Raw genomic sequence first — 71,447 nt, forward strand, 5'->3', positions numbered from 1 at the left:
CTAGACCAGAGAACCAGTCCTATACCTGACCTGGGGCATGGTTTGTGAGGGCTGGTGACGCCTTCTGGACAGCCTCTGCAGCTTCCTGACTGCTTCCTCTCTCTTTACCTCCCACAGCTGCTCTGAGAGCCAGTCATCACCCCAAAGGGAGGCCTGGGAGTGGGGCATATTAGGGACGCTGAGAAAAGACTGAGGGATTGAAAGAGGATGCCACTCCCAGTGCTGGAGCCAGTGGTTGACAATGGTGGTTGGAAGTGGGGTAGGGAGAGGTGCAACCAGGAGAGCTGGTGCTTCCATCTTTCCTCTCCCTCTCACTACCTCCTGTGCTATTCTACCAACACTAGTCATCTACACTCCCCCAGAGCCTACCCTCTAATAGTGTGAAAAGAAAAGAAAGGAGTGAGGGAAACAGAATGGAAGGCAGTAGAGACAGGAGAGGAGGTCCCATGACTGGACCGTTTCCCAGGGGCCGTACAGTGAGCTGGGTCCGTGTAGGTAGGGGATTATCAGATGGACCAAAACTAGTAGAGAATAGGGAATATACAGGGCAATTTTTTCAAAACACTAATGAAAGCTACTTTTAAAAAAGGAGATTAGATAAGCAACAAGGATTTACTGTATAGCCCAGGGAACTATATTAAATATCTTGTAATAACCTACAGTGGGAAATAATCTGAAAAAGAACAATATATCTGTATATGTATATATATATATATAACTGAATCAGTTTGCTGTACACCTGAAACTAACACAACACTATAAATCAACTATACTTCAATTTTTAAAAATGGAGATTGGGAGGAATTCCCTGGTGGCCCAGTGTTAGGACACTCCCTGCTTCCACTGCAGGGGGCACGGGCTCGATCCCTGGTCGGGGAACTAGGATCCTGCATGCCCCGTGATGCAGCCAAGAAAAAAAAAAAGTGGAGATTGGAATCCATACTTTATATGATGCTCATATATTTTTTTCTTTTTTTTAACATCTTTATTGGAGTATAATTGCTTTACAATGTTGTGTTAGTTTCTGCTGTATAACAAAGTGAATCAGCTATAGTATACATATATCCCCATATCCTCTCCCTCTTGAGCCTCCCTCCCACCCTCCCTATCCCACCCCTCTAGATCATCACAAAGCATCAAGTTGATCTCCCTGTGCTATGCAACAGCTTCCCATTAGCTATCTATTTTACATTTGGTAGTGTATATATGTCAGTGCTACTCTCTCACTTTGTCCCAGCTTCCCCTTCCCCCAACCCCGTGTCCTCAAGTCTGTTCTCTACGTCTGCATATTTATTCCTGCCCTGCCACTAGGTTCATCAGTACCATTTTTTTTTAGATTCCATCTATATGTGTTATATGCTCACATATTTTCAAGTGAAGGCAAAAGAGGAGTCTTATTTTTAAAAAGCTTGTCTTACTGGAACTCAAAATTTTAGTTAATAGGTGTTTCTGCTGTTCTTGAACAGGCGGTCAGTAATTTGAGGAAATCTGGCCGTTTAAGATCCTAATACTATGGGACTTCCCTGGCGGTCCAGTGGTTAAGACTCCGTGCTTCCAATGCAGGGGGAGCAGGTTCAATCCCCGGTCGGGGAACTAATATCCCTCATGCTGCATGGCGCGGCCAAAAAAAAAAAAAAGATCCTAATACTTGTTCCAGTGGGCCCTTGTCTTAATTTGATCCCACACATACCCCATATTCTATCTGCCTAAAAAAAATTTTTTTAAATGTTTTCTGTGACTTCTTTGAAATCAAGGTAACCATCAAACCTCTCCATTCCTTCACTATTTTTCCCTCCTATGTCCAAGCTTACAGGGTGAAGCAGGAGAGGAAAGCAAGGAGACAAAACAATTTCAAGTTTCACATTATTATCTCTAGAAGGTAGTATTGGAATGGAGGCTGACAAGTCCCAAGATCTACAGGGTGGGTTGGCAAGCTGGACACCCATGAGAACCAATGGTATGGTTCCAGTCCAAAGACTGGCGGGCTCAAGACCCAGGAAGAGCTGATGTTTTGGTTCAAAAGCAGTCAGGGAGAAGGAATTCTCTCTTATTTGCAGGAAGGTCAGCCCTCTTGTTCTAGTCAGACCTTCAACTGATTATGTGAGGCCCACCTGCACTAGGGAGAGCAATCTGCTTTACTGAGCCTACTGATTTAAATGTTAATCTCACCCCAAAACACCCTCACAGAATAATGTTTGTCCAAATATCTGGGTACCCATGGCCCAGTGGAGACATAAATCTAACCATCACAACACTTAAAGATGGAAGCCAGCCAAGAGTGTGTCTTTGTCTATTTCCCACCAGTGCTGCATTTGCCCTACAGAAAATGACAGTAGATCCTTTCATTTCCATGAAATCCATTAACTAACAAATTGTGAATCACTTTACAAATATCAAGTTAAGCAATACTGAACTAATACTAAGAATGTCTATGTAATGAAGAGTCTGACTCCATTTTTGATGTCTGACTGCTGACAGCTTTTAAGTCTCACCCCTCCCTCTCCCCCTTGTGTCCCTGGCCCTGCATAGGAGCTCTCACCCCAGCTTCACACCCTAGTCATGATTAAAACTCATTTCAAACCTGCTTGAGAGGCCGGCCCTATTCTCCAAAGACACCTCAATTATGTCAGTAATAAACTTTTTTATACCCTCTTGTGTATGTGAGACAACATCAGTCTTGACATCCAATCCACACTTTGGGTGGACATCCATGTGCCTCTGCAGGGACCATAACAGCATGTATTTAAAATAATTGATTATGTGTTTGCCACTATATGTGAATCCAGCTGTCAAGATACTACAATAAATAATGTTATCAATCTGTTTATTGTCATGATGCTTTTGGAGCTCCCAAGTTCAAAAGAATTCATTCTCCCAGTAAGATTTCCTACTTGCAAAGACTTTCCTGATTAATATGGTTTCGAATAACTGTAGGAAGTAATTTCTCTAATTCATGCCACTGTCCCTCTCTTGCTAGCCAGAGTGTATATAGTGGGCTATCGTATGAGAACAAAACTGGTATATGATCAATTGCTTATTCTTTCATCCAGTATGTGCTCATTGAATGCCTGCTATAAGATAGACACTGTTCTGAGCAATGCAAATATAGTATAGAACAATATAGACAAAATCCCTGCCCTTGTGGGACTTCTACTCTAGTGAGAAGAGGTAGAAAAAATAATAATAAAGTATATGATAAGTTAGAAGATAAGTGCTATGGGGAAAACATGCAAGAGAGTAAGGAAGATGCAAAGTCCTGGGGCAGAAATGGGGAGTTGGAAATTATTTAAAATTTTAAAACAGAGTAGTTTGGTTTTGTTACTGTTGATTAGTAAACATATTTGGTTTTCCATTTCCAGGCCCATGTTAGGATTGTAGTTCCCTACCATATTAAAGTTAGGCATGGCCATGTGACCTGGTTAGGCCAACGAAGAGCAGAAATGACACGTCATTTCTGGACAGAAGCTTTAAGAATAGTGCGTGATTCTCCACATGCCCTTCCCTCTGCTGCAGCCACAGCAGAAGAACACGCTGAAAGGAAGCTCCTATGCACCAGAATCCCCAAGTAACTCTGATGAACAGAAGCCCCTACTCATTTGATTTAACGCAGTGGGACTAGGGGATTATTTGTTACTGGTCTCTCCTAATGGTTGCAAGTAGTCAGAGTAGACCTCACTGAGTGACAGATGATGGTGACTTGAACCTGAGTGGCGACAGTGAAAAAGATGAGATGTCATCAGAATCTGGGTTTGTTTTTATGTATAGAAAAGAATTAAGGCCTATGTGACAGAAAATGGGGGACCAGTGACACTGGTTCTAATAGTACGTCAGAAACATCTCATGTGAAAAACAACTGTAATATAAGCAACCCTCATCTTCCAGTAGCAGTCTGGGGGAAGATTATCTATCTAGTAGGTCTACAACAGCATCAACAAACCGCAAAATATTCAAAGTAGAGACTTCACTGCCCACTATCTTTGTATAGTGGAGCGTTACTGCCCTCTAGTGATGAAAGAAAAAAAGGTTTAGAAAAAGCTAGGCAGTGGCCACCAATGCTGCTAAGAAACATACATTCTGAAATTTTGGGTTCTTCTTGTGCCATGACAGGTTTCCTCATAAGAATTTTTGATTAGGAGATACCATGAGCAATTCATTTTTTTTTCTTAACATCCTTATTGGAGTATAATTGCTTTACATTGTTGTGTTAGTTGCTGCTATGTAACAAAGTGAATCAACTACCGTATACATATATCACCATATCCCCTCCCTCTTGCGTCTCCCTCCCTCCTACCCTCCTTATCCCACCCCTCTAGGTGGTCACAAAGCACCGAGCTGATCTCCCTGTGCTGTGCAGCTGCTTCCCACTAGCTACCTATTTTACATTTGGTAGTGTATATATGTCGATGCCACTCTCTCACTTCGTCTCAGCTTACCCTTCCCCCTCCCCGCATCCTCAAGTCCCTTCTCTACATCTGCATCTTTATTCCTGTCCTGCCCCTAGGTTCTTCAGAACCTTTTTTTTTTTTTTTTTTAGATTCCATATATATCTGTTAGCATACAGTATTTGTTTTTCTCCTTCTGACTTATTTCACTCTGTATGACAGATTCTAGGTCCATCCACCGCACTACAAATAACTCAATCTCATTTCTTTTTATGGCTGAGCAATATTCCATTGTATATATGTGCCACATCTTCTTTATCCATTCATCTGTCAATGGACACTTAGGTTGCTTCTGTGTCCTGGCTATTGTAAATAGAGTTGAAATGAACATTGTAGTACGTGACTCTTTTTGAATTATGGTTTTCTCTGGGTATACGCCCAGTAGTGGGATTGCTGCGTCGTATGACACTTCTATTTTTAGTTTTTTAAGGAAACTCCATACTGTTCTCCATAGTGGCTGTATCAATTTACATTCCCACCAACAGTGCAAGAGGGTTCCCTTTTCTCCACACCCTCTCCACCATTTATTGTTTGTAGATTTTTTGATGATGGCCATTCTGACTGGTGTGAGGTGATACCTCATTGTAGTTTTGATTCGCATTTCTCTAATGATTCGTGATGTTGAGCATCCTTTCATGTGTTTGTTGGCAATCTGTATATCTTCTTGGGAGAAATGTCTATTTAGGTCTTCTGCCCATTTTTGGATTGGGTTGTTTGTTTTTTTGATATTGAGCTGCATGAGCTGCTTGTACATTTTGGAGATTAATCCTTTGTCAGTTGCTTCATTTGCAAATATTTTCTCCCATTCTGAGGGTTGTCTTTTTGTCTTCTTTATGGTTTCCTTTGCTGTGCAAAAGCTTTTAAGTTTCATTAGGTCCCATTTGTTTATTTTTGTTTTAATTTCCATTTCTCTAGAAGGTGGGTCAAAAAGGATCTTGCTGTGATTTATGCCAGAGTGTTCTGCCTATGTCTTCCTCTAAGAGTTTGATGGTGTCTGGCCTTACATTTAGGTCTTTAATCCATTTTGAGTTTATTTCTGTGTATGGTGTTAGGAGTGTTCTAATTTCATTCTTTTACATGTAGCTGTCCAGTTTTCCCAGCACCACTTATTGAAGAGACTGTCTTTTCTCCATTGTATATTCTTGCCTCCTTTATCAAAGATAAGGTGACCATATGTGCATGGGTTTATCTCTGGGCTTCTATCCTGTTCCATTGATCTATATTTCTGTTTTTGTGCCAGTACCATACTGTCTTGATTACTGTAGCTTTGCAGTATAGTCTGAGGTCAGGGAGCCTGAGTCTTCCAGCTCCGTTTTTCTTTCTCAAGATTGCTTTGGCTATTCGGGGTCTTTTGTGTTTCCATACAAATTGTGAAATTTTTTGTTCTAGTTCTGTGAAAAATGCCAGTAGTAGTTTGATAGGGATTGCATTGAATCTGTAGATTGCTTTGGGTAGTATAGTCATTTTCACAATGTTGATTCTTCCAATCCAAGAACATGGTATATCTCTCTATCTGTTTGTATCATCTTTAATTTCTTTCATCATAAGACACTAAAACTATAAAACATAGTTTTCTGCCATACAGGTCTTTCATCTCCTTAGGTAGGTTTATTCCTAGGTATTTTATTCTTTTTGTTGCAATGGTAAATGGGAGTGTTTCCTTAATATCTCTTTCAGATTTTTTGTCATTAGTGTATAGGAATGCAAGAGATTTCTGTGCATTAATTTTGTACCCTGCTACTTTACCAAATTCATTGATTAGCTCTAGCAGTTTTCTGGTAGCATCTTTAGGATTCTCTATGTATAGTGTCATGTCATCTGCAAACAGTGTCAGTTTTACTTCTTCTTTTCCGATTTAGATTCCTCTTATTTCTTTCTCTTCTCTGACTGCTATGGTTAAAACTTCCAAAACTATGTTGAATAATAGTGGTGAAAGTGGACATCCTTGTCTTGTTCCTGATCTTAGTGGAAATGGTTTCAGTTTTTCACCATTGAGAATGATATTGGCTGTGGGTTTGTCATATATGGCCTTTATTATGTTGAGGTATGTTCCCTCTATGCCCACTTTCTGGAGAATTTTTATCATAAGTGGGTGTTGATTTTTGTCGAAAGCTTTTTCTGCATCTATTGAGATGATCATATGGTTTTTCTCCTTCAATTTGTTAATATGGTGTATCACATTGATTGATTTGCGTATATTGAAGAATCCTTGCATTCCTGGGATAAACGCCACTTGATCATGGTGTGTGATCCTTTTAATGTGCTGCTGGATTCTGTTAGCTAGTATTCTGTTGAGGATTTTTTCATCTATGTTCATCAGTGATATTGGCCTGTAGTTTTCTTTCTTTGTGACATCTTTGTCTGGTTTTGGTATCAGGGTGATGGTGGCCTTGTAGAATGAGTTTGGGAGTGTTCCTCCCTCTGCTATATTTTTGAAGAGTATGAGAAGGATAGGTGTTAGCTCTTCTCCAAATGTTTGATAGAATTCGCCTGTGAATCCATCTGGTCCTGGGCTTTTGTTTGTTGGAAGATTTTTAATCAGTTTCAATCACAGTGCTTGTGATTGGTCTATTTATATTTTCTATTCCTTCCTGGTTCAGTCTCGGAAGGTTGTGCTTTTCTAAGAATTTGTCCATTTCTTCCAGGTTGTCCATTTTATTGGCATAGAGTTGCTTGTGGTAATTCTCATGATCCTCTGTATTTCTGCAGTGTCAGTTGTTACTTCTTTTTCATTTCTAATTCTGTTGATTTGAGTTTTCTCCCTTTTTTTCTTGATGAGTCTGGCTAATGGTTTATCAATTTTGTTTATCTTCTCAAAGAACCAGCTTTTAGTTTTATTGATCTTTGCTATCATTTCCTTCATTTCTTTTTCATTTATTTCTGATCTGATCTTTATGATTTCTTTCCTTCTGCTAACTTTGGGGGTTTTTTGTTCTTCTTTCTCTAATTGCTTTAGGTGTAAGGTTAGGTTGTTTATTTGAGATGTTTCTTGTTTCTTCAGGTAGGATTGTGTTGCTATAAACTTCCCTCTTAGAACTGCTTTTGAGGCATCCCATAGGTTTTGGGTCATTGTGTTTTCATTGTCATTTGTTTCTAGGTATTTTTTGATTTCCTCTGTGATTTCTTCAGTGATCTCTTGGTTACTAAGTAGTGTATTGTTTAGCCTCCATGTGTTTGTATTTTTTACAGATTTTTTTCCTGTAATGATATCTAGTCTCATAGCGTTGTGGTCGGAAAAGATTCCTGATACAATTTCAATTTTCTTAAATTTACAAAGGCTTGATTTGTGACCCAAGGTATGATCTATCCTGGAGAATGTTCCATGAGCACTTGAGAAGAAATTGTATTCTGTTGTTTTTGGATGGAATGTCCTATAAATATCAATTAAGTCCATCTTGTTTAATGTATCATTTAAAGCTTGTGTTTCCTTACTTATTTTCATTTTGGATGATCTGTCCATTGGTGAAAGTGGGGTGTTAAAGTCCCCTACTATGATTGTGTTATTGTCGATTTCCCCTTTTATGACTGTTAGCATTTGCCTTATGTATTGAGGTGCTCCTATGTTGGGTGCATAAATATTTACAATTGTTATATCTTCTTCTTGGATTGATCCCTTGATCATTATGTAGTGTCCTTCTTTGTCTCTGGTAATAGTCTTTATTTTAAAGTCTATTTCGTCTGATATGAGAATTGTCACTCCTGCTTTCTTTTGATTTCCATTTGCATCGAATATCTTTTTCCATCCCCTCACTTTCAGTCTGTATGTGTCCCTAGGTCTGAAGTGGGTCTCTTGTAGACAACATATATACGGGTCTTGTTTTGTATCCTTTCAACCAGGCTATGTCTTTTGGTGGGAGAATTTAACCCATTTACATTTAAGGTAATTATCAATATGTATGTTCCTATTACCATTTTCTTAATTGTTTTGGGTTTGTTATTGTAGGTCTTTTCCTTCTCTTGTGTTTCCTGCCTAGAGAAGTTCCTTTAGAATTTGTTGTAGAGCTGGTTTGGTGGTGCTGAATTCTCTTAGCTTTTGCTTGTCTGTAAAGGTTTTAATTTCTCCTTCGAATCTGAATGAGATCCTTGCTGGGTAATCTTGGTTGTAGGTTTTTCCCTTTCATCACTTTAAATATGTCCTGCCAATCCCTTCTGGCTTGCAGAGTTCCTGCTGAAAGATCAGCTGTTAACCTTATGGGGATTCCCTTGTATGTTATTTGTTGTTTTTCCCTTGCTGCTTTTAATATTTTTTCTTTGTATTTAATTTTTGATAGTTTGATTAATATGTGTTGGTGTGCTTCTCCTTGGATTTATCCTGTATAGGACTCTCTGTGCTTCCTGGACTTGATTGACTATTTCCTTTCCCAGATTAGGGAAGTTTTCAACTATAATCTCTTCAAATATTTTCAGTCCCTTTCTTTTTCTCTTCTTCTGGGACCCCTATAATTTGAATGTTGGTGTGTTTATTGTTGTCCCAGAGGTCTCTGAGACTGTCCTCAGTTCTTTTCATTCTTTTTTCTTTATTCTGCTCTGTGGTAGTTATTGCCACTATTTTATCTTTCAGGTCACTTATCTGTTCTTCTGCCTCAGTTATTCTGCTATTGATTCCTTCTAGAGAATTTTTAATTTCATTTTTTGTGTTGTTCATTGTTTGTTTGCCCTTTAGTTCTTCTAGGTCTTTGTTAAACGTTTCTTGTATTTTCTCCATTCTGTTTCCAAGATTTTGGATCATCTTTACTATCATTACTCTGAATTCTTTTTCGGGTAGACTGCCTATTTCCTCTTCATTTGTTTGGTCTGGTGGGTTTTTACCTTGTTCCTTCATCTGCTGCATATTTCTCTGTCTTCCCATTTTGCTTCACTTACTGTGTTTGGGGTCTCCTTTTCGCTGGCTGCAGGTTTGTAGTTCCCATTGTTTTTGGTGTCTGCCCCCATTGTTTTTGGTGTCTGCCCCCAGTGGGTAAGGTTGGTTCAGTGGGTTGTGTAGGCTTCCTGGTGGAGGGGACTGGTGCCTGTGTTCTGGTGGGTGAGGCTGGATCTTGTCTTTCTGGTGGGCAGGACCACGTCCAGTGGTGTGTTCTGGGGTGTCTCTGAACTCATTATCATTTTAGGCGGCCTCTCTGCTAATGGGTGGGGTTGTGTTCCTGTCTTGCCAGTTGTTTGGCATGGGGTGTCCAGCACTGTAGCTTGCTGGTCATTGAGTGGAGCTGGGTCTTAGCATTGAGACGGAGGTCTCTGGGAGAGCTCTCGCCGATTGATATTACATGGGGCCAGGAGGTCTCTGGTGGTCCAATGCCCTGAACTCGGCTCTCACACCTCAGAGGCTCAGGCCTGACACCCAGCCAGAGCACCAAGACCCTGTCAGCCACAGGGCATAGATAACTGTGGTAAAAATCTGACTGGTATCTTGGATATTTCTTTGCTGGGCAATTTATCCCATTCTGCGTAGGTGTAACTAAGCTACAGGCCTCTAGTTTCAAAAATGCAGGCACTTAACAGGATCTGAAGGTGGAGTTTTCAGCCCTCTGATGTCAAAAGGTCACTAAGCTAGATACTTGCGCATGCCACCATGAGCAATTCTATGTCAGGGAAAATACAAGCTGGCATTGCTCTCCAAAATTACCCATAATTTTCAAGAAAGCAAGAATCCTGGGGGGATTCCCTGGCGGTTCAGTGGGCAGCACAGCCAAAACAAAAAAAAAAGCAAGCAAGAATCCTGAAATCCATTGGTTAAGGTACAATGACTACTGTAGGTGTAAGAATTAGTAGTATCTACACAGATACAGAAAACAAAATAGTGGTTACTAGTGGAGAGAGGGGAGAGTGGAGGGGTAATATAGGGGTAGGGAATTAAGAGGTACAAACTATTAGGTACAAAATAAGCTACAAGGATATACTGTACAACACAGGGAATAAAACCAATATTTTATAATACCTATAAGTGGATTATAACCTTTAAAAATTGTGACTCACTATATTGTATACCTGTAACATATATTATACAGCAACTATACTTCAATAAAAGAAAATAAATAAATAAATAAAAAGAATTAGTAGTATATGTAGTGATAATAACAACACAAATCTGTTCTTGTCTTTCCTAGCAAAATAATGAAGTTTAATGAGTATAACTTGGAATTCCTGAATTTAGGCTTTTTGTGTGACCAGTAGCTAAGGCAAGACTATCACAGGAAATTACTGTTTAGGGAGAGAGAACTTCTGCATGAACCCCCTTTCCTTTGGGAAAAAAAAGGTAAAAAAGTCACACGAATTTGTGTCAAGGCTGGTAGAAAGAAAGAATAAAACCCTTTGTTTGTTTTTATTTTTTCTGTCATTTTAATGTAAGATTGACACAGACTGCTACAACATCTGAGATTCCACAGAGAACTACATGCTTCTGTTATTAGAAAACCTTTGCTGAAGCACTTGAACTTTACTTCTTAAAAAAATGAATATGGAGGCTTCAAGCATTTTTGTCAGCACACTGCCATTCACAACAACCTTCTAGATACTTAGTTTCTACCTTTTCCTAAAAAGGTAGTTCTCACTTACCAGAACCCCACACACCACGGACAGGTTCAAAGCTCCTGAGCTCAGAAGTGATCAAAACACACAGGGAAGTATAATTAGTAGTCCAAAGTTTGGTTTAAATGTTTGAAGAACAGCAAACACCCAATAACACATATCAAATAGATTATTATCGCTTCTACGATGTAATGAATCAACAACTAAAACCACCTAAGACTGAAAATTTCTGTATTCAGTGTCTATTGGTATAAAGCCTTCATTCTTAATGCTTCTTATGGCATCACAGGTGTTAGAAATCACACAATACATTCTCAGCATTCTACAGTAGTCATCACTTTCAAAAACTATAATATACATCTGCGTGTTACACAAACATACGATTCTCTACATAAGCATTTTGTCCTATGTCAACTCTTAGCCTCAAATAACAGAATACAAAAAGCTATACAGGACAAAACACCACAGAACTTTTGCATATTCCCTTTCCCCAGTTGTTAGCAAGGGGCATGTTTTAGAAGAGAAAGTGATGAAAAATCAGAAGTTTTGCATCCAATGTTTGACCCCAACTTTTTACTTTCTTATCGTCTTCTGGTACCACCATATCCTAGAATGAGAAGAGTAAATTTTATATTAGTTTTTTTAAATGCATTAGAATTGCTTATAAAATTACAACAGTAATACATGTTTATTGTTAGCAAATGGTACGAGACACGAGGGAAGAAGGAGAGAATGAGCTTGCGGACCAGGGCTGCAGGACTCAGTGCATCAACTCCCCACAACAGCCCTTCCAGCCATCCAATCAGCATCAAGTCTGCTAAACACACACACGCTTGCTGGGAATAACTTTTAGTCAGGAAACCAAAGATGTGTTCTGTGCTGGGGCCAGCATGGTACAGGCAAGACCCAAAGTCTGAGCCAAACAGCAGAGAGGCCAGTGGAGTCTAAGCCAGGCCCTGCTACCTCTCACGACTCCAGCGGTAAATAGAAGTAACATGGGGGAGGGTCACGGACTTTTGATGGTAAAGGTTACCTAGGCACCCCCAGCTCCCCCAAGACGCAAACATGCTAACAGACAGGTTACAAGACCACAAGTGTTCCCATCTGGAAACTCAATTTTTCTCAGATCTTCCTGTAGGTTATTTGGTAATGTCTTATGATTTTCTTCACATAAGTCCCATACATTTCTAGTTGATATATACAGTTTCTTACAATTCTTGTTTCCACTGAGAATGAGTTTTCTTTTGTCACATTATGTCCTACGTAGTTACATTTTTATATATCTTCTCAATCATTACCACCTTTTTCTCCCCCAAAGCAACCACTATCTTAACATCTAACACCACAGATTAGTTTTGCTCGTTTTTAAACATGTATATTGATAAAACATGAATGTTGCAATCATATTGTACATATTCTTGTGTGTCTGGCTTCTTTCTTTACATCTGATAAATTTATCCACATTATCGCATACAACTATTTTCTTATTCTCACTGTTGCACAGTATTGCACTGTATGAATATAACTCAATTTATTCATCCATTTTACTGCTGGAAGATACATGGATTTCTTCCAGTTGAAGGCTATTATGAATAAGGATGCTACAAACATCCTTGTACTTATCTTTAAGTGTAAAAGTGTACACACTTCTGTTACTACGTATTTGTGAAACTGCTGGATCTTGAGTATGCTTATGCTCAGTTTTAGTAGGTAATGCCTAACAGCTTTTCAAAGTGATCATATCAATTCATTCACACCAGCACTATGAGAATTCCACTCTGACATTTTTAAACATATTTAAATATATTTTCTGTCAATTTCAAGAATTATTCATTGTTCTATAACTTCTTCCCTCTGCTGAAGAAGACAAATTCAACCCGCAGCTATCTATCACCGCCTCATTATCCACTACCTCCAATTCTCTGCTAATTAGCTAGATATTTAACTCCAAATAATTTGTTTTTTTATATTATATCTCTGCTTCTTTACAAAATTTCCTCTTAGCCATTGTAATAAACATATTTTTGACAATGATTTAAAGAATGGCTCAATACATTTTTATTGAGTTTTACCAAATTGAAAAGTTCAACCTTCTACCTAGAAAATTCCCATTTTAGAGCTTAAAGGACCCCTAGAGATTAACCAGAATTAAACATACATGGAAACCAACGTCCAGGAAGGTTTAAGTTAAAACCTTGGTTAGTGACAGACATGGGTCTAAACCAAATTTCTGTTTGAGTTTTAAAGAACAGAAGTGGGAGGAAAGAATGGATCTGAATTATATTTTAATCTCAGTTAATTGTGCAACTAATATTTCTGGTGGGTATACCACATAAAACCATGACTGCTAAATGTATAGTTAATCATCTAAGTTCCAAATTGTTTCTGTACTTTACTGAATAGGAACTTCTTGATTTTTTGCTCTCACCTGATGCTGTTCTGGTTCTTGGCTCTGAGCTTGAACACGCTGAATAGCTTCCTGGGTCTCCACGAAGTGGTGAGTAGGCACGACTATTGCACGTGCTGGAGTATGAGGGAGGGTAGGATGGGTAGTACCACGAGTCAGAAAAGGGTGTTGCTGCTCTATAAAGACAAAAGTGTGTCAGGCATTTTTCTTGTGACTATTATTTTTAAATACCCTCCTATTCCTAAACCATCAGAAAACAATTTGTATCAAGTGTTTTTTCCTCAGTGTTCCGGTATATTATGATTAACATAAAATAAACACTGTTTTATATTTCTGCCATTCTTATGGTCATTGCTGTGAGGAAAGAAAATGACAGGCAATAAAGGTTCTTCTTTCTGAATTCGCATTCAAATACAATCTAAACTTAAACCACTATTTAAACTGAAGACATTCCAAAATCTGGTCGCAAGCTCTTTCCACCCTTGCTTCTATCATTCTCCAACCAAACCAGAATGCCAACTGTGCCCCAAATGTTGTGTTCTTTCCTGCCTTCTCAGATGTCGAGTCAACAGTCTTTCTTCTAACTCATATCTATAAGCATGACATGTGAAAGAAAACAACACATATAATATTGATCAAAGCACAGATGGCATTCCTTCCCCATCCCCAGAGAATCTGATTTGATAGGGTAATGTCACCATAATTTATTCTCCTTAACAAAACAAATCCAGTCAATGTAAGCAAAACAAAGAAGTCTCTAAAGAAAGGCTGAATTAAAGAGCAGGTGAGATAAATGCAAAGCCTACCTATTGCTGCCAAACAAATATCCTAATATTCCTCCAGTTCCCAAGCCAGTCCAGAACCCTGGTCCTGAATTTTCATGTCCTTGTTGTCCAGTGAAAGCACTGCCAAAACCAGAAGTTGCACCATGCGGTCCTAAAAACAAAAATGATTATGCATCCTCTCTTAAACCATAGCCTACAGAACTAAAGATAATATGACATTTCAATTGTTTCATCTGTATGCTTTAATAATAATACTCAGGGGACTTCCCTGGTGGCGCAGTGGTTAAGAATCCGCCTGCCAATGCAGGGGACCCAGGTTCCAGCCCTGGTCCAGGAAGATCCCATATGCCACAGAGCAACGAAGCCTGTGCACCACAACTACTGAGCCTGTGCTCTAGAGCCCGCAAGCCACAACTACTGAAACCGTGAGCCACAACTACTGAGCCCGCGAGCAACAGCTACTGAGCCTGCATGCTGCAACTACTGAAGCCCGCACGCCTAGAGCCTGTGCTCCGCAACAAGAGAAGCCACCACAATGAAAAGCCCGCGCACCGCTGCGAAGAGTAGCCCCCGCTCCCTGCAACTAGAGAAAGCCCGCACACAGCAACAAAGACCCAATGCAGCCAAAAATAAATAAATAAAATAAATTTATTTTTAAAAGGAATAAAAATAAAAAATAATAATAATACTTCAACTTATAAACAAGTTGTATTCAAAAAGTGTATTTATAAAATACTGGTTTATAACTAAGGAGCACCTGCCTTTCCCACACACAAGGAAAAGGAGGGAAATGTTTTTAGGGCAGGGGAAGGTGGTTTCTTCCTGTAAGGTCACATCTGCCCTGCTCCAGATCAGCTACTAGAAGATGACCCCACGTGTCAGAGCTACTTCCTTTCTACTGTGTGGACATGTCTAGAAGCTCCAGGTTGAGAGCTGTACCTGAGTGTCTAATGGAGGAATCCAAGTGGAGGATATTTGTTAGTTGGGAAATCGGGTCTTAAAAGGGACCAAAAAAAAAAAAAATCTTCTGCTCAGAGGAAGTTTTTCTTAAACTGCTGTATCATATACATAAAGGGAAGTGTGCTAATCCCACATGTACAGCATAATAAATCTGTATGTATGTACCCATGCATGTAATCACTACCCACATCAGTAAAACCTTTCTAGCACCCAGAGACTCCCTCACAACTCCCAATAGATGCCCACCCATGTCAGAGAGAAGCCGACTCTGACTTTTCTCACCACACTTTGGTTTTACCCATTCTTGAACTTTTTATAAATAGAATCATACGGAGGTACTCTTCTGGCGTATCATTATGTCCATGAGAGTCGACCTCCGCCACTGCATATATCAGTTTTGTTTTTGTTTTTTCTAAATTTATGTATAGTAGTCCAATGTGTGAAAAAAAAACAATTTGTCTCATTCTAATGTTTACGGACATTCTATTTCCAGTTTTTGGCTGCTGTGAATACAGCTGCTGTGAACATTTCTTGTGCAGATCTTTTTGTACACACATGCATGCATTTCTCTTAGGTATGCATCTAGGAATGAAATTGCTGGGTCACTGGATGGCATATGTCTAGTTTCAGTAGATACTGACAGTTTTCCAAAGTGTTTTATCCTTTTAACTCCTTCCAGCAAGTTCCAGTTAACTACATCCTTGTCATTACTTGGTACTCTATCTTTTTAATGTTAGCCATTAAGATGATTAAATGGTGGTTAATTAAGAACTCAGGTTTTAATCTGCATTCTCCTGAAGACTAATGATGCTGAGCACCTTTTCAAATTTTTATTGGACATCTGGATATCTTCTTTTACTATAAAATGGCTGCTCAAATCCTCTGTCCATTTTTTAAATTAGGTTGTCTGTCTTTTCTCAGATTTGTGGGAGTTCTTTATGTACTGTAGATACACGTGCTTTGTTGAAAATGTTTTACGAATACCTTCTCCCAGTCTGTGGCTTGCCTTTTCACTCTCTTAATGTTGTCTTTGATGACTAGACATTCTTAATTTAAATAAAGTCTAATTTATCCCTCTTTTCTTTTTGGCTGGTATTTTTTGCATTCTAAGTAAGTTTTGCCTACCCTGACAAATATTTTCCTATGTTTTCTTCTGGAAACTTAATTGTTTTACTTTTATGTTGAGCTCTGTAATACTCGGTGAATAAAATTTTGTGTATGGTGTGAGACAGAGTTCAAGGTAAATGCTTATTACCACATCTGATCAAGTTTGATTGAGATGATTTGCAATTTAATCATGCATCCTTAAAATAGTAATCACAATTAACCTTATAGAGAAACAGAACAGAAGAGGTAAAAGAAGTCGAAAGTAAAAAAAATAAGACAAATCTGCTTTGGTTTCCCAATGCAACCATTTTCTATATCAGAAACCAGCACAGGATTCACTACCTGACTTCTACCCTACTTACCGCCATTGCCTAGGAAAACATACCTGTGAACTCAGACTTAAAGCCTGCAGGAGAGGGTCCTGCAGAGTTGGTGAATCTCTGATAACGATGGGAATGTGGAGGATACTCAGAATATGGTGGAGGAGAATCATGACCATCACTAAGGAAGAATTTATAAACTCCAAAGGCAAGAGCAAGTAGCACCACGATGGTAAGCACTCCACTGATGCTACAAGATTCTCGGGAGCACAACTTATTATAATAATCAGAGAAAGAGTTAAAGCCATGGCTTTTTCCAGACTCTCTCAATTTCTTCAGGCCAAGTTCCGTGTAATCTAAGTGATACTCCAAGCCACAGGAACCTCTCAGTACATACTGGTCTTCAGAGGATTCATAGCCTTCACAGCTCACCACAGTTTTTCCAAATTTGTACGCGATATCTAAATCGGTCTTACATTCCCACTGTGAAGAAAAGTAGAAACAGGTTATTAGAACCAAAAGATTTTTTTTTTCATTTAATATACATTATTTGGGCTAAATAGCTGTCATAAAACAGCAAAATGAAGCAAGGGAATGATAATCAAAATTCAGGACGAGTATTTCTGTGCTGGGGGAGGCCAAACCAGGGGCTTCCAAGATACTGGTGATATTAACGTTCTACTTAAGCTAGGTGGTGGGTACATGAGTGCTCATTTTATTACTATTCCTTATTCCTTACATATAGATGTAAAGAATTCTTTTGTACATATTAAGCATTCCCTAATTTTTAATTTTAAGCAAATTTTTTAAATGTCAACTTTTTAACTACTGTTAAAGATGCTTTCTTTAAAAATAGGGGGTTTTTCAACATTAAGGCTCAAATATCAGCATCATATATGAATATCTGGTAGCTATTGATATAACCTTCTGAGAAAAACTTCCTACACAAATTCTATAAAAACCATGGACTACCTTTCCCAAGGTCCAATCCAATAAGTAATTTTCTTAAGTTTTTTTAAAAAGACATTTAGAAAAACTGCAAAAAGAATCTATGCTAGCCTCAAAATTTTCCAGCTTAAAAAAAAAGTCCAGGTCTAGTTTGAATTCTGTAACTATTTTCAGCTGAGTAGGTAATATGCTTCTCTAACAACATTAAAAAAGATATAAGCCAAAATAGATCTGATTGGTTCTATTGCTTTTCTCTTTTTTGGACAAATTATCTTCCTCTTTCAAACTTCAGGTACACTATATCAGCTTTATTCAGATATAATTCACATACTAGACATTCACCCATTTCAATGGTTTTTAGTATATTCACAGAGCTGTGCAACCATCATCACAATCAATTTCAGAATATTTTCATCGCCCCCAAAAGAAATCTCATCTCCCTTAGCAGTCACTCCCCGTTTCCCCCCGAGTCTCCTAGCTCTAAGCAACCACCAATCTGTCTGCAAGGATTCCCCTACTCTGGACATTTCATGTAAACGGAATCATACAATACGTGGTCCTGCGTGACTGGCTTCTTTCACTTGGCAGAACGTTTTCAAGGTTCACACACGTTGTAGCATAAATCAGCACTTCATTCCTTTTTATGGCTAAATAATATTCCATCGTATAGATATACCACATTTTGTTTCTTCATTCATCAATGATGGACGCTTGGGTTGTTTCTACTTTTTGCCTTTTATGAATAACGCTGTTACAACGTTTAGTATGTTTCTGTGCAGACACACATTTTCAAGTCTCTTGGGTACACACCTACGAGTGGAATGACTAGGCATTCTGTAACTCTATGTTTAACCCTTTGAGAAACTGCCCGTTTTCCAAGGTGGCTGCGCCATTTCACATCCCTAACAGCAGTGTATCAGGGTCTCTCCACATCCTCACCAACACCTGCTACTACGCCTTTCTGACTACAGGCATCCTGTTGGCTAGGAACTGGTATCTTCCTGTGGTTTTGACTTGTATTCCCCTGATGCTGCATACTTTTTCAGCTAATGATGCTGAACATTTTTTCACATGTTTATTGGCCAACTGCATATCTTCTTTGGAGAAATGTCTAGTCAGATGCCTCACCCACTGTTCAATTTGGTTATATGTCTTCTTACTGATTTGTAACAGTTCTTCATATACCCTGGACACAAGTCCCCAATCAGATATATGACTGCAAAAGCTTTCTCCTATTGTGTGTGTCCTTTTCGGTTTCTTGATGGTGTCTGTTGAAGCCCAGAAGTTTTTAATTTGGATAATATACAATTTTTCTATTTTGTTGTTGTTATTCTACACTATTCCATTTTTTAAATAATTTTATTTGGAGGAAGATTTATAAGCTTGTTGATTTAGGTAAATAAAACAAACTCAATCTCTATCGGTATTTCATGTTAATTGTCATTTCCTTAATAGCATATACTAAAAGTGGCTTCTAATTATTATATTTATACTCTTGGAATTAGAAGAAGCTCTCTCCTGCTACTAAACATAAGTCAATGTATGACGTCCTCTATACTTCCTTGCTCATGCCATTCATTCCCTTCTCTATCTCTTCAGCTCTAAAAATGTTATCCTTCCTTACTAACACAGTACATATAATACTTTCTTCTTTAAGTCTTTCCAATCCCTCCAACTGGACATGACTTTACAATACTTTGTTGGCACCTAGATGTAATGTGAGTGCTTGTCTTATCTTTTCTCCTAGGAAGAGAGTTTCTTGAGGGTTGTGACTCCATCATTCATTTTTGTATAATACTGTTTAATATATGTTTAATGAATGACTTTGCCGTTAGTATCTTTTTTCCATCAAGACTGAAAAGTAATATAAAATTAAAAGTAATTTCAGCTTTAACCTGAAGATTCTGTGATTCGGTTAGCAAGACTAGGAAAAAATGTTGTGAAATACATATCACCAAGCAAATATGAACTCTCTCCCGGAACTGCATACACTAGGCACAAAGGTTGTATCAAACAAGAATCTCACTCTGATGGAAGGGAAAACTGTCAAAGCAAGTTTCTGGCCGAATGACCAACCATCTTAAATCCTTTCTGAAAGCAGGCAGAATACAAAGTAGAAATCTATAAGTATTGATTTAAACTGAATTCACTTAAAATCTATTCCATTTCTAAAGGGTAATAAATTTTGGAACTTCAAGGAGGTGGTCTATCCTAAGTACAAAATGCCAAAGACCTGAAGACAATAAAGCCCACTGAAATGCTTTCATTCATAAGTAACCACCCTCAGTTCTAAAACAACTTTAAAATCAGGCATTTGAAGCACAATAGGGACACATGAACCCCACCCCCACTTACAATCCACAATTCCTTATCATCTTAACTTTATTTTTTAAGGATAGGTTGGTATTCTTTGAGGAATGACAGAGAAATGACAACCAAAAGAAATCCTCTACCCCCCACCCCCAAGTATATGAAAAGTTTTGAAAATTTACTAATGTCTTATAAGAAAGTTTTGGTATAAAGATTACAATGAATATTTCCAGGCTTTAAAATCAGTTCATTTCTTTCAGAGGATGTTTCTTCCAGAGACCGAATCATTGATTTATATTTATATATTTTAGGTAACCTGAGATTTTCTATATGTACTTCCCCAAAATACTGAATAATGTCTCAATAAACACTTCACTGAAAAGGATTCCATTTAGACTGCCATCAACATGAAGAGTATTACCTGTACATCATAACCATCCCAGCCTTTGTTCTGACACTGTATGACTTTGGGGGTATAAGAATCACATCCAGCTGTGCCTCCAACACATTTCAACTGTGGGATCGGATCCAACCTACGGGAAGTAGTATAGCGGTCATAGTGGAGGGTAAGAGCTTTTATATCCCGCAACAATATTCTGTCTGAAACAGTAAGAACACAGATAAACAGATGGTAAATATCTTGTCATATAGAAAGATTCATTCTAGTAAAACTCTTGTCATCGAAAATACTTTCAAAAGTAAGGGTCTTTCTTGCCTTTTGAGGATGACTAAGGAAGAGAAGATGGAACAGTTTCCCAAATCCCAAAGCCATCGCAACAATCTTCAGGCCCTTTGCACAAAAGTCAGAAAGTCACTCCTTTAAGGTCTCCCTTCATTTCAGGATTGATGTCCCCTAAACTGCTTCTATATCGTAAGTTCTACATAATTTTTGCAAAATCAGAACCAAAAGTTCATTTACCTGAAACGTTGTACTACTGTATGACAATCGACAATAATATCAATGGTTAATTAAAATAGCAAAACATATACATGAATGTTCCTGAAGCACATTTAATGACTTAAATGTCTGTCAACAGATGAATGGTTTAATAAAATTTTGGCCTATTCACAAAGTGGAATATTCTATAGCAGTTAAAATGAGTGAACTAGAATTCATGTATCAGAATAGAAATAGTAAAAACATTTTAAGCAAAATGCAAGTTGTAGAATGTTTAGTAGGATAGCTTTACATAAACCTCGAAAACTGGCAAAACAGTACTACGTATTGTTAAGGTCTATACGTGTATATACCAGTAGTATGAAAACATGCATAGGAATGACTAAACACCAAGTTCAGAGCACCTCTGAGGTGAGAGGGAGAGCAGAGACTTTCGCTCTCTATCCCTAATGTTTTATTACTTTGCAGGGGGGAGGTTTGCTTGCAAATATAGTACAATGTAAAGATTCGATAAAACTGGGTGGTGGGTACATGGGTTTTCATTGTGTACTTCTGTGGGTTTAAATATTTTAAATATTTCACAATTTTAAAAATTAAAAAGTTAAACTATTTCACAAATTAAAAATCATATTGACAAAGCATGTTTAAAAAGAAGTCAAAACAAGGAAATTACGGCCGGCATTGATGTATCAATACATAAATGAATTTTGAAGTGTTATTGGAAAATGAATAGTCTTCCTACTTATCGTTCTCAGATTATGATGGAAGATACTGTGGATTGGTTCACTCAACATCCATTTTGCCCTCAAACTAGTATGACTTCTTGCAAAGCTAAAAGACTCCTAAAACCTCTTGCAGCTACAAATCCCAAACGTGATTTCGGTTCTGTCAACCGGAGGGACTTAAGCGAGATCTGGAGACCAGAGCTTCGATTCAGACTGTGTTCGGGCTAGCAGGCAGTCATGGGGGCTCGGGGTCCTCCTGACACTGGCCAGTGCTCCGTAATTAGCGTCGTGGAAGCCGAGAGGCTTGATGTGAGCCATCCAGTGTTCACTGCTGCACATGTAGCAGACATGAATTCCCACCATTTTGTTAGCACCCAATTCCCTATATTCAACCTGTCAAATTAGCAAAATTTGCTCCCTCTCACATTCCACTGAAAGTACAATAAATGAATTGTTTTGCTGATGTGAACAAACAAGGTCAGGCAAAACAGAAAAGGAGATGGTAACAAGAATTTTGGAAGATGAAAGCAGATGGACCAATAGTTAGGTGACTAGTCCTAAATGTAAGTCAAGTGCCAGACCAGCAGGTGGGAAAACTGAGAACCAACCTGACACACATAATGGAATCCCTAAAAGCAACAGGAAATGGCAGCTCTTGAATTGGAGCTGACTAAAGCAAGCACTACAAGGTGAAAGCTGCTTGAGAAGAAGCTACATCCCTAGATGGTCTCCCCAGCTCTTTTCATTCATATATATATATATATATACATACATACATACACATATATACATACACATATACATATTTCACAATTTTTTTAAATGCAAAAGTAACACTTTTTCCTTTTAAAAAGAGAAATCCATTCTTCCTCCAATTTCACATTTCTGTGATAACCAAAATTAGCAGCCTGGTCATTACCTTTTTCTTGCTCACACAAACAAATACATATACAAGAGTTGTTTTGATTTTTGTTAGTGTATTTTTATAAAATCGAATCATACAGTGCATATTACTCTTCACATGCTTTTGCACTTAATCAGACATCAAGGATATTCCCTCATGTCAGCAAATACAGATCTTATTTATATTTATTTACCAAAAAAAAGAGCTTAATAAATTTGACTAAGCTGAGACTTACTGGTCACCCTTCTCTCACCAAAATACAATAAAACTAGAAATATAATAATATAAAGTAATATAATAACATATAAAATAGTAAAAAGACAGCTGAAAACCAATAACAAAGAAAGGAAAATTGGGTGACAGCAATCAAAACATATCTGTAATTAAATCTATAATAATGTAAACAGTAACACAGGATTAGGAAAATTGACCATGTGCACAATGTATAAAAATTAATCCCTGATGGTTTAACACTTACCATAAAACAAACAACAAATTAAAAATACTAGAAGAAAGCACAAAAAGAAAGAATATGTTTATGGTCCTGGGATGGGAAAGATCTTAAGACACCAAAAGCAAGACTGACCAGCAAGATAGTGACTATACTTGGCAAATCATGTTCAACCTATGAAAACCCAAGAATCCATAATAATACTCAAAGGGAAAGCCAAAAACTCACTTGTCTATACTTAAAGTGGCTACCAATTGCCTCCTTAGTTTGAAAACTAGCAATTAACGATTTTAAATTAAATGTTTATCCTGAATTTCCAGCCAGAACCATAATCTGAAATAGCCTCAGTTGATAAGGAAAATCTCAACTTTACTGAAGAATATCAATCAATAAATGCAGAAGTGACAGAATTAGAAAAATCATCATCTTCCAACCCCTAAAGAAACAGATTCAGAAAAGGATTAATTAGTTTTAAAATCATTAAGTGAATGGATATTGGTATGGTGCCAAGTAACATTACATGGAGTGCTTTCTAGTCATAAAAGGGGAAAAGTGTAACTTCACGGGGGAGAAATAAGCCACTGTAATCCACTAGTCAAACTCAGCACTGCTAATGGTATAAAGATCGATATTACACCATCTCCTATGATGTAATCCCCAGAAGTATTTAATATGAACCTAATCAATCCTTTGGACCTAGCATTCAGTTTACTAGAAATACAGGGAAGAAAAAAGAAAGCTAAAATAATGTCATGAGAAAACAGAATCCAGAACGTACGATATTCTAAAGGACAACTGGCCCAATCCCTTCAGCAAAGCAGTAGCATGAAAAAAAGAGACCATTCTACATTTTCAAAAGACTTAAGGGGTAATTCAGTCAGATGCAATGCCTGGTCCTGGACTGGGCCCTGGTTTGAACAAACTAGTTCAGACATTTTAGGGACAACTGTGATATCTGGCTATGGAATGAGTAATTAGTTGATATTAAGAAATTAGGGTCAATTTTGTTAGATGTAATGTTATTTTTACTAGGTGGGGAAAAGTTCATTAAAAAAAGGCTTATATTGAAGGATTTAGTTATGGCCTATCATGATGCCTGTAACTTACATTAAAATATATCAACATTTTAAAAAAGAGAGAGGTGAAAGAAAACAGAGAATATAAGATTAATGACTTTCCATCAAAACTTAAAACATTTTCCCCAGAATTCCTCCAGTAGACTGACGAGAATGACTTAGTGTCAAGGGATTCTAATAAAATGAGTATTTGGCTTTTCCAGTATCTATGTGGAGGAACACAAGGAGAAGAAAGTAGAGAACAGCTTCTGAGTAATCATCCAACAATGTCTGTCACGCTTGGTACAAAGAGTAGTAGAAATAAACATTTTATTTAGAGTTGTTGGACCTACAAAATCCAAGAGAACTTCCCAAAAGACAACCCTGCTATATTAAGAGAATTTGACGAAACGGCTGGATATTTTATCAATTACCCAAAGGCAAAAGCTTTTTCTATAATTGTAATGTCCGATTACAAAAGAAAATGTAAAGTCTATCTCAAATTAGTGACAAACTACATACATCCATAAAATATCTAGAAATAAACTTAGGGTCAATATGTGATCTATATAAGAAATATATATATATAACAGAACCTAAATAAATTTAATGCACTTCCAACCAGAAGCCCAACTGAGCTTTTTTGTTTTTTGCTTTTTTTTTTTTTTTTTTTGGCTCCGTTGGGTCTTCGTTGCTGTGCGTGAGCTTTCTCTAGTTGCGGCGAGCGGGGGCTACTCTTCGTTGCGGTGCGCGGGCTCCTCATTGCGGTGGCTTCTCTTGTTGCAGAGCATGGGCTCTAGGCGCATGGGCTTCAGTAGTTGTGGCATGTGGGCTCAGTAGTTGTGGCGCACGGGCTGTAGAGCGCAGGCTCAGTAGCTGTGGCGCACGGGCTTAGTTGCTCCGCGGCATGCAGGATCTTCCCGGACCAGGGCTTGAACCCGTGTCCCCTGCATTCGTGGGTGGATTCTTAACCACTGTGCCACCAGGGAAGTCCCTACTGGGTTTTTTTGGAACTAGAAAGAAATTATGTTAAAGGCTTATGGAAAAATTAATGTCTATAAACAGCCAAAAAAATTTCTGAAAAAGAATACATTGCTTAAATAAGCAAAAAGGATATATTGTACAGCACAAGGAAATAGAGCCATTATTTTGTAATAACTTTAAATGGAGTATAATCTATAAAAATATTAAATTGCTATGTTGTAAACATGACACTAATATTGCAAGTCAACAATACATCAATTTTAAAAAAAAGAATGCATTGTTTTACCAAATAATAAAGCTTACTATAAAATTAAAATAATCAAAATAGTATGGAATAGTAACAGAAACAGACAAGTGAACTGTGAAACAAAAGAAAGTCTAGAAATAAATCCAGATATATGTGGAAATTCAATACAAGATAAAGTGGGTTTTTGTTTTCTAGGTGTTTTTTTTTTTTATCAAGCATCACCATATTTTATTTATAAAACGAAGCACAATAGCATCCTTTACCGTTGACAAAACTCAATATTCTGCACAACTCTTTCTGCCCTGCTTAGCCTGTGTGAGGAAAGACAAATGATGCATCTCAAACCCACAAGTAATTTAAAAAGTAGAGTAAACTGGGTCTGAGTTACAACGAGTTGCAGTAGCCTCAAGTGGGATCTCAGTAATACTGTACAGAATAGTGATTCTGAGAGACTACTCCTTAAATGAAAGGAAACTCTTCTCCAACCAGCAAAAGCGGGCTTTTCAATTTAGTGGAAAAAGGATGTCTTCTTTAATAAATGGTTTTGTCATAACTGACTACACAGCTAGAATAAAATCCACCTAAAGCTATATAAAAATTTAATTCCACATGATCCAAATATCTAAATTTCCAAGAACTATACTAAAATAAAATATGCTATATTAAACTCAACCTACCTCCTAATAAATAAAAAATTATAACAATGAAAATGTTCAATGGTTTAAAAAATCAGAATATTATTAAACTAAATAATGGGAATAATAACAACTTGAATTTGTTGTAGCAGGGCTGAGATAATGCAAAGAACACTGAACTAAATTGCCACCACCAGCTTGCTGTATGACTTCAGCCAAGTCAATTTATCTGTATAGAAATTACCTGTAAAGTTAAAACGATATCAACCTTAAAACTGGTTGTGAAGTTTAGATATGATTTACTAAAATTATGTGGCAGAGTACTTGACACATAATAGGTGATCAAGTATGATAAATATTACTGAGAATGTTTAAGGAGCCATATACCTATGTGTTATCATTACCATGCCTCTACAGCATCTTTCTTCCCTAGAGATCCTAAAGGTTGCTATGTTTTGTGTCACCCAGAATACATATGTTGAAGCCTTAATCCCCAGTGTGATGGCATTTGGAGGCAGGGCCTTTGGGAGGTGATTAGTTTTAGATGAGCTTCTGAGGATGGAGCCCCAGTGAAGGGATTAGTGCCCGTGTAGGAAGAGGAAGAGACCAGGGCCCCCATCCACCCACTCACCCCACCTACCCCCACCCTGCCCCACCCCTGCTCTTGTTATGTGAGAACATAACAAGAAGACAGTCATCTGCAGAGCAGGAAGAGGGCCCTCTCCAGACACCAAACATGCTCGCACCTTGATCTTAAGACTTCCCAGCCTCAGAATGCGAGGAATAAATGCTGCTTACCACCCAGTCTGTGGTATTTTGTGATAGCAGCTCGAACTAAGACAAGGTCTAAGAACAAAATGCTCACAACCTTACTCCACTAGTACATCAGTCAAGGGTAACACAGAGTTCCCTGAAGTCCAGACTCACAAATCGAAATCCACTTGCAGGTCTCAAACTTAAGATGAACAAAACCAAACTCCCCCAAGCCTGATTCTCCCACAATCCCACATCTCAGGAAACGGTAATTCCATCCTTCTAGTCACTCAGACCCAAAACCTTGGAGTTATTTTTGTCTTCTCTCCTCCTCTAACCCCTGTATCTAATCCCTCAGAGTATCATGTCAGCTCCACCTTCAGAACAGCTGAGAAGCCCACCACTCTCACCAACTGCACTGCTTTCCCCCCACCGCCGCCAACCATCACCACTCTCGACACTTACTGCACAAGCAGTCCCTTCACTGGCCTCCCAGCTTCCCCCCACCCACTCTCGCTCCCACAGTCTGTTTTCCACAGAGCAGACAGAATGTGCCTTTAAAATACAGATCATATTTAAAAAAATATAGAATAGAATAGAATAGGATAGAATACAGGTCATAGCAGACCCGTCCCTTCAGGGTTCTCATCAAATGTCACCTTAACAGTGACTTCTTCCCTGACTAATGTATATTTTGAAAATCCCTGCTTCTGCCTGCACACCCTGCCCTCCTTTCCCTGTTTTATCAATGTCCAAACCACTATTCACAATATGGCATGCTATTTACCTGATTTGTTTATTTTCTATTTCTCCTCAATAGGTGTAAACTCCAGGGCGAAACACTGTTTCGTTCACTGCAATATTCCCAACACCCAGAAGAGTGACAAATACAAAGTAGCTCAATAAAGAATTGTGAAAATTTTTAGGTAATCTCTTTAGAACTGGCACAATTTTTTTTTTTTTCTGGACAAATTTTTGCTTTATGTTAGCTAAAGACAAAGTGAGTACAACCAAAGTCAAACAAAAGACAAATGAGGGACTGACTACTGCTTGATAAAACTACTTGATAAAAACTAACTCAATAAAATGCCTTCATAAAATAGTTCCTCAAAAGAAATTTAAGGCCATGTAGTTTGATTGTGTTTACTCTGCAAAATATTTTGGTGCCTTTTGTTCCAGAACAATAGTTTTACAGAGTAGGTACGCAAAGAGCTACCAGGAAAATGTTCATCATTAATTTAAATTTGGCTCTGTTTTTTTATTCCCCTGACTCTTCATCTGTAAACCTCCTTTTTTTATTCAAGAATTGATTGAGGGTTCAACTAATGTTTTAATCCAGTTTTTAAATTGCAATTCTGATCAAAGTCTCCTCTCTATATAAAACTTTCTAGAAATACATAAGGAAAATGTACAGACATTTAAATCCAACTTGGCTTTTTATTAATTAGTAATAAAACATCCACATCAAAGGAGTACGCAAAATCAAGTACTTACAAATAGCACCTTCTCTCTCATTTTAGCATTTAAGAATAAAAATAAGAAGCAACAGAAATAAATCTGTTGCTTAAGTTCAAAAACACAGGCATTTCCTATCACCAAATCACGACTGCAATATGGGTACACCTTCCATGCTTTAACATCTTTACTCCCCAAAACAAAAATGATGTTTTCATTGTTTGAAAGTCATTTTTTACATCACTCCAACTTAACAGCATGCATCATTTATTAAATGGAAAACTGTATGTATGTATGTATACACATATATATACACACACATATGTATTAATTACATGGAATATTCTCGATCCCATAAAAATTCGTTAGACAATTCTAATAACATAGTGATATAAAAGAACTTTTTTTCCTAGAAATCACTTATCGTGTACCATCACAAAAAAAAATTTTTTTTAATTCAACAGGAAAAGCCGGTGTAACGCAATGTACGTCACTGTAATGGTCAGAATAAGCAGCGTGAGTTGTGCTCACATAAATAGTACAGTCTATGATTCTGCTAACCTACCTCCAAGGTTTGCAGCCCTGTCCACTGTGACTCAAGGACTGCCGGTGCCATGGTAACTGCCAGGTACAGCAACAGGCAGCCATGACAACAGTCAGCGACGATGACATCAGACAGTTTTGACAACAAAGCAAGATGCGCAGTTGAGGGTCGAGCTTTCCGGCCAGACCCAGGGAATGAGGGCTGTAGCCAGAGAAAGAAGGTGGGCAAATTCTGGGAGTCCAAGCAAGGGAGAAGGGAACGTTAACAACACTAGAGTAGTCCCGCCCCGCCCACTCCCCAACAGTCCACACTCGTCCAGGAGGACGTCTGCGAAGAGCAAAGAGGTCAGGCAAGGGCACAGATGAACAGCGAAGAGGATGGAAATGAGGAATTAGGGTAGAAGGGCTCAAGGGGCGGCGAACAGAAATGGTGGAGCCTCTTAGCGCTGCCTGAAGGCAGCAGGAAGGGGGGAGTGAAGGCAGCACTCACCAGGGTCGTGCCAGCCCCGGGCAGAGCCTGCGATCAGCAGAAGCAAAAGGAGGCTGAACAGAGCGCAGCGTCCGGCCGCTTCCGGCCCGCCGGCCGCCACCATGGCGCTCGGTGAAGATGGAGCGCGGCTGCCGGGAGCTCGCGGGCCGGAACCCTGGCTGCGGAAGGCCGCGCACCGCTAAGCACCGACGCCGGCAGCTTCCGCCGCGGAGAAAGGAAGGTCTAACGCAGAGCCCCTACCGCAGGGAACGTCCGTGCGCCAGTCTGACGTTACTACAGCAGCAGCGCTTGGGGGAACTGGAGTGGTCGCTGCTGTCCCCGCCCCTGGAGCCCAGCGCGGCTGCGGGCGGAGTCGAGGGCGGGGTGCCTCCGTTGAGGGCGGAGCCAAGGGCGGGACGCAGAGGCTGTGGGCGGGGCCTAGGGCCGCCCTCCTGAAGGTTTAGCGCGAAGACTGAAACCATCACAACGCAAAATCTAAGTGTAGTCACGTTATTTACAAAACCTTAATAACCTTCCCGAGGGACGCTACTGTGCCTTACTCAACTTCACGTCTTCAGCAACTAGCACAGCGTCTGGCGCATGATTTGTGTTCCATTAGTTTGCTAAATACAGAGTGGATTTGAGAGAGGCAGCACGGAGACGCTCAGAACCTTTACGTATTTCCTTCCACGTGGAGACAGTGGGAATTTACAAGATATCCGGAGGAGAAACTACCACCTAAATAAAGAACCAGCCAGGGAAAACAGTTAAGAGTGCATAGGCATTATCTTTGAGGTCTGACAGTCCTCAATTTCTCTCCTTTATTCATTCATTCAACAAATATAGGTTGAACGCCTAGTATGTGTCTGGCGCTGTTTTCAGCTTGGAGTGCAGACAAGGTCCCTGTACTCATGGAGCTTACACTGATGAGAACTAAGACAAACAAAATTAAATAATAAATTAATAAACAAAGATAATAGTGATAAGTGTATTGATGAAAATAAAACAGGGTGATACAGTAGAGACTAGGAGCCAACTTCAGGGAGGGCCTTGCTGAGGAACTGATTTTGAAGCTTTGAGACCTGAATGATGAGAAAATACAAAGATCGGGGGAGAGCCTTCACCGCCTGGGGAACAGTGGATGCAAAAGCCCTAAGTTTCTGTTTTGAGGAACATCATTCACTAATTTGATTAACACCTTTATCTATTTAGCACCTAACAGTACCTAACAGTACCTGCCAGGCACTGTTCTAGGCACTGGGGATACAGCAATGAATAAAACAAAACTTAGGGGTTGGGGGAGGCAAACAAAGCCAGGGCAACTGAAGCAAAGTAAGTTTGGGGAAGAGTGGAACAAGAGGAGGCATAACAGTGGTGGCTTGGAGTGGGACCAAGTGGAACCAGAATAAAGATAATAGAGAATTCTGGTCTCTACATGTTAGGTTTGAGGTGACTTTTAGGAATCCAGGTAGACATGTCAAATAGACACTTGGATATACAAGTCTGAATTTTAAAGCCAAGGTAAACCTGGTAGTTATGCTATCAAAAAGAAGACAGTGTTTAATGCCACAGGAAGAGATACAATTCATAGGGAGAGAATTTAGATATAGCAAAGATGGAGGCCCAGGACCAAATTAAGAGAACACTAACATTTGAACCTTGAGCAGAAGTTCCTAGAAAGAGTCTGAAAAGAAATCTCTGGTGAGGTATAAGAAACAAACAGGAGAACAGTGGTATGGTAGTTGAGAGAAAGAATGGTCACCAGTGTCCACTGTTGTTGAAAGTTTGGATCAAAAAGTGACCTTTGGATTTTGAAATGCAGAGGTCACTAATTACCTTAAAAAGAGAATTTCTGTTATTTGAGATCCCATCAATTGCCATGTACAGTTCTAGACAGTGGTGAACAAATATAAAATGTTGTACAAATTTACACTCTAGTGGGAGAGACAGCCAACAAATAATATAGTTCAGATAAAAAGTGCCTTCAACGAAGATGCAACACAGCCAAAAATAAATTAATTTAAAAAAAGAAAGGAAATTAGGGGACTAGCACTTCCCTCAGCCACCAGGGCTTGTGCCCCAAAAGGCTTCCTAAATGTGATCTTCACCTTCCCCACCCCTGTAAACACTATCCCTTCCCCATTATGGCTTTTCCCTTTTCTCTCCTAGTTACACACCTGTTCATCCTGCTGTTGTCCCTCCCTCGGGGAAATCTCACCTGACTGATCTAAATCAAAGACTGTCACAGGACTGTCTACCCACTTTCTTTGCAATTATCATTGTTGCAATGATACGCTTTTTCGTGTCTGTCTCTCTCACTAAACAGCAAGTTCCCTGAGGACAGAAACCGTACCTAGTTTTGCTCACCTCAGTGTTCCCCACACATAATCAATAAATGTTCAATTTGTAGGATTACTTAACTAAATGTATTTGTACCTCTGCTTACTTTTTTCCTAGCACTGTTATTACAAAAAAAAAAAAAAAAAAAAAATCTCACAGACTCCCAAGAGCTCGGATTTGTATTAAATCCACCTGTTACTGGGTCCCGCCGCTCCTCCCTCTGGAGGTGGGTCTCACCAGACCCTAGTTCTGTGTCGGAAAGCGAGAAGCCTAGTGCAGACCACCCAACTGGCCTTACTGCTCCTTTATTACAAGATAGGGAGGAGAAAGAAATGGGTGCGCTTTGAAGGACGCAAAAGGATCCCCCAAAGGCATCACACCAGGCCTCCCAAAGGACCGCGTCGACTCGCGCTCCCTTCCCGAAGGATGGGGAGGTTGCGGGATGCGCGTTGGGGGCTGCGGGATGGAGCTTCCCCGACACTGCAGGGAACACGGGAGCTGGAGTCTCCACGGCCCGGGAACCGGGGCGGACGCGGGAAGCCTCGCAGGGCGGCGATGCCACGGGAGCAGAGCCGGGGAGGAAGGGGTCAGCCCGAAGGCCCCCAGCCCGGCGCGCCCCCCGCGCCCCAGCGCGAGCGCGAGCCGCCGGCGGAAGTGCTGCATCGCGCACTTCCGGGTGTTGTCTGGCCGCCGCCGCGCGTCTCCGGTCTCCCGGCCGCCGCCGCCGCCGCCGCCGTCGCCTCGGGTCTCGGAGGCAGGAGCGACGTCACCGCCATGGCCGGCATCAAAGGTGGGCTTGGGGCTCTGGGCGGCCGGAGGGCTGCGCGGCCGCCCCCAGAGAGGGAGAGGGGGCCCACGCAGGCCCCGCACGCCGCCTCCCGGGGCCGGGCGCGCGCCGCGGGGCCGCTGCGCTGGCGGCAGAACCCTGACCCCCGACCCCGACCCCCGGCCTGCGCCCTCGGAGCCGAGGTGGGCGCGGCGGCCTGGGGGAAAGGACGGCGGGGTCGGCGGCTTGTGCGCCAACCCCCACTTTCTGCTGAGCTCGGCAGCCTCGCTCCCACTCGTCGCGCCCCGTACGGAGAATGAAGTGGACCGCGGGGTGTTCGGAGTCCCGCAGCCGCTCGGGCCATCACACATGTTTTGCAGGAGTTTGCCTCCGAGAGCGAGGCGGGCAGAGGGTGGTTTTGAGGGGGTCGCTAGAGATGCCAGTTACGGAAAATCAGTGTCATTTCCCATTTAAAGGCACAAGTGCGGTCTTCGGGCGCTGAGCCCAACCGAGTCCTCCAGGAACGCCCTGGAAGGCCTTAGGGATGGTTCTTTCCCAAACCTCGGCGGTCACATCCACGGTCAGGACCCGTACTCAGAGCTTTACGCTCCTTTTAAAACGGATGCATTTTGATTTGCGGTGTTGGGCTGATAGGGTAGACCCTGTGAGCGACCCCAAAGGGCTCCTTCTCCCTGCCCTCTTCACAGTTGCACGTGGAGGCTTTTTCACATTTCAAAGTTTTTATTTAGTTGGGTTTTTTTTTTTAAGGTAAAAGAGTTTTTCATTAAAACTCAGTGGCAAATACTCGTTTATTAGTCAGTTTCCTTTAGAAATAAGGAATGTCGCATGCTTTCCAACTGTTTGGTATTTTTGTTAGCGTGGTTAGAAGCAAATACCATTAACAACGTTTTCAACTTAATTCTTGACAACGAATTACGTTGATTTCCTGACCTGAGGCTTTGTAGAAGGGGCAGGCAAGCAGGAAGTGAAAAACTTCAATAACAGTGTTTTTTCTGTGTTTTTTATTTGCTTTAAGGACAGCTTTTGCTGAGCTGCTTCCCCAGAGTCACATTTTTACTGTTTCTTGTTTGTTTGTAACATCTGAAGACATTTCATTTCCTATAGAAAACTTTGTCAATTGACCAGCTGAGATACTTTCCAGTCTCCTTTTGAACTCTAACAGACCTTTTAAAATCCCTGTGTGAAAGGCAGTTATGGTAGAATGCTGTGTTTTTTAGGATGTTGCCAGTTTCTCAGTTCTTTGCCAGTTTCTCAGTTCTTCCCCATTTCTTTACTGTCAATAAATGCAGGAGTCTCTCTCTCAAGAAAATTGTGTTTGTGGACTTAGGTGAATATTAATCAGCAGAAAGTGTCTCGGATGGGATTGTACTTACACTTTTGGTTTCAGTAAGATTTTCTGATTGTTATGATTGCTTATCAGGATGTTTTCTTCCTGTTGGCCTATCTTTATGTTAGGCAGGAGTGTTGCTATGATTTAATCCACGACTTATTTCTTAAGCCATTTGCCTATTACTTTGTTATATATTGGATTTTTCTGGTAACTCCCAGGTTAGGGAACTGGTCCCTTCTCCTACTGTAGTCTCTTCGTAATCACGAACTAGCACCCAGTCTTTTGAGAGTTTAGATAAATTGGGCTGTTCCATCCCCAGCCTGGAGACTTTGGGAGTAGAAGCCAGACTCATCTAAGTTTTGCCTTCTGGACGTCAAATCACTCAATTACAGCATAAAATTTTGCCTCATTGATGTGTCATCTAAGACAACCATTTATACACAAGTGATGAGTTTTGTATATAAATCAGCCTAATTGCTTATTTCATAAGAGGAGAAACTTTACAACTTTTGAGAACACTTTTGAGCAGTTTATTTAACCCCATTGGCATTTATCTTATCCATTGTGACTGGGAGGTGAGATGTCACATAAAATTATTTTTTGATACCTGAATCTTATTTCAGTTCCTTGGGGTTTTTTTTGTTGTTGTTTTTTTTTAAGAAATCATCTTCATTAACTTTTTAAGAGTGTACTCAAAGAATTTAGACTCTTTTTTGAGGATAAGAACATAAGTAGGGACTTCCCTGGTGGCACAGTGGTTAAGAATCTGCCTGCCAATGCAAGGGACGCGGGTTCGAGCCCTGGTCTGGGAAGATCCCACATGCCGCGGAGCAACTAAGCCCGTGCGCCACAACTACTGAGCCTGTGCTCTAGAGCCCGCGAGCCACAACTACTGAGTCCACGTGCTACAACTACTGAAGCCCGCACGCCTAGAGCCCGTGCTCCGCAACAAGAGAAGCCACCGCAGTGAGAAGCCTGCACACTGCAATGAAGAGTAGCCCCCGCTCGCCGCAACTAGAGAAAGCCTGCACAGCAACGAAGACCCAATGCAGCAAAAAATAAATAAAATTAAAAAAAAAAAAAGGAACATAAGTAATTTTTCTCTGTCATAGAACAGAGTGAACTTCAGCAACCAAGTCCTAAGGCTACTTATCTCTTGGCCAAGATTATCTATCGCAAATCTGGTATGCTCTTTGAGATTTTTATGCCTGATTTAACCTTTTTTTGTTTTTCAGTCTCTTCCCCCCAATCAGAGGGCAGTTCTTGCTTGTATGCAGCTCTCCCTCCTATTTCTCATCTCTTTAAATATAGGAAGCAAAGTAAGCTTACAAAATTTTGTCTTCACAAGATACAGATAACGGTAATCCAGGAAAGGAAAGTTACTTTTCACTTAACTTTGTTCTGGCTACCTGAGTCGCCTATTGAAATATATATGTATAAGTGAGCATAGATGATCCTTTAAAATTAAAAGGTTTTATTCCGCTGGAATTCACACACAGTTGTCACAAAAAATGAATAAATAACTTCTGAATAAGAGCCTAAGTGTCTGCTTATAAAGAATGTTAGCTTTAGTGTATGGGCTTTGTGGTATCTATGTTGTCTCCCTGTTTCCTTCAGGAGTCTAAGCTACATGCTGCATAAATGGCTTTTGAATAAATAAGGTGTTATTACAGTGATGAACTTAGCTGTTTGGCAGTTACATTTCGAAAAGCAGAGATGGTGTTTTACTTCTTCAGCATGTCTTATAACAAGTATCTTTAGTGTTCAGAGAATTATTTGCATTTTAGATCTAGTCCAACCCTTATTTTATAGAAGAAAGAACTGACACTTAGATGACTTATTTAGTCGGCTGGTAAGTGGCTGGTAGGAACTGGGACCCAGTGCCTCCTGACTCTCCCTTACGGCTGTTTCTGCTCTGCTGCATTGGGCTCTCTTCTCTTTTTTCATCTCCCTCTCTCTCTCTTTTCCCTTTGCTTCCTTTTGTTCATTCTACACATATTTATTATTGAGTGTTAAGAGCTGAGGCCTGAACATCAGAAACAGAAGAACTCTTTCCCTGCTCTTGTGGCGTGAACAGCTTACAAGGGAAGACAAATACAAATCAATGTAACATTGCAGCTGTGATAAATGAGCACAGGGGAGGCATCCAGAGCAGAGAGGACCTCTGCACGTGCACATCCCTCAGCCTGGAATGTTCCCCCCAGATAGCCATGAGATTGATTCACTTCTTCATTTCATATAGATCTCTGCTTAGATGTGTCTCCTCATCAGAGACGCCTTCCCTGCTGATGCATCTAGAAAAGCACTCCCACCCCCTTACTTGATTTTTTTTTCCATAACATTTGACATTTATTTGCTTACTTTTTAAAAAAAATCGCTTTATTCTCCCACCAGAATGTAAGCATGAGAGCAAGAGCTTCGATTTCTTTTCATTGCACTGTCTCCAGTGTCAAGAACAGTGTGTGACACACAGTAGGCACTCAGTAGATATTTGTGGAATAAGTGAATAAATAAACATAATGGAAATCGGTCTAGTCACGGGCTTTGCAAAAACTTCACTGAGGAAGAGATAACTGGGCTGTGACCTGAAGGAAAAGTAGGAGTTCACTTGGCAGAAAGAGGCAAGGACTGGGACAAGAATTCAAGCTCCATGAGTGTGACATGGCCTTGCCTGTTCATTAACATGTCCCCAGCACCTGTTAGGTATTTGGTTCTATGTAGACATTTCTTGAATGAAATAAGTGAATGAAAAAGCGTCTGAGGTAGAAGGGATAGCATGTGCAAAGGCCCTGTGGGTGAGGGAGCTGGCTGATTTCCAGGAGAGGAAAGGGGGCCGGTACAGCTGCAGTGCAGAGACCAAGGGGTGCTAGCCTGTGGTGATGTGTGTCCAAGCAAGGAAGTGGCGTCAGCTTATGAGGACCTGTCTTGAACTGAACAAAACAAATGGTAAACTTGGTATTTTCCTCACTGCTTACATGGCATTCCCTTGTAAACATGAAGTTCCTCTTTTGCTGCAGATTAAAGTGCAAATGTGTCTTTTTCTTTGTGCAACTGAAAATCTAATGGCATTAAGGACTAAGTAAATGTGTTCACGGTTGACATGACCTACATCACTGATCTGAATGAAAACGAAATCTGCCCGGCTCCCATGTCAGTGGGTGTCCTTGATTATGACCATCTTAATTCAGAGAAGTATATCAGTAGTTCTTAGCAGGATTTAACCCCTTAAGTGTTAATTTTGGTATATGTTGGATTTTGTCTTGGTAATTTGTAGACCTTCGACAGCTCTTTTGAATTTTAATGTTTCTGTTAAGGTTAGTAGACTGCATCATTTAAAAAAAAAAAAAGTAAGTTATTGTCTTAGCCACTGTAGTTGCAGAAATATAGGTTATATAGAATTCAAAATAAATTGATCATTTGTTTCTTTGCTTAATTCTAAGCCATTGATTAACTATGTATATTCAAGGAAGTTGTTTCTACTTACTTATCTATGTGAAAACACTTTATAAAACATAATGCTTTGTATAAGTGTGTGTGTGTGACTTCAGAAACTATATTTCAGCTATAGAATGCATCTGTTGCTTGTGATAATGTCTTAAAACAGTGATACCACCGAAGGATTGTACCTGTTATCCTGCAGATTTTCTAATGTGTAGGAGCTTAGGGAAAGAAACCCAGCTATTGTTTTGCAAACTATTTAAATATCTGTAGCAGAATTAATTGACTGAGTTTACTGACTACAGATATCCTCGGACACTTTTCACCTGTGCCTGTTGGGGGTGTGTGTGCAGGAAGTAGGAACTGCTCAGGAGAGGGTTTCCCACAGATGAGGCTTCTGAAGTCCAGGAAAGTTGACTGCGGAGTTTCTCCACATACCACTTTTCAAAACTGTAATGATCTGAGGAGTGAGTATCATACTAATGCCTGGAGGAGCATTGGTCTCGCAGACTGGGATGCTCATTTGACATGGAACCAGTAATTTGGGAATGTGGTGATGTGCTGGCGATAGGTCAGGCCTTTGAATATCAGTATCACTGTATTTTGCTTTGAAGATGCCACAAAAGACTTATTCTGAAACCAGATAACTTCAGCTTTCGAAGATGATTCACTAATACATTTGCTTTTTTGGTGTGTTTTGTTTGCTTTTTGCCTCTGGGATCACAGGTAATGTTCAGACTGTTAATAGTAATATTAATAAAAAATAGTATTTATTTAATTACTATTTCAATTTGTCTTTTCATTATTTACTTTGCAGCTTTGATTAGCTTGTCCTTCGGAGGAGCAGTTGGGCTGATGTTTTTGATGCTTGGATGTGCCCTTCCCATATACAAGTATGTAAAATTGCTGTCTTCTTGAGTGTTTAAGTGTAAAATTTTTCTACTTTTAAAATTAAAAAAATTTTTTTTTACTACAATAGAAGTAATCCTGAGAAATGATCATTTACCAAGGACGAACTTTAAGTCTTCACTTAAAATGTGTTTGAAAAGATTTTAGGACAGCAGCGTGCAAAAAAGACTTTGGCTGTCCTTGACTACTGCTAAGTCTTTAATGGCAGGATAGCAACACAGTAGCCCAGCACTACTGCTTAATTTTGAGAACCAACTGATTAAATTAAATACAAGAAAATGTAAAATGTCTTTGGAGCAAAAACAAACAAACAAAAACCTGTAAGCAGAGTGAAGAGCAACTGACAAAAAAAGTCATGTAAACAATTACTTTCCTTAGGACAGAGAGAATTTTTTTAAATTAATAGGATAAATTAGTAAGAAAAATACAGGGCTTCCCTGGTGGTGCAGTGGTTAAGAATCCGCCTGCCAATGCCGGGGACACAGATTCGAGCCCTGGTCCGGGAAGATCCCACATGCCGCGGGGCAACTAAGCCCATGCACCACAACTACTGAGCCTGCGCTCTACAGCCTGCGAGCCACAACTGCTGAACCTGCCTACCACAACTACTGAAGCCTGCACACCTAGAGCCCGTGCTCCGCAACAAGAGAAGGCACCGCAGTGAGAAGCCTGCGCACCTCAACAAAGAGTAGCCCCCGCTCACCATGACTAGAGAAAGCCCACACGCAGCAACCCAACACAGCCAAAAATAAGTAAAATAAATAAATTTCTTTTTAAATCAGAAAAAAAAAAAATACAGACAATGCAATAGATAAATGAACTACAGATATGAAAAAAGAACTGCAGATTGCTACTAAGAACATGAAAATACACTCAACCTCACTCAAAATTAAATGAAATCCATTGGCAAAGATAAAAGATATGGCAAACAAGCATTGTCGTGTACTCTGGGTGGAAGTTTAAATAGGTGCAAGTCCTCTGGGAGGCCAGCTTGCCTGTAGCTCTCAAAATGTATATATTCTTTGAACTAGCCTTTCCACTTCTTAGAATTACTCCTAGAAATCCACTTACAGATGTTTGCAAAGATATGTGTAGATATGGGGGAGAGTACGGATGTTCATGGCAGCCTTGTTTATAATAACAACAACAACAACAACAACAAACTGGAAGCATCCTAAAGGTCTGTCAAAAGAAAAATGATAAATTATAGTACATCCATCAATGAAAGTACTAGGCAGTCTTAAAAAGAAGAAGAGCTGGATTGCTAATATGTAAAATAAGATATATTATTAAATTTAAAAGCGCAGTGATTCATTCATATCTTTAAAGTTTATCTGTATGGGAATATGGAAGGACCCAGATCAGCAGGAGTGGGGAAGACACAGGCAACCTTGGTTTTTCACTTTTGTGCTTTTATATTTTTTGCACGTTTTTTCCCTTAAACTTACGTCCATTTGTAATTTTTTTTTCTTGAAATATTTAGGAAAAGATCTTTTAGGAAAAACCTACAGATAAATCTTTGCTTATCATGTGTGTCTAAGTACAAGCAAATCTCCATTATGATGTGTATTTTATTTTATGGCAGTTTTAAAAGCCGTCTATTTCTTTTTAACTTTTTATTTTGAAATGACGATGGGCTCTCAAGAAGTTGCGAAAGTAGTATAGAGAAATCCCTTATACCCTTCATACATCTTCTCCCAGTGTTAATATCTTACACAACTGTTTTATATGATCACAAACAGGAAATGACATTGGCACAATACAATAGCTAGACTGTAGACTAAAAGCCATCTACTTTTATTGTGATAAAGTTGATATTCTGACTGAAAGTCTTCAATATTACTGTCAGTTCATTTTCTGTATTTTGATTTCAGTATTTTGGGAGTTCCTAGTGACCTGTGGAAAGTTTGGGAGTGTTCCAGCTTCGTGCTAAGGCAGGATATTAGAAGTCAAGGGCATGAATCTTGAATTTTAAAAATTACTGTTAATAATTCCATTTTTCAATAATCCCTTTTTATTTATAACCTAAAATGAAAAAAATATTTTTAATTTTGGGCTTTGATTCCAACTGTTAAAATTCATAAAGTGTTTTCTTTTGAGAAATATTTAATCATTGTATCATAACTTTAGGAATACTGTGACTCTAAATGTCTCTCTTTTCAGTGTTCAGGTTATAGCTTATTTTTAAACTGTGTTATATTTTGTACCTTGCAACATGCTTCGGTCCTTATTTTTAAAAAGAGTGGATTTTGTGTGAGGAAAATGACAAAGATAGCAAAAACTACATTAACTTATTTTTCTTTTTCTAGCCAATACTGGCCTCTCTTTGTTCTGTTTTTTTACATCCTTTCACCTATTCCATACTGCATAGCAAGAAGATTAGTGGATGATACGGATGCTATGAGTAACGCCTGTAAGGAACTGGCCATATTTCTTACAACGGGCATTGTGGTCTCAGCTTTTGGACTCCCTATTGTATTTGCCAGAGCACACCTGGTAAGTGAAAGCATTCTTCTACTAATGGTTTTACATTAGACTGTGTTCAGTTTTTCTCAGGAAAAAAGTTTTTGTTAAATGACATGAAAAAGAGATGAGAGACATAGGAGCCTAGAGGATAAGAGATAAAAAAAATCTTACTTTTGTTGTTGTTAACTGGTGGAAATACTGGAGAGCGTTGGCAGCGACAGTTGGCTTGCCAGTACTTCACTGTCAGAATTGGGCACATGGACACGGCCAGTGCTGAACAACCACAGGCCTGCCCTGTACGGCTTAAACATGGAAGACCCAGGAGATCCCGTGTTCTCTGCAGGTGGGAGAGTACCAAAGAGTAGAAGAGGCCTCCCAGACTCACCAGTCAGATTCGCTCCTCCACCTCTGGGTGGGTGGAGGTGGCAGAGAAGACGGACTGGCCGCCCTTCCACATGGAGAGGGCGATGACTCCCCGCCTCTTGAAAAGAATGTGCACGAGTGTGTTTGCATCTCTGATACTTTAAATTTAATCTGCTCTCTAGATAAAATTTTTAGGTTCACTAATGAAGAGTTGGAACAAACTCCTTTGTAATCAGAAAATTGTAGAATTCTGTGCTGCCTCCTCATAGCCTGGAAGTTAGGCTTGCTTTTGAATAATTATCATCTTCCATGACTTTCTGTCTCTTTAAAGGAACCAGCAATACATAAGAACAGCATTACATGTTCAGCAGCGTCAAAGTTATTATTACAAGTTGTATTTGTTTTGGATCGTGATGGGCTTCAACTAGAGCCTTGATTCACTTTTCGTTTCCTTGTTGTTTTTCATGTCTGTTAACTGGGCGTTTCTGTCTTCGTCTGTAGATCGAGTGGGGAGCTTGTGCACTTGTCCTCACCGGAAACACTGTCATCTTTGCAACTATCCTGGGCTTTTTCTTGGTCTTTGGCAGCAATGATGACTTCAGCTGGCAGCAGTGGTGAAAGGAATTACTGAACTCTTGTCAGATGGACTTCTTGTCCTTTCTCAGCCGTCCGTGCACACAGGAGCCGGGGCAGTGACGCTGAGCAGCGGAGCAAGCCTCTTGGGGGTGTTCTAGGTGCTCCTTCTCACTTGTCTTGTAAGCGTACTCTTTTCACAGAGACTTGCTGGAGGATTAAAAGGATTTTCTCTTTTGGAAAAGCTTGACTGATTTCACACTTATCTCTAGTATGCTTTTTGTGGTGTCCTGCTGAATTTAAATATTTATGTGTTTTCCCTGTTCAGTTTTTTTTTTTAACCAGTATGCAATGTTAAATATTTTTTAAATCTAATAACCATTTGCATTGGTTAGGAACTAGAGTTCTGCTGGCTATTACTGGGCTCAAGTACTTTTTTTTTGCTTAAAATTATTTAACCTCCATTACTACACAAAGTTATAAAGATAAGTTTTTCAATCAGTCAGGATGACATCACTCCCAATTTTATGCAAACATGCAGACTATTAGCATACCTTATAGACTATATACTCAGTGCAAATATAGCTGCATTTATACCTCAGAGGGGCCAAGTATTAATGCCACGCCCTCCATAAGGGTTGCTGGTTTTGCTGGAAAGCAGGTGTTTTGTGAATTGAAAATTATTTTATGGAATTGCTACAAAGGAGTGCTTTTATTCTCAATTGTTAGAAGAACTTATTGTTACAGGTAAGAGTGTAAAAACAGATTTTTGAGATACGGTTTTTATTTATGTTTGTTATAATTAGAGTGAGTTGCATTGTGGGAAGAAACGATGTTGAAATTCCATTTTTTTGAATCCTGTTTCTATTTATAAGTGAAATTTTTAATCTTCTTTCAGTCTTTCATATTTTACGTGGGTAAAGGGACACACACAGAACTACTACTGATACGGGAAAGTGTATGTTTGCATCCCACATACTAGAAAACCTTTTCCTGCCTCCTTATAACTTATTTTATACATTGTATATATTAAGTAAAATAACTTTTCCAATATGGTTTAATAACACGTTAAGTTAGAGGTTTTAACGCACCTGGAGAGTGATTGCTCCGCCATACATTCAGAGTGCCCCAGCCTCGCAAGGCCTTGACGTGATTAACAAGTGACTTGTTAGTTATGCCATTAATTCATGTATTAACAACTCAAGATTTAGACCACGGTAATTGTAGTTCTTATCCCCTAAGGTTATATCATATGTAATTTTAAAATATTTAAGGCAAGTTTCCTGTATACCTCTCAACTGTTTTGATTTTTATTTCACCGTCATAGATTTGCTGTTTCCTTTTATAAATGGCCGATTGTGTGAATTAATGCAAAGTAGCCAAATCCAGCTGTATAGCAGCTTCAGACACAAAGCTGATCAAAAAATTCCCAGTAACCAGGCATGATCAAATTGTAGTGGTCATTCCATATCACAATTATCAGTGCTTTTTTTCAGGAGCTAGTTATGAAAATGTTCAAGTTGGTCTAACAGTATTTTGTTGAGGACATTTGTTTATATGTTTATTCAGTATACTTTCATAAAATCTGTTCTGCCTTCAGACGAAATGGAGCAATCATGACAACTATCTTGTTCTATAAAGTTGATTTCTCCAAAAAATGGGAACAAATTGTGGGTTTGTTCAGCTTTTTACTAAAGATGCCTCAAGGCCACGGGCTTTATCGCCCAACTCAAGTTGTTGCTTTGAGCTGTGAGATGGGAAGCAGAATAAAAATGCGTGCATGCGGCTGTCGCATTTGCACACAGGCTGAAAGCAGCTTGCAGTGTTAGGATGTGGTGGGCGTAAAGATGAAGGGGTAGCCACTCGTGGATTAGGCAGCTGGTGATACAGTTGGGAACTCAGTGCCTGTGATCTACTCAATTTCTTTTCTTTTCTTTTTTTTTTTTTTTTGCCAAAAGTACATTCTCTGGGCTTCCCCCATCCATTTTCTGTTCTAGAATGTCAGTGCAGTGCACTGCTGCTCTTTTATTTACTTGGCCATAGACTTTTTCTGAGAGCTGCATATTTCTTCTGTATACTAATCGCACTGGCAGCATTGTGTCTTTGACCTTGCACACTAGCTTGACGCAGTGCTGGCTCTGATTTCTAGGCTAGTTACTCGAGGTCTGAATTTTCCATAGAATGTGCACTGATCCTGCATTGCCATTCTTCTATGGAAAGAGAACTTTTGATGATGAAACAATAAAGATTTTAAATATCTATTTTAGTTTGTGGGTGTTTTTGAAATGAAAATATACAACACACTTCAGTTGCTGCAGTGTGCGTTATCCATTTTAACAATGGGATATAAAGCAAGGATGACGTTAGTTCTAAGGTTAGTCTTGCAGAAGTTTCACTTCCAAAATAAAAGTGAAACCATAGTAATAAATACTACAGTGAAGCTGTATGATTTTGAGCTGTAGTAAAAGGATTGGTAATCTGGGAGAGTAGAATTTTTACCTGACCTTTTAGAAAAATAGCCATAGAAGGTTTTGTTGACATAAAAAGACTACTGACCGTTAAAAGTCAAGGTTGTACTTGTTCTTAAATTTTAAGAACTTTTTTTAATGACTGCACGTTTTATTATATATTTATTATTATTCATCATTAGAGCATTTTGCTTTTTGCAGACATTTCAAACAGTTAAAGGTAAAAAAAATTCATCTGTGTGGTACAGTGTAAACAGAGAAGAGTACTGTTCTCTTATCAAACATGAATCTTTTCCCAAGTTGTCCTAATTATAATCTCATTGTATACTTTTAAAAAAAATTCAAAACATAGGTTCTTAGTGTCTGCTTTAATATGATTTTGGGGGCATTGTGAAAATAATCCAGACTTTTAAAGTAAACTCTAGAATGTTTATATTGAATGTGACTAGATTTATAAGTTTCAGGTAACTTTAAATCACATCAAATGTAACAAGCAGCCATGCAACATTACTATTAAGTGGTATGTACATTTTAGATCTCAGGAGGCTTTTTGATGCATAAATTGGTGGGAATTTCAAATTCATATTTCTTCTGTATAAGCCTGTATTACCTTTTCTGTCAGAAAAGATTAGGGAGCTCTTGTTTTATTGCAGGACTCCTAATTTTCTTGCAGTCCCAGGGAAGAGAACATATCCTGTAAAATAAATATTCCAGACAACTAAAGCTTAACTCAAAAAGAACTATCTTTGTTTTACTTTAACTATTTTGACCTAAGTATTAAATGGATCATATACTTTTATACTTTCTTAGACTATATTAAAACATTTTGATTTTTCCTTGGTAATTTAGGGTTATCATAAATTATTTTTCCCCTATTTTTTATTTTTATAATTGTTTATTGATAGTTGATGTACAATATCATTTAAGTTTCAGGCGTACAATATAGTGATTCACAATTTTTAAAGGTTATACATTTATAGTTATTATAAAATATCGGCTGTACTCCCTGTTTGTACAGTATATCCTTGTAGCTTTTTTTTTTTAACTTTTTATTTTATATTGGAGTATACTTGATTAACAATGTTGTGATAGTTTTAGGTGTACAGCAAAGTGATTTTAGTTATACATATACATGTATCTATTCTTTTTCAAGTTCTTTTCCCATTTAGGTTGTTATATAATATTGAGCAGAATTCCCTGTGCTCTTTTCCCCTATTTTAAATGGCCCCTGACCTGTATTTTTCTGGAATTGTGTCTTTGCCAGCTTTTCTTACAACTGAGTATTCCTAACACTCCTTAACTTCCTTTTATTTCTAATTTTCTAGGCAATAATATGTTAGTAAGAATGGAGTGTGGTCAGGGGGAAAAAATGAGGTAACCAAGCTGACTGAATCAAGTATATAACATTTCTGTACACAATACAACATCGTTGGAGTTAACTAGGGTGTCTCCCACCTCTTACAAATGAACTGCTTTGCGACGGAAATGGCTCTTTAAAAAACTGTCGTTAACTGTATATAGATAAGGGGGGTGGGAGGAGCACCAGATAGGGAGATGGCACAGTGCCAAGCAGAGGCGTTAGAGTTCAGTTTTCCACGCTTTCATGTAGGAGTTATTCCAAGCTTAAGGTCCTCACAGACCTTTGTCTGACTTCTGAGATCTTACATCTCTCTTCACCGTCTGTTTTCGGTTGCAGAAAGTCTAGAGATAGAGACAGTTTTGCTGTTTATTTATTTATTTATTTTTAATTAATTAATTTATTTTTATTTTTGGCTGTGTTGGGTCTCTGTTTCTGTGCGAGGGCTTTCTCTAGTTGTGGCAAGCGGGGGCCACTCTTCATCGCGGTGCGCGGGCCTCTTACTGTCGCGGCCTCTCTTGTTGCGGAGCACAGGCTCCAGACGCACAGGCTCAGTAATTGTGGCTCACGGGCCTAGTTGCTCCGTGGCATGTGGGATCTTCCCAGACCAGGGCTCGAACCCGTGTCCCCTGCATTGGCAGGCAGATTCTCAACCACTGCGCCACCAGGGAAGCCCCTCCTGTTTATTTTTATAGGAACTTCGTACTGTATATTTTGCTTCCAATCTCTTGAAGATAATTTGAATTCATCCTTGGGTTTAGGACTATAGGACTATATGCTGTAGTCACAGCAATTCAAATATTAACTCTTAATCTTGTAAATTCCAGCTGGAAAGAATAAAACAGAGAAAGTCAAAAAATGTTTCCACAGCTGAGAAATTAAGACCATAAAACATTCCTTTTTCAATTATAGTTCTGTTTTCTTTTGTGTATTTAGAGGCAGCACTAAAAGGGGAAGTCAGGAATTTTTTATTTCAGGAGCCAGTAGAATGGCTAATACTATGAAAGAGAAACTTTGTTACAGTTTACAACCATAGGAACCATCAAATAGAATAAAATATTATAGAACAAACATGAGTATTTCCATATGTGTTTTAATAAGAGCATTAAGAGCATTACTACTTTATAACTTAGTTATCCTGATTCATAGTTTGGCGTTTCATATCAGAAATGTCTTTTTCTCATATCAGATCAGTTATTGTTTAATATTATGTAAATACAGTGTGAAATAAGTGTCAGTGAACTTGTGTAGATTTGTGAACCTCTCCAAAATAGGACAGATGTTTTCCTGAAAGCTAGGTATACTTAACATAGAACATTTGAAAATTGTTTCTAAAAGTGTTCACAATTGAACAATTTCTTAGGATTGGACTAAGATGGATGGATTTTTATTTATTTTCGTCATGCTCCAAAACATAAGTAAGAATCAGCTCTAAAACCTAGTTATGGGTATAGTAGTGAAGAAGAGGGTGTTGGTCTCCTAAGGATTAAGAAAAGCTGGGTTTGGGAATTCCCCGGCTGTCCAGTGGTTAGGACAACACAGTTTCACTGCCGAGGGCTCAGGTTCAAGTTCAGTCCCTGGTCGGGGAGCTAAGATCCCACAGCCACATGGCGCAGCTAAAACAAAAGAAAAGCTGGGTTTGAGCCATACTCCGTACCTAGAAAAGTCCTTTGTTCCCAGCGGCAGTTATACACTACAGGACCGATTCTAGGTACTGTTGGGGAACAGAAAAAGATGGGGACACATGGTCCCTCTCTGAGCTGTCAATCTAGTGAGCTAAGATGAGACACAAGAACGGACCAAAGGAAGCTGATTCCTGTACATGCCAAAGGAGAAGTATGGGGGTTCACAGGAGGAAACGCTTTGGGAGGCAGAAGTGAGGTGGAGGGAGTTTCCTGTTCTGCTCTGGCTGGTCTTCTGCTGGCAGGCAGGGTCATGGACACGAGGGCGTGTCAGAGCAGCGTCCTGGTGGCCGTTCTTCAGCTCCCTGGGGTTCGGGAGGTGGTGAGCGCAGCAGCAGTGGGCGTGGGAGCTTCTTGATTCTGACACCCTCATCTCTGGGTCCCAGACGCAACGGAGATGGGAGAGGTGGTGAGACTTAGGGTATATTTCAAAGGAACTGATCAAGCAGATTCGCTGATGAATTGTGTGGGAGGAAGGGAGAAGTCAAGTGTGACGAGCAAGCTTTCGGTTGTCCCTGTCAGGGGCGTGGGGGGAAGAAGATGTAATGAGGGAGAGTTGGAAAAAGACAACTGAGGTGGACACCACTTCCAAACTACTGGTTCGTCACATGTATTTGTTCCCTAGAAATATCATCATTCGCCACGTTTAAAACCTTTACCAGATGAGAGAATACTGTTGACACGTTGACCTGTATCTGCTTTATAAACTCCTTGAGGGGCGACGTGGTAGCACACCATCTCGTCCTCGCAGTTGCACTGTGGGCTCTGGAGTCAGACTGCCTGGTCTCCAGGCTCTTCCTTACGCTAGATGTGTCACCTCAAGCGAGTCCTTTCTCCTCACTGGGTCTCATTTCCACATCTGTAAAATGAGGATGATAGTGGTACCTACCTCACAGGGTGGTGGTGGGGTTCAGGTGTGGCGTACAGAGAGCTCACAGCGATAGTGCTTGTTCAGCGTTAGCCGTTATTACTGTTTCTCTTGCCAGTTCTCCATACTGCTAAGCAGTTCCCTCTTCTCACACAAGTAGACAAACTCTTTTTAAAAATACATTTTACCAATCCAGTCTCTTTAGAGAATATATTACAGACACGAGTCACCGTCAGCCTCGTAGTATCTCTTGGAAATGCTGTAACCACCTCGTTCCCTGTCTGTTGCAGTACTTCAGGGTAATCAAGAGGGTCTGTTGACTAATAGACACTGCCTGGTGCTGTGACACGTGCTTCCAATGCACTAAGGACACATGATCCTCCCGCCCCCTACTCCTGCCTCAGAACTGAGATGTGGTACACATTTTTTTTTTTTAGGACAGAGAAATATCAATATATTGCCAAACTTAAAACAAGAAGGGGAAGTCATGGTGGATCTGAAACTAAGAAATCCTTGAGAAAATGAAAACATCAGGGATCAAATTGAAGAGAGAAGCTGCAGCCTGAAACACCGGTGGCAGGTGCATGAGCAAACACCACCCTAAAAAGTGGGAGCCGTGCCAGGGAGGCCCCGTACCACTGCGAGTGGTGGAACCTGGGGCCAGGACGGGCTTGGGCGACTCACAGGGGGATTACACGGGGTGCTGTAGTGGGAACAGCCAAGCCAGCAGGTCCACCTGCATCACATACACACCCATCCCCGTCTCACGCCCTCTAGGGCGGGAAAAACCCGTATCCTCCGGTAGCAAGAATGAGAATACCCAAGTCCAGAAGACCAGCCATCACGGTACCCTGCTCGGTGGCACATCTTTTTTGGCAGTGAAAACACTGCCCCTCCCTTTGGGCGGGCTGCACATGCAGGATTGGCAGGTCGTCTACCCAGGGGATCTCAGTAGCGAAGGGGGCTCCCAGGCAGGAACAAGCAAGCAGTTCAGGAGAGCCCAGTGGAAGAAAACAAGTTCACAGAATTTACCACCAAGGAAACAGTCGACAGAAAAAAAGATGCTCCATGCTTACAGTTTTGAGTACTGGAGCTATCCACTGGCCCAGAAGGTCACACCAAGTGCTGTACAAAATCTGGCTGATGAAGTCAAGTCACAGAACTTTTTACTTTTTTTGCACCCAGACCCAATTACGATTCCCCAGGACCGAGCCTTGGAGAAAACACTACTTTATTTTTCCTCAAGGCTCTTCTTCCTATAACAATAGATTTGATTCAAAGACACTTAGAATAATCTTATTACTGATAAACCTTTTTCCACAATGTGTCCTCTCCCTGTGGCATACTGTCCTGAGACAGTGAACCTAGAACCTGCTATCTGCATGGATGGGAAGAAAGGGAAAAGTATACCGAATACTCTACATCTCATGTGATGTTTTGCATTCCCACCTGAAACGTTAACATGGCCCACCATCAGCATTTATTCATTCCACAGACTTGTGGAACCAGACACCAAGACTACAAAGTAATTGAAAAGGAAGGTGAATAGGAATTTGGGAGTAATATATACACACTACTACATGTAAAATAAACAACAAGGACCTACTGCCTAGCACTGGGAACTCTACTCAATATTTTGTAATAACCTATATGGGAAAAGAATCTGAAAAAGAATATATATATGTATAACTGAATCACTGCTGTATACCTGAAACTAATACAACATTGTAAGTCAACAATACTTCAGGTACATACAGCCAATACTTTAAAAAAAAAAAAACTTTTATCATGGAAAAGTGCAAACACCTGCATCTTCAAGGCGCCATCTGGTACTTTCTAAAGTCTGTTTCATGGGTGTATAAGATGAAAGTTGGGGAAAGATGTCAGTTAAATTTATGCTTTCTCTTCGCTAAAAAAAAAAGCAAAATACAATACACTGTGGGAAAGACGCTGTTGTAAGAATTCCACAGCAGCCAGAGAGAGGAGAAGCTCCGGACCTCCACGGCCAGCATTATGTAGGCAATGATGAGCTGGGTGTGGGCCCAGGTGAGAATTCTGTAGAGCACCCGCATCGGCCAGGATCTGATGAACACATTGGCAAAGGTGTGAATCAGGTAGTCGGCTTCCACCATCACAGCCCAGCAGAGGAAACCAAACACCTGTCCCGGGTGGAGTCCGTGCCACCAAGCCGAGAAGACGAACGTCTGCAACAAGGGCCAGGTCCTGCCCTGCTGGAAAATGAGGCGTCGGAGCCACCGAGCTGTGCTCTGGTTCCACTTTCTGGTGAACAGGGCTATCCTGTGGGTTGTTTCCAGCGTCCAAATGTCCGCATCAGGGATGTATCCCTCCTCACTGGGGCTCTGACCAAACTCAGATCCAAAGCCCGCTGCGTAGAGGAGGGAGTCATCCAGGAGCCAGTGGGAGTAGTAGGTGAGTTTGAAGAGCCCCGCTGTGGACCACATGACATAGACGCACTGCAGTTGCCGGCAGTCCATCAGTCCTGCGCCTGCGCTCACCTCCCGCCTCACCACGACCTTCAGACACTCTAGTCCCAGGATCTGCAGACCCCTCCGGGTCAGAGCCCAGAAAGAGTGCCTGGGATACAAACTGCTGGGCCCTTGAACACGAGCCTGAAATCTCTGGAAGGAACACAGGGGGCCTCCTAGGAGAACAGGGAAAAAGAGCAAGTAGCTGAAATAGGGCAGAGCCTTCCACAGACGCTCAGACAAAGAGCTCTTGTTCCTGATGTCTCCTGCTGCTGCTGCTGCCACTTTGCCCTCACGAATGTCCAGAGACAGGGATGTGACCCTCTGGGTCAAGAGCATGAGGGAAGAAAGGGTGACATAGAACCTGAAAGAGATTTTTTTTTAATGTAAAAACACTCCGCATTTACTTTATCCCCTTCCAGTGCCTCACACAAGACCCAATGGCAGGGACTTCCTTAGTGGTTCAGTGGCTAAGACTCCACGCTCCCAATGCAGGGGGCCCGGGTTTGATCCCTGGTCAGGGAACTAGATCCCGCACGCATGCTGCAACTAAGAGTCTGCATGCCGCAACTAAAGATCCCACGTTCCACAACTAAGACCTAGCCCAGCCAAATAAATAAATATTAAAGAAAAAAAAAAAAGATCCAGTGGCAAATGGGTGGCTCTAAACAATTAAGACCAATCTCATGGCCTGCAGTTCCCCCACAAAGACTCTTGGATTAATCCAGAACCACAGGCTCCTCTGAGCAGGATGGAAAGGTAAATGGAGAAATGAATCAGTAGAGAGGCAAATAAAAGAATGACGAGGAATATTACGGTGAAACGTTGATTATAGTATTTCTAAGAATACCTTATAAAGATTAGGATGGAGGATCAGGGAGAAATTTGTCACAGAAGAAACAAGACCTTAGTTCTGTTTGGTCTTAGTTCTTCCTATAGAGACTATAGGAAGTTGGAGATTTGGACTATGAACCAGTCCCTGACTGCAAGATTCTGAAGGCTTTGGGATTCGGGCTGAGGAAGAGTGAGTCAAGCTAGAGGTTCAGGGTGTATGCTGAGTCATTAGCAATTTGAGGTGTGTTCTTAACCAATCACCTGACCTGTTCCTGCTTCACCATCACACAGTAGAGAAGATCCCGCTGACCATGGAGAAAATTAATGAAAATTACAGTGACACACTCTACAATCAGGAACACTGTCCTGTGGGGAGAAAATGGCTCTGTTTCCCAACCGTTACTGCTTCTGTGTCTGAAAACTTAAGGACAACTGACCTCCTTACTTGACCTATCAAACAGTAAGCAAAGTAGCCACCAAATGCCACTAACCCCTGTTCAGTCCTCTTCTGTTAAGGGCTGAATGTGTCTTCCCCCACCCCAAATTCATATGTTGGGGTCCTAACCTCCAGTACCTCAGAATGTGTGTATTTGGGGATGGGTCTTTAAGAGGTAATTAAGGTAAAACGAGGTCATGAGGGTGGGCCCTAACCCAAGATGACTGGTTTCCATATAAGAAGAGATAAGGACACAGACACACACAGAGGGAAGACCATGTGAAAGCAGAGGGAGAAGATGGTATCTACAAGCCAAGGAGAGAGGCCTCGGGAGAAGCTGAACCTGCCAACACTTTGACCTTGGACTTCCAGCCTCCAGAGGAAATAAATGTTCGCTGTTGAAGCCACCCTGTCTGCAGTACTTTGTATGAGAGCCAGAGCAAACTAACACATCTTCCCGCTTCAGCTCAGGTTCAGCCTCCCTCCCTCCCATCCAGCCAGATTCTGTTCAACTTGCTCCTCCAGCCCCTGTCGGGTCCGGGCTTCTTCCTGAAATCCTAAGTCACCACATCCCAGTCAGTACTCCCCACTCCCTATGCACCCACCATCTCGCCTCTTCTTCAGAGAAGCAAGCCCTGGAGCCTTTGGTGAAAACAGTCAGAATAAAGAATAGGATTCTGGGTGTGGGAGGGATGGCAGAGTAAGGCAACCAATGGCAGCTAGAATCAGAGGTGACCCCCTCGACAGGTCACCGCTCCAGTTCACCGAGCGACCATGAAACCGGGCTAATGGTGATCACAGCAAGAGCCAGGAACAACAGGCCTCAGGGTGGCAGAGATGCCTGTTTCCCTCTAATCCTGATGATCTCACTGACTCAGGAAAACACGTCCCTAGACTGTAATTAGCGCCCTATTTTTTTTTTCCTGGATTGAGTGACTTCCCTTTTTCTGGGGGATGGAAGAGCTGAATGTCAGTGAAAGTAAAACTCTTGCAGAGCAGGTGTGTGGGAAGGCAGCAAAGGTTTACGGTAGATTTATACCTTTCCTGTCCTACTGAAACAGCGGGGAGGCTGCCGGCTATGTGTCTAAACTACTTACACTGAGGTGTGTGTACTCTGCTTACACACAGGGCACTCACCTGCAGGCCGGCCTCATCTGTGGGCCATGGGACTCCTGGTTCACCCCCTTTCTCGGGCACAATGTGAATTACAGCTAGTGCCAGGCACTGTGCCACGCAGGCAGCACATGGTAGTTATTAGGAGATTCGTCATACAATTACACTTATATTCATTCATTAACTCTAACCTAAGAGGCTTGCAAGATAGGTATTGCTATCCCCCCAACACACACTTACACACACCCTTTATTTCAGAAAAAGACATTGAGGCTGAGAGAGGTTGACTGACTCACTCAAGATCGCACTGCCAAGATGTGGAAGAATTTGGATTCAAACCCAATGCCCAGGTCCTCCCCACCAGCACCCCAGTGCAAGCAAACCCTGGTGGGCTCCGTAGGAACACAGGAACGAGCTGCTTTACCTCGTGGAAGGAGCTTCTTGCAGATAATACTCCGTATAGTGCAGACCCAGGTGGCACAGCGTCTGCCAGCTCATCTGAAAGAGGAAAGTCAGCCTGTGGACGTCCTGGGGGCCCAGCGAGTGGATCAGGACCACGGTGCACAGAGCGGGGATGAAGACCAGCACAGCGAAGGAACCCATGGCGGCTACTGCCAGGGCTCCTCCTCCCGCCAGGAGGAACAGGTACCTGGAACACAGAACGCCTTGGAGCAGTGCGACAGATGAGTCACTTCCCGTGGCAGCCCATCTGTGGAACCCAGTGGAGGTGGGCGCCCCCTCACGCCTACAGAAGTCACACTGCTGTCACTCTGAAGTATTCCTCCTGTTCTTCTGAAGGAGAGAAACATGGAGGGTAGAGGCAGAGTCCATTTGTAAACCACTTCTGCAGGCGACAAATCTTGATTTCTGCCTCTGGGACCCTGGACACCCCTCTTTGATGTCTGCCAGGCCAGTGGGGAGATACCTGCCCCCAACAATCCTATGGGGACCGGTCTGGAATGTTTCCCAGTAGGGCCACACCCAGCCCTGCACTTGCTGCCCGACCAAAGTGATAGGAATCTAGGATCCAGGATCTAGGAGGACTCTAGACATCATCTCATACAGATGAGTCTCTTCCCTTTCCACAGAGCTGCACCCCCTGGCCCTCAATGCCTCCCTTTGATAAGTGTTTGAAAACTCAATTACAAAGTCTTTAAGTGTATCGTTTAATAATTTTTGTCATCTGCATACATAGTTTAGCCTATTCTCCAAATTCATACAAATAAAATCATACAGTATTTGCTTATTTGAGTAAAGCTTCTATCATTAGTATAATATTTTGTTTTTTTAATTTATTGAAGTATAGTTGATTTACAATGTTTCAGGTGTACAGCAAAGTGATTCAGTTATACATATGTATATTCTTTTTCAGATTTTTTTCTTTTTCTATCATAGGTTATTATAAGATATTGAGTGTAGTTCCCTGTGCTATACAGTAGGTTCTTGTTGTCTGTTTTATATATAGTAGTGTGTATGTTAATCCCAAACCCCTAATTTATCTCTACCCCCTCCCCAGCTATCCCTTTGGTAACCGTAAGTTTGTTTTCTATGTCTGTGAGTCTATTGTCTATTTCTGTTTTGTAAATAAGTTCATTTGTATCATTTTTTAGATTCTACATATAAGTGATACCATGATATTTGTCTTTATATCTGCCCTTAATCCTCTCTACTGCACTTTAAGTTCTCATGACTTGGTGCTTTTTGTAATGCTGTAAATACCTACATCAGTGAAGTGGTTTGTGGAGCATGCCTCCTTTGGAAGCCAGCGGATGCCCTCTGGATCTGCAGAGGCACCAGAGTTTCCATATTATGAGGACTCGGCTCTTCTTTCCACAGTATATGGAGATTTGTTTGTTTTTTCCTTTTAACTGGTGCCTAGTTAATAAATCTGAACAAAGAGGCCAGGAAAAAAATCTGAAACAGGGATTGAGTGGTCAGGCACAGGAAAAGTGAATGAATCTCTATGTCACAGGGCGTAGATCATGGCTCCTTGGCCTGTGACGCACACGTCTTTGCAAGAATTTCTTTCTTTCTTGAGGGAGATGGCAGGTGCTTCAGTGTGCAAGGCTCTATTCCACAGGCCCTGGCCGTTCCTGAGCTGCAGCCTATGCTTGGGATGACTCCTCCTCTACCCGCCCAAGCCTTTGCCTCCCTGCCATCGGGAAATAGGGGAGAACTTTTGGGAAGTGCTCTTCCCCAAAGCAACTGCCCTGGGGATTTGTAAACATTATTGTGTCTACACGTGTACAATGCACGATGCATGATTTTTTGGAGTGCTTATTTTATTCTGGGCATTGGGCTAATAATTCCTTTATATGAAATATCTTCATTTAATCCTTAAAACAATCCCATGAGGTAGGCATTATTATTTCCATTTTACAGATGAACTCAGAGAGTTTATTCACGTACACAAGGACACTCAGGAAGTGAGGGACCAGGACTCACCAGGCTAACTCCCAAAGCCAGCAATCTTAACCTATGGGAATTAGCCCTTATTTTTGCACTTGTTTTGCTTTATTGTTTGTGACTCTTTCTCAATAGGAAATTTTTTTTTTTACAACTGCTTCCCTCGTTTCCTAAACAAAGGTAAAGCGCCATCAACCAGTTGTGAAGATGTAATAACCTACCTACCATAGTTTAATCGAACTCAGTCATCCTGGTTGCTAGAAACAGCTAGATTTTACTTACGAATCCCCAATATATAAGAATCCTAGTTTCCAAAATAAGTGAATTATTAAGAGGTAGAACTTTGGCAATGGATTTTCACTTTACAAAAGGATATTCCATAAAACCTTTTTTTAAAAATAGGGGCTGTCTCTAATGTATTGAATTTATTAGGTATAAAAAAATCATTTCAATCAAGTTATCAAATCTCTAGTGACAGTAATTTCGGATCCCAGGTAGAGATAAAACTAATTGAACAAAATTTATTTTGACTTTTTTCATTTCTCTGAGAAATCATACAAAGGCATTAAAAAAATCACATAGTTGTATATTTAATAAAATTTAATTTTATTGAAAATGATAGAATTCCATGAAATTAAGACTGTTCAAGAACATCTGGGGCATGTGGTTGATTTATAGATGCATCTATTTGGGGAATTCCTATATCACCCCAACATCCATCTCTCCCCCATTTATTTTCATCTTTTTCCCACTTAATGTGACCCTATCAAACTTTGGCTGAGTCAATGCAGACATGATGTCAATTTCCAGTTCCGATTCACTCTATTTAGACATAATCATGATCAAGCAATCAATAATCGGTGGCAGTGATGATAACTTAAAAACAACCAGTGTAATTAGTATTTAATACTCACATCTGCACTCCAACCTGGGCTTTTTGATCTACTATAGTATTCATAGATGTAAGAGCAAAATTAGCCGTCAAACCTACCTGGCATGAGTGGAAAATGAATTCATAATGCAGAGATAATTAAACAGAAGCGCAAAAGGAAAAGCAGCCCCTTGATAAAGTGATACAGGATGGAGGAAGAACAGCTGAAGCCAATCCATCATGAACTGGAACAAAAGATACTGTCCTTTCCAGAATCCTTAACTGATGCTTTCCTGGAAGTCTCAACCAGTTTCTCTTTGATCTTTTTATACCGTTTAGGAAGGCCTGGCTGAGCAAAAGGCAAACAAAAGCACTGGAGATAAGCAGTATAAAAGTTGGCTTTCTGATAAAGGGAACTCACTATAGAAACCAAAACGCATCTGGTGTTAGATTACCTAGTAAGGATATGTATGAAAAGCATTGCTTTCAGGAGTTCTGGTTTTGTTTATATACTGCAGTATTTGCCTTTCCAGTCATCTGACTTTCATATTCTTCTCACTAAGTAAATGGAAAATCTCATTTTCCAATTGTGGACAGTCAACTCACCCGATTGGGGAGGGGGTGCAAGAACACGAACTGTGGGGAAGGGAGGCGGGTTCCCCTCCCAACCATTTCCTCCTTAGGCTCTTTATACTATTTCCTTATGCTATTTCTTTTTTTTTTTTTTTTTATAGTACCTAGTCACCACCCTTTATATACCTATTTCTCGATTAGTTTATTGCCCGTCTCCCTGGTACAATGTCAGCTCTGCAAGGGAGGAACTTTGTTTTGTTTATTGCTGTACCCCCCTACACATAGAACAGTGCTGGGTGCGTATGATGTACTCATTAAGTACTTGTTAAAATCTGAAAGGTTTTAAGGAAGCTAAAGTGTGGAGAGGAACATTTAAAGAGAAGCTCTTCTTTAGAGTGTGGACAGGAAATCCAAGAGACACTGCCTACAAGCAAGACAAGAACAAGAGGCCATTTCTTGGCGGGTAGAGGTCCATCTACTGAGCCCAGAGCATTACAGCGCCATCCCAGACCAGCCACTTTTCATCTCTGAAGGCACATGCAAGAGCAAGCAGCCTTAAATAAGGGACGGGAGAGTATAGCCTGATTCAAAAGCATCTTAAGGGCAAGGACCCCCTGTTAGTGGGAGACAGCTCTGCACAGAAGAGAAAACATGAAAGAAAGCCTCCAATTAGCTAGGGAACTCTGAGCAAATCAGTCACCTCTCTGAGACTGAACAACTTCATCTTAAAATTCGATATAATAATGCCAGTTATTCAGCAGAATTCTGTTGTCTTCAAAAGAACTGTTACGAAGATTAGATAACATATGTAAAAGCATGGAGGATAAAGCTGGTTGGTTGAATGTAGTTGAAGGTAACACAGCTGAATAATAAAAATGATGAGAATTATTGGGCTACCATTTATTTATTATTTTTTTAAATAAATAAATTTATTTATTTATTTTTGGCTGTGTTGGGTCTTCGTTGCTGTATGCGGGCTTTCTCTAGTTGCAGCGAGCGGCGCCTACTCTTCGTTGCCGTGCGCAGGCTTCTCATTGCAGTGGCTTCTCTTGTTGCAGAGCACGTGCTCTAGGTGCGCGGGCTTCAGTAGTTGTGGCTCGCGGGCTCTAGAGGACAGGCTCAGTAGTTGTGGTGCATGGGCTTAGTTGCTCCGCGGCACGTGGGATCGTCCCAAACCCGTGTCCCCTGCATTGGCAGGCAGATTCTTAACCACTGCACCAGCAGGGAAGTCCCTGGGCTACCATTTTATGACAGACCTGTGCTAAGCACTTGGAATAGAAGGATGAATAAGATACGGTTCCTGCCCTCAAGTAGCTCTGAATCTACTAGGGAGAAGGAAATGGCAACAAATACTTGCATTAAAGAACTATAGGTGCAGTATACCACTGGCACACTGTAGTGGACAAATAAAGAAGCAATCATCTGCAGAGATAAGGAATTTTTTAAATGCAGGGGAAGTGGAGAAGGGGGAATGCTTAAATTGGCTCTGGAAGGATGTTTCCAAACAGATGGATAGTTTATTCCAGGCCACAGATGGCACAAAGACCTAGACAAACAGTAGAGCAATTAATGGGAGAAAAGGGCTCCCTAAGCAATGAATAAGCTCACATCATAGTAAACATATTAAAATGCAACCACAACCCCCATTAAATATACTTGCTAGGTTCAGAAGAACTGAGTTGCACTTAATTTGTTAGGGAAAAAGTTATGCTTTTTGTCATTGAATTAAATATTTATTAATTCTTACTTGTACTTTTTGCATTTTGGAATCAACACATTTTATGTGCGGGTCTCAAACACTTTATAGGTTCCCCGAAAGGCTTATAGGCCCTAGACACTGTAGCTCATATTGGTAAAATGGTCCTTTTTACAAGCATGCCATGATGGTTAATTTTCTGTCAACTCAGGCTATGCTGCCCAGCTGTTTGGTCATCACCAGTCTAAATATTGCAGCGCAGGTATTTTTAAGATGAGATTAACATTTAAATCAGTAGACTTTTAGTAAAACACATTACCATCCAAAATGTGAGGGGTGGACTTCCCTGGTGGCGCAGTGGTTAAGAATCCGCCTGTCAATGCAAGGGACACAGGTTCGAGACCTGGTCCAGGAAGATCCCACGTGCCAAGGAGCAACTAAGCCCATGCGCCATAACTACTGAGCCTGCGCTCTAGAGCCCGCGAGCCACAACTACTGGAGCCCGTGAGCCACAACTACTGAGCCCACGTGCTGCCACTACTGAAGCCCGCACACCTAGGGCCCGTGCTCTGCAACAAGAGAAGCCACCGCAATGAGAAGCCCGCGCACCGCAACAAAGAGTAGCCCCCGCTCGCCGCAACTAGAGAAAGCCTGCGCGCAACAACGAAGACCCAACACAGCCAAAAATAAATAAATAAAATAAACAAAGTGTGGGTGGGCCTCATCCAATCAGCTGAAGGCCTTAAGAGCAAAGACTGAGGTTTCCCCCCGCAGAAAGCAATTCTGCCTCATAGAAACCCTGCCTGAATTTCCCACTTGTAGATGTATTTGAGACTGCAAGATCAACTTCTTCCAGCCAGGGGGTCCACTTCTACATAACCACGTGAGCCAGTTCCTTAAAATAAATGTGTGTCTCCCACGGCTTCTGTTTCTCTGGAGAACCCTAGCACCCATGCCATGGAGGTCTTTTTTTTTTTTTTTTTTAACATCTTTATTGGAGTATAATTGCTTTACAATGGTGTGTTAGTTTCTGCTTTATAACAAAGTGAATCAGTTATACATATACATATGTTCCCATATCTCTTCCGTCTTGCGTCTCCCTCCCTCCCACCCTCCCTATCCCACCCCTCTAGGTGGTCACAAAGCACAAAGCTGATCTCCCTGTGCCATGTGGCTGCTTCCCACTAGCTAGCTATTTTACATTTGGTGGTGTATATATGTCCATGCCACTCTCTCACTTCGTCCCAGCTTACCCTTCCCCCTCCCCACGTCCTCAAGTCCATTCTCTACGTCTGTGTCCTTATTCCTGTCCTGCCCCTAGGTTCTTCAGAACCTTTTTTTTTTTTAAATTCCATATATATGTGTTAGCATATGGTATTTGTTTTTCTTTCTGACTTACTTCACTCTGTATGACAGACTCTAGGTCCATCCACCTCACTACAAATAACTCAATTTCGTTTCTTTTTATGGCTGAGTAATATTCCATGGTATATATGTGCCACATCTTCTTTATCCATTCATCTGTTGATGGACACTTAGGTTGCTTCCGTTTCCTGGCTATTGTAAATAGAGTTGAAATGAACATTGTGGTACATGACTCTTTTTGAATTATGGTTTTCTCTGGGTATATGCCCAGTAGTGGGATTGCTGCATTGTATGACACTTCCATTTTTAGTTTTTTAAGGAACCGCCATATTGTTCTGTATAGTGGCTGTATCAATTAACATTCCCACCAACAGTGCAAAGAGGGTTCCCTTTTCTCCACACCCTCTCCAGCATTTACTGTTTGTAGATTTTTTGATGATGGCCATTCTGACTGGGCCATGGAAGTCTTTCAAATTAATTTAGACAGACATTGCTTAAAAACGAATAGGTGTTTACATGCTTGGAGACAACAGGATGTTCTAAATTCATCCATGTATTTATTCAACAATTTTTTTTTGATTATCAACTATGTGTCAGGTACTGTGGTCAGTGAGTAAAGAGTAGGGACAAACTCATATGGCCTTACTTTCATGGAACTTAGTCTTTGGGGGAGGTAGTAAAATAAAGAAGTATGGCTGGTGATGGATGCTATCCTTATCCCTTGGAGATAACCAACATTATAGCAAGAGTGACCTATTTTAAAAAATTTTTTATTTTATATTGGACTATAGTTGACTTACAATGTTTTGCTAGTTTCAGGTGTACAGCAAAGTGATTCAATTATACATATACATATAAGAGTGACCTATTTCTGACTCAGTGGTCAGAGAGGGCTTCTCTGAGAATGAAGGTCAGTTTCTTGTTATCAACTGAGCTGGGCTACAGTTCTCAGTTATTCAATCAAATGCCAGTCTAGGTGATGTAGTGAAAGTATTTTGTAGATGTGATTAAATGCCATAACCAGCTGATTTTAAGGAATGGAGATTATCCTAGATAATCTGGGTGGGCTTGATTCAATCAGTTAAAAGGCCTTAGGGGCAGAGCTGGAGCTTCCTGAAGAAATTCCACCTGTAGACAGGGCTTCACTCCATGTGTCGGAGTTCCAGCCTGCCCTGAAGATTTCTCACCTGCCTAGCCAGCCCCACAATCACGCTGACCAATTCCCTGCAATAAATCTCTTAATATATTATCTCCTAGTGGTTCTGTTTCTGTGGTCGAACCCTGGCTGATACGCCCAGTATATGACATCTATCTGAGACTAGAGTCAGAAAGGGGGGTGGGGGCCGAGGGCAGGTGGAAGCTGTTTGGGTCTGAGATTCAGCCTGGCTTCCTGGAGAATGAAAGTGTGATTAGAGAAAGAGAAAGAGGAAGAGAACATGAAATTAAAGAAGAGAGAACTGGGCAGGGGCTGGATTTTAAAAGGAATGGGAAGTAAAATAACTGAATCTGGTTTTTAAAGGATGATTTTAGCTACAGGAGAGGGGCTTGGATGGGGGTGTGATTTCAGAGGTCAAGGGTGGAAGGGGCAGACTACAGGGGGAGATTAGAGAGGAGGCAGAGTAAATGATGCAAAGTGTAAGAATGAGATGTAGGAGCAGCAGAACTTGCCGGTGAATTATGTATGGAGAGGTGAGGACTGCCAAGGATGACTGTTGAGCTTCTTGCTTGAGCAACTGGGTGAATGGCAGACTCCTTTACTGAGACAGAGATCAAATGACCAACTTGGATCCTCTGGAGAGAGGGCAAGGGCGTAAATCAAAAGCTCTGTTCTGGACATTTTAGGTTTCATAAGACCTTGAGGCACCCAAGTGGACACGTCAAGTAGGCAATCGAATAATCAGCTCAGCAAGGAGGACAGAATTAGAGATATTAACCTGAGACCGACAGCAGGTAGAGGGTACTTAACTTATGGGAATAACGAGCTCACACTGAAAGGGAAAAGGGCCCAGGGTTTAGCAGTAGGATGCTTAAGGAAAGGAGACTGAGAATGAACAGTGGGGTATAATGAGGTCACAATGACGTGCGTTGGATCAAACTAAACGGCTGTTTTAAATCCGAGTCCATCGATCCCCGGATTGCGCTAAAACCAGATGGTGGCCACGCACCGCCCCCTGGCACAAGCCCGCTTACACCTGCGAAGTGGAACCTTAAACCAGAGCCGGCCCCGCCCCGCCCCCGCGAGCAGCCCCAGGCTCCGCCCCTTCCCGATCCTGCCAGGCCCTGCAATCGCTCGTAGAGATCGTCGCTTTGCCCAGGCGGTTGTGTAGATCCAACTGGAGGTCAGGCCCAAACCATGGCGGAAAAGACTCAAAAAAGGTGGGTCGCTGTCTGAGAAAAGCCTGTTCTGTCCTCTCCGCAGGGGTGGAACCTGTTCTTGGTCGCCTGTGGTGGGGACTTAGATGGTGTCTTATCCCGGGCGCCCGGCTTAGACGGTTCCTAAGGTCCAGACCGGGGCCTCCGCGGAGGGAGGGGGCGACGGAGTAGCGGCCCGTGAAGGTATACGGAATGGGGCGGGGAAGCTTCTGGTTCTCGGTCCCTCCGCGACCTCCCCGGTTCTCCTCCGCCACGCGCCTGCGCGGAAGCGGTCTCGGGCGGGGCTGCGAGGGGAGGAGGGTGTTGCCCCCCGCCCCGGACACGGAGGAACCGTCCCCTTCCTTTCCGCTGCCCTCGGGGTGCCTGTAGCTGCCCTGTGTCCCCGACACACACGGGAGTGCCGGCCGCTCCCCAGTCCCTTCCTGCCTGTCGTGGGCGCTGTGTGTTTGTGTAGACGGACTCCAGGGGGGCCGCCCCTGGACCAAAACTAGCTGCTTTGTAGACGCGTGGGGACAGGCCCTGGGGCTGCTTCTCCAGTGGTCGTACTGGCTGGGCACTCTGGGTGGAAAGGAGCGGCTGGGATGGGGACACGCTTAAGTTAAACTGTTCCCCACAGCAGCAGTGTCGAGCACCCTCTGGTGACTCTCTCTGAAAAAGAAAACCGACAAACCTTGTTTTGGGTGCCATAAATTAACATTTAGGTTCTTCTTCTCTTTAGGCAGGTAATTGTAATCTTTTTCATAAGATAAAGAGGAAAGATCTAAGAATATTATGCACAGTGTATAGTAGTGTGCAGTGGAGATAAAGGTGGTGTTGATTGTTGTTTTAATAAGTAGGTCTTTGGCTAAGCCTTCTCCCAGCTGCCTGTTTTCCCCGTCCGCCCCATCACTCCCAGGTACAGTGAGGTCTACGTGGAGATGTTCGGACCACGTTTTAATTGATCTAGCGGTGAGTTTAATTATTCCTGCCTCACAAAGTGTGCTGATTGTAACACACACTACCTGGAGCCTCTTTCTTCTGCATAAAACTGAAGACAGGGCATTTTTGAGTCTCACCTGTTCTCGCTTGCCCAGGATAAGTTAAACGTTAGATAATACTTTTTTCATAAAAAAATCATAGCGAGAGGGAGGCTGAGGGAATGGAAAACTGGGATGGGAAATCATGTCTAAAATGAGATGTTTTATAGAGGTTAGTTTATTTGTCCAGGGCTTAATAAAATTGCTTTTTTAAACACACAAACCAACTTGAAAAAACATTTACAAATGTTGATACATTCAAGGGCAGCATCATTCAGCTGTCACAGAAAGAATATCCAAAACGACAGGATGTTTCCAGGAAACTTTCAGCTAACAGAAAAGAGATGACTGGCGTTAGAATAATGATGTCCGGGAAATGAACTTTGCTTCAAGACATTTAAAGTCTCTGGGCTTCAGTTTCCTCATCTAGAAAATGAGAGATTTGGACCGTTTTCTGTTTTCTGCTTCATGTCACTGAAGTTTTTTCTTTCTTCTATTCAGTAGAAAGGTTTTATATTTTCTGTGATTTCAGCAGACAATCGACACGTAGTAACCCAGATGGATCATTTTAAAATTTTGTTAACTTGTTCCTTGTAGAAAGTCAGTGCCTGTCAAAATGATGGGAGCAGACATAGCTGTGTCTAATCTCAACAACATTTCTTGAAGATAGACCCAGGGATTATTAGTTTTTGGTTTGATATTCTTTTTACTTAGAGCTTTAAAAATACTTTGTGGTAGGAAGGTTTGTTCACCGAAATTTATAGAAGAAAAATTCTTGCACGTCTTTTTTTAGTTTTTCACATCAGTAAGGAAGTGGTGATTTTTAAAAATATTTATTTTTGGTGTTACTTTTCATTTATATTAGGGAATATTTGGGAGGATTCTGGAATATGAATGATGGAGAGACATATTAAAGAGTTTGTACCCTGCTGACTCTTCAGAGCTGTATTTCTGGTCTAGAACTCTCTCATGGCTCCAGATCTGGATATACTGGGTCTTTCTCCATGGATACCTCAAGCTGAGTTCATCTAAAATTTAACCAAATAATTTCATTTTTCATTTTCTTTCTTTTCTATGTACTGATGTTTTTCATATCTTCCCACAGGTATGTCAAATGCCTCGTAAAATTTTTTTCCAAATGCTCATCACATAATCTTTCTGTTTTTTTTCTTTTTTCCTAGAAATCTTCCCTTTGAAGTCCTCTGTGAACTTTGCTCTCTAAGACTGATGCACAGCTGTTATCCTGATGTTTCCCTCTGTCCTTGCACGCTGGAGCCTCTGTTTCTAGAATCTGTCTTGTCTGTTGGTTTACTTTTATTTAGCTAAGTACATCCTTCATTAGCTTCCTAACAAAGAGTGCATAGGAGATTTTTTTTTTAGTCCTTGCAAGTCTAAAAATGTCTTTATTTTCCTTCCATAGTTGTTTGCTAGTTTGGCTGGATAAACAGCTCTAGGTTAAACCTAGTTTTCACTCAGATTTCTGTAACGATTGTTTGCTGGTCTTGTAGTATCCAGTATTGCTCTTAAGAAATCTGATGCCATTCTGATTATTTCTTCCCCTCCGTGTGTGACTATTGCACCCCCCACCCCTGGAAACTTTTGAGGATCTTCTCTATAGTGTTCAAAAATTTTATGATAATGGTACTTGGCATGGGTGTTTTGCATTCACTGAGTCCTTCCAGAGTGGAGATTGATAGCCTTATGTCCTGGGGAATTTTCTTGTATTATTCTTTCATAGTTTATTCTCCACCAATATCTCTATTTTCTCCTTTCAAGATTACTTTTATTGGGATTACTTTTATACCTCATGTATTGGTCCTGTAACCGTCCTGCCTTTTCTCTTTTTTTTTTTACATTTTGTTCTACTTTCTGGGTGAGCTCTTTTTTTAACCTCCATCCTTCTAGTGAATTTTAAATATTAGTCATGTGTTTTATTTCTAGGACCTCTTTCTTAGACTCTGTTCCTTTTTCATAGGCTTCTGTCTTGACTTATGTAGTAGTGTCTCATTTCTCTCAATTGTAAGGGTTGTGTGTTTTCAATGTTTTCTTCTACTATCTGAATTAACTGTGTTTCTTCAAACTACTTTTTTTTCCTGGTTGTTTTGGTTTTTTCCTTCTTAGTTGGAGGCTTTCCAGATGTATCTGATAATGGCCTTCTGTCCATTCTGTCCATTGTTAAGCATGAGAACAGCACAGCTGGGAGCTCCAGGTATATGCATTAGGCTTGTCCTCTCATGTGTTTCAGGGTAGAGCAGGTCAGGCAGGAAGCTGAGCTTTTCATTGAAGAACTCAGGATGTCTGGTAGTTTCTGTAGAAAAGAATCATCTTCTTATCTCCTTGCTGCCTGAAATTGTGTATGAGGCCAGGAAGGCACATGGGGAAGGGTGCTGGTGGTCTCACTGTTGCTGTGCCCGTCACTGTCACCTGGCTTTGGCCTGATATCTTAAGTGCAGCGCCTCATGGAGGGGCCGGTCATCACCCGGCTGTGCCCCTGAGGATGGGGACCGGGGGCAGACATCCGACTGCTTGGTTGCCTCACGTTTTCTCCCCTTCCCTAGTACCTAGTGCCTCCAGGCTAAGCCTCGCAGTGACTTTTCCTGCTGCTTACAGTCTTCTGAAGGTCTTGACATCTTTCATCTGCTGTTATCTCCTCTCCCTTGCTCTTTGGGAATAGTACTTCTTTTATTCCTTTACTGTTGTTTTAGTGGTATTTTGCAAGGAGAGATAAGTTGTCCATGTAGACCAGGGGTGGGCAAACTTTTTCTGTAAAAAGGTAGTATTACCTTGTTTTTATTGTTAAGGAGTACATAGTGTTCCAATAAGCTGGTGGCAATATTTTATTTCATTACCTCTCCCTTTTTATGGCTATCAAGGTTATTAGCAATGTTTCACTGTTCTGAATAATACTATAATGACCAATTTGTGCATCTATTTTCCTCCTATTGAATTCTTTTTTTTTTTTTCCCTCCTATTGAATTCTTGATGATAGAACTACAGAAATAGATTTCCTAGATCACACATTATGAATATTTTTATGATTCCTGGTGCATATTGGTACAGTAATTTCAAAGAGGTGTCCTGATAGTGCCACCAGAAATGTCCTAGTGTCTCAGTTAAATTACAGCTGCATCATCATTGGATAGCTGTCATTAAAGGGAAAACAAAACACCATCACCCTGAACAAACTAATACAAGATAAGAAATGGACCAGAATATAACCATATTGAATATTCCAAGTATTCACGCTTATTTCGTAACACAGCCTTTCATTTCTTCCCTCCATTGACTTGTGTCATTTCTGCTAGTACGATATCAAGCATCCTGGTTGTAATATGACACAGAACAGTTATGAACAGTGGTCTAGAAATATTCTAACCCATGCCATTGTGAGTATGGTGTAATCAGGTTATATTTGTGATAGCAGTTTATTGGAGACTGAAAGTAATGAGAAGTAATGCTAATGAAAAATAATAATTTTTTCCTTGGTTAAAGAGGATTGTTGCTGAAGCAGTGGGAGAAATGATTTGAAGAACAGAAAAACTGGTCTTAAAGGGAAACTAAGGAGTCTAAAGTTCATTAAATGATACTTACAAGTTACATGAAAGTATTTTTAGATAAAATAAAGGGAGAGACACTTTTAGGGATTATGATTTGAGGGGGACTTTTTCAGGAAAGTGGATAAAGTTTCACCCTGATTATGGAAACATATCCAGGACCTCTTTAGTACCTGGCCTTAAGAAAATTTGATCAATTATTGATTGATTGATTGGATAGGTAATGCATTTGTGTGATTCAAAATGCAAGCAATTTAAAAAATGATATATAATGAAAAAAATCTTCCATCTACCGTTGTGTCCCTGCTATCTAGCTCCTCTCTCTGAAGGCAGTGAGTATTGATTGTTTCTTACCTGTTCTTCCAGAGATAGTTTGGAAATATTCAAGAAAATACAAATATTAAGCAGTTACACACTAGTACTGCTGTACAGATTGCACCAGTTGTAAATGATGCTCAAAAGTCATTTCAGAAAAGCTGAATGTGCTAAACACTTAAGTATTTTATTAGAATGGTAAGGTTGTCTTGTTTAAGTTCATGTTGCATATAATGAAAATTTTCAGTCATCAAGGAGGACAAATTTTAAAAACATGAATCTGTTTCACAGTAAAACATTTGAAAAAATAAAACTTTGCAATAATATTTTTTAAAATCAAAGAAGTATCCAAAAAAGACATGAAAAACAAATAGAAAGTACCATTAAATTTGTTTATAGTATCCACTGTATGTTAAAAATAAGCAAGTAGGGACTTCCCTGGTGGCGCAGTGGTTAAGAACCCGCCTGCCAATGCAGGGGACACGGGTTTGAGCCCCAGTCTGGGAAGATCCTACATGCCACAGAGCAACTAAGCCCGTGCACCACAACTACTGAGCCTGCATTCTAGAGCCCACAAGCCACAACTACGGAGCCCGAGTGCCACAACTACTGAAGCCCGCGCGCCTAGAGAGAGCCCGTGCTCCGCAACAAGAGAATCCACTGCTATGAGAAGCCCGCGCACCACAGTGAAGAGTAGCCCCCGCTCACGGCAACTAGAGAAAGCCCGTGCTCAGCAACGAAGACCCAATGCAGCCAAAGATAGATAAATAAATTAATTAATTAAAAATAAATAAATAAGTATTTTCATACATGAATATTTATAGAACTTAATGATATTGATATGAGTGAATCATTGCACTCTAGATTTCTGGTCCTTGCTGGTGGTGATATAAATATTTATTTAAATATAAATACGATGTTTACTGAAATGAGAAAACAACTTTCTGGAAAATTTATAAATCAAGGCTGTAACATGCAAATCAAGAAAACTTCAACTGTTTTATATACCAGGTTTTAGTAATTTACTTGAAATGCAAAGTTCATGTCTTAGAAGAAACTTTGATAGGTTTTGTTTATCTTGTAGAGCTAGAACATGGCAAGGATGTCTGGTTTCATCACTCTTCTATTTAATATCATACTGGAAGTCTTAGGGCAATAAGGGAAGAAAAAGAAATAATATGAATACAAATTGGAAAAGAAGAAATAAAACTGTCCCTATCCACAGATAACAAAATTGTTTACATGAAACTGGTTTACATGGAAAATCCCAGAGAATCTATAAAACTACTGGAACTAAGTGGGTTTAGCAAGGTTGCAAGATACAAGGTCAATATACAAAGTTATTGTAATCCTGTAAACTTGCAGTGAACAACTAGAAATCAAAATTTTGAAAAATTCACACAGACATAAAGTAAAAATATCTAAAATAGTATTGTTATTTCATAGAAACAGAGCAGATTTAACACCATGAATAATATCATTACTACTAAGAAAAATTATTAATGACTACAAGTTACTTAATGATTATCAGTTTAATGGGGAAGTCATTTGGTACAGTTCTTCATGTCAGCTCATGGCTCAGCTAGGGCAGCATTTAGCTAGATTCAGCTGTGTCCAACAAAAGATCACAGCAGAATATCAAAAACATTAATAAATTATTTGGAAATTATTAATTTTTTGAATAATTTGCACTACAATTTATATCACTTGATCAGTTTTATCATATACATAGAGAATAAATAGGAATATTTGTAAATTTTAAATTTCTACGTTGATTTCTATATTAATATTGCATTGCTACACTGTTAAATATTTTGAATGAACATTCTTTTTCCTCTTTTTAACCAAAATACTGGCATGTTACTATCCATCTTCTGGCTTTGATTTTGTTGACTTAACAATGTAGCTTGGAGATCATTCCAACTCTTTACATACAGGATTATTCATTCTTTATTATGCTGTATATTAGTTCATAGTATACCATAATTTATTAACCAGTTCCCTACTAATGAATATCTAGATTGTTTTGAGCTTTTTGCTATTTAGAAACAATGTTGGTGTTAAAAGAGTCCAAAGCCTCTTTTCCTCTCGAGCATTTTAAGAACGCATGATAAATAATTTTAGCTCAGTGGATGGTGTGCCACCTGAGAAGTTTATAATATATTAAATCTTACAGTTTACTTTTCATTTTTCTTTCAGTTTGTTTTAACCTTTTTCTCATTGCAGTGTCAGGATAGCTTCTATAACACTATTTTTAAACTGTACACATGATGAATGTTACCTTTTTTTTCCTACAGTGTGAAGATTGCACCTGGAGCAGTTGTGTGCGTAGAGAGTGAAATCAGGGGTGATGTAACTATAGGTAAGAAAATAGCCTATTAGTGTTGTTTCTCAAGAATTGGTGTGATTTATTTCAGTGCTTTACAGTTCATTAGGTATTATTTTCTATGTTTGACTGATGTCCTAATTTTATTGAGAAACAGTGTATTTCTCTAAGTGTTTAATATTTCTAAAAGAATTTAGTGTGATGGAGTCTATATTTAAACTCATGTCTGATAAACTAACAAGGCAATATAGTAAAGTCATTTTTTTATCTGAGAGACAGCTATTGTGTACCTACTATGTGCCAGGCACTGTGCTAGCACTAGGGACCCAGCAGTGAACACAGCAGACACAGGTACTGCCTTCACAGAGCTTACATTCTGTTAAGAGTATAAACCACGGAGTCTGACAGACTTGGGGTAGCATCCTCGCTCTTAACCTGCTCAGTTACCTCTGGCATGTCACTTAACCTGTCTCATTTTCCCCATCTGTGTAATTGTGTGTATCAGAATTAGGTTCAACTGCTTGTAGTGGTGGCTTACACACTCAAAGCTTTACTCCCTTATGTAAAAAGCCCAGGGGTAGGCAATTCAGGGCCTGTCAGTTGATTGTCTGGGAGCTGCAGCCTTGCAGGCCAGGATGTGATGGCTAGAGCACGGAGAGTGATCTTGGATAAGAAAGGGGAGGAGCAGAGACAAAGGGTGTGCCTCCCAGTGCATCAGCTCCCCTTAAATAGTCTTCCTGAAAGTTCCACACAGTCTTTTGCCTTGGTCTTGGTCTCATGGACACACTTAGCTACAGAGAAGGCTGGGAGATGTAGTCTGAACTGGACGCATTGCTGCCCCCTTATTGGGTTCTGTTACAAGGCAAAAGGGAAGAATGGATATTCGGTGGTAGTTAGCAGCTTTTGTCACAGGCAAAATACTAGTGCCTCCCTCAGAGGTTTTTTTTTTTTTAACCTCATAGGTTTTTGAAGGATTAAATAAAAGAATATTTGTGAAAGTCATTGCCCAATACCTAACAGATAGTAAGCACTCAATAAACGTTGGCTAATCACACTGTAAAATCAGTGTAGCCTTGTTAGAGGTGAAGTCCAACATTTAAATCAACTGAACAATTTAACACGAGGCAGCTTGCTTATACGAACATGATTTAATTCCCCCAAATGCACATTTTAGCACATCCTAGTTCTTTTACATGTGTTTTCACTGGACATGGTGCCCTGGTAGCTTTATTAACATGAGCCCATCCTTACTAGCCCCTGTGTGTTGCTGGAGTAGAGCTTTCAGGGAACTAAGTACACTTTCAGAGAGAAGATATGCCTTGTTCCCTTATACTAACAATATCTGTAAAAGAAAAAAAAATTTTTTTAATTTTAGTAAGTCGAAGCCTCCAGCCACTTCAGGCATCATGTCTTATAAAACCATGTCTTAAGACTGTGCCTGTATTGGGGACTTCCCTGGTGGCCCAGTGGTTAAGACTCTGCACTCCCAATGCAGGGGGCCTGGGTTCGATCCCTGGTCAGGGAATTAGATCCCACATGCATGCCACAACTAAGGAGCCGGCAAGCCGCAACTAAGGAGCCCGCCTGCTGCAACTAAGACCCGGCATAACCAAATAAATAAATAAATAAAGGAAATACAGCATTAAATTACTAAAAAAAAAAAAAAAAAAAAGATCGTGCCAGTATTATGGAACATCATTAGGAATTTGCCAGGTTGGATTTATTTAATTATAATATTTTAAATTGACAGAATTTCAAAGTTTACATGGTGGCTTTTTCTTTCCAGTGCTATATTAACTCTTTGTTAACACTTAAACCACTTGCAGATTTTTTATGAGGAGAAATTATTATAGTCACATGTTTATCAAAATGTTCCTAGGGAAGTCCCTCCTCTGCATTTTTATTCTAGTATTTTTATGGTTTTCTTCATGATTCGAGGAATAACATCTAATAGTATCCCACAAGGTATTCTATAATTAGAAGGAAAATAAGAATAATTACTTTCCCTCTCATTTCTACTTCTTCCTCACTTTAAACAATAAGTGTTCAGTATCTACTGTGTAGTAGATATATAGATGGTATGAATGTCTCTACAGGCATAAATGTACACACAGGTATACATATATGTGTGTGTGTGTTTCAGATTTGAAATAACAGGTCCTGTCCTTGCAAAGCACCCCTAGAATAGCAGTAAAGGCTTTATCCTGTGAAACGGAGAGCTGGACCACTACATAGGACTGGGGCCTGGGGGATTCAGGAATCAGCGCTCGCTTTTCTGTTCTCCCTCTGTCTTTCATTTCTTTGTGCTTCTCCCCTTTGTTTATCCCTTTCATCCTCCTGCCTTCTGTAAATGTTGAAATTATGTAAAGAAATACAGTATTTAAATCTACTTTCCGTGTAAGCTGATTACCATCTGATCATGCACAACTTTGATGGTTAAAATATAAAATGATTGTTCAACACAGATTTTCAGTGACGGATTGTAGCATAAGAAATGGTAATTTTTTAAAAACTAGTGATTTGAAGTTTATCATAGAATGGATCTAAGTTAATATTTGTTGGGTTTATTTTTGACCCAGTTT

At 40.4% G+C, this 71,447-nt stretch overlaps 4 protein-coding genes across 5 annotated transcripts in view; 2 read left to right on the forward strand and 2 right to left on the reverse strand.

The window, feature by feature from the left end:
* Positions 1 to 10,747: 10,747 nt before the first annotated feature.
* SARAF (store-operated calcium entry associated regulatory factor) lies at positions 10,748 to 29,279 on the reverse strand. Of its 2 annotated transcripts, none has more exons than XM_059909251.1 (6): positions 28,942 to 29,279; positions 20,223 to 20,401; positions 16,609 to 17,026; positions 14,178 to 14,307; positions 13,393 to 13,547; positions 10,748 to 11,571 (listed from the first exon to the last, which is right to left on the reverse strand). In XM_059909251.1, the coding sequence occupies exons 1-6, from the start codon at positions 29,042 to 29,044 to the stop codon at positions 11,546 to 11,548; spliced, it is 1,011 nt and encodes a 336-aa protein (XP_059765234.1). In that variant the 5' UTR covers positions 29,045 to 29,279; the 3' UTR covers positions 10,748 to 11,545. The 2 variants fall into 2 exon arrangements, with proteins under 2 accessions (XP_059765234.1, XP_059765235.1); XM_059909252.1 differs by lacking the exon at positions 28,942 to 29,279 and adding an exon at positions 28,474 to 28,666 and having other exon boundaries at positions 20,223 to 20,334.
* A 2,651-nt stretch (positions 29,280 to 31,930) lies between these two features.
* Positions 31,931 to 41,370, forward strand: LEPROTL1 (leptin receptor overlapping transcript like 1). The gene is made up of 4 exons (XM_059909242.1): positions 31,931 to 32,050; positions 37,633 to 37,708; positions 40,034 to 40,220; positions 41,055 to 41,370. The coding sequence occupies exons 1-4, from the start codon at positions 32,035 to 32,037 to the stop codon at positions 41,169 to 41,171; spliced, it is 396 nt and encodes a 131-aa protein (XP_059765225.1). The 5' UTR covers positions 31,931 to 32,034; the 3' UTR covers positions 41,172 to 41,370.
* Positions 41,371 to 49,384: 8,014 nt separating this feature from the next.
* MBOAT4 (membrane bound O-acyltransferase domain containing 4) lies at positions 49,385 to 55,886 on the reverse strand. The gene is made up of 3 exons (XM_059909569.1): positions 55,768 to 55,886; positions 52,795 to 53,019; positions 49,385 to 50,351 (listed from the first exon to the last, which is right to left on the reverse strand). The coding sequence occupies exons 1-3, from the start codon at positions 55,884 to 55,886 to the stop codon at positions 49,385 to 49,387; spliced, it is 1,311 nt and encodes a 436-aa protein (XP_059765552.1).
* Positions 55,887 to 61,549: 5,663 nt separating this feature from the next.
* The window catches only part of DCTN6 (dynactin subunit 6), a 24,201-nt gene continuing 14,303 nt past the window's right edge, over positions 61,550 to 71,447 (forward strand). The window contains exons 1-2 of the mRNA XM_059909290.1: positions 61,550 to 61,657; positions 68,837 to 68,901. Of these exons, the coding sequence (XP_059765273.1) occupies positions 61,635 to 61,657; positions 68,837 to 68,901 (88 nt within the window). The 5' untranslated portion in view covers positions 61,550 to 61,634. The remainder of the gene's footprint in view (positions 61,658 to 68,836; positions 68,902 to 71,447) is intronic.

Source organism: Balaenoptera ricei, chromosome 21, assembly GCF_028023285.1.
Source record: "Balaenoptera ricei isolate mBalRic1 chromosome 21, mBalRic1.hap2, whole genome shotgun sequence".
Classification (NCBI taxonomy): Eukaryota; Metazoa; Chordata; class Mammalia; order Artiodactyla; family Balaenopteridae; genus Balaenoptera; species Balaenoptera ricei.

Excerpts from the sequence above, each read along its gene's own strand:
- SARAF (XM_059909251.1), bottom strand. The coding sequence starts at position 29,044 with ATGGTGGCGGCCGGCGGGCCGGAAGCGGCCGGACGCTGCGCTCTGTTC. Across the intron at positions 17,027-20,222 it reads GGGATGGTTATGATGTACAG|TGGGAATGTAAGACCGATTT; the intron begins GTAATACTCTTC and ends TTTTCTTCACAG. Across the intron at positions 11,572-13,392 it reads AAGAACCAGAACAGCATCAG|GATATGGTGGTACCAGAAGA; the intron begins GTGAGAGCAAAA and ends TTCTCATTCTAG.
- LEPROTL1 (XM_059909242.1), top strand. Across the intron at positions 37,709-40,033 it reads TGTGCCCTTCCCATATACAA|CCAATACTGGCCTCTCTTTG; the intron begins GTATGTAAAATT and ends TTCTTTTTCTAG. Across the intron at positions 40,221-41,054 it reads TATTTGCCAGAGCACACCTG|ATCGAGTGGGGAGCTTGTGC; the intron begins GTAAGTGAAAGC and ends CTTCGTCTGTAG.
- MBOAT4 (XM_059909569.1), bottom strand. The coding sequence starts at position 55,886 with ATGGATTGGCTTCAGCTGTTCTTCCTCCATCCTGTATCACTTTATCAA. Across the intron at positions 53,020-55,767 it reads TCATTTTCCACTCATGCCAG|GTACCTGTTCCTCCTGGCGG; the intron begins GTAGGTTTGACG and ends TCTGTGTTCCAG. Across the intron at positions 50,352-52,794 it reads CAAGAAGCTCCTTCCACGAG|GTTCTATGTCACCCTTTCTT; the intron begins GTAAAGCAGCTC and ends AATCTCTTTCAG.